The sequence below is a fragment of the Aristolochia californica genome, unplaced genomic scaffold (genome assembly GCF_029961685.1).
Source record: "Aristolochia californica isolate CCGP_79_NKW_82.1479 unplaced genomic scaffold, dmAriCali1.0.hap1 SCAF_3, whole genome shotgun sequence".
Taxonomy (NCBI): Eukaryota; Viridiplantae; Streptophyta; class Magnoliopsida; order Piperales; family Aristolochiaceae; genus Aristolochia; species Aristolochia californica.
The window spans coordinates 41,084,760-41,156,848 of NW_027181992.1; the positions used below are offsets into that span (position 1 = coordinate 41,084,760).

Sequence of the window (72,089 nt, forward strand, 5' to 3'; positions counted from 1 at the left end):
TTACTCATTCCGTCCACCGAAGAAGAGGCCCAGAAGCTGAGACAAGAAAGAGATCAAATGCCAAGAGATCTGAGCGAGAGTCAGAAACGGAAGAGAGAAGAGAAGGGACTGAATGACAGGAGAGGAAAAAAATATCCGAGAGAGATCTTTCTTCTTGGTGGGTTTCCTCCAACCAAAGAGAAAGACAAGGTGTGGGATGAAAAGGAGGAAAATATAAACACGAGGGTCTACAGGTGTAGTTTATTGGGTCCAGAAATAGAGAGGGAGCAGTGGTGGGTAGACATTAAAACGCCAGTCTACCGTTTCTGGAATGCGTTTCGTTCTGGGAAAGAGAGAGTGAGAAGGAGGAGGAGAGAAGAGACAGAGAGGCAGCTCTGGCTTGGACCTTTTGCCCTTTATTTATGTACTTGGGTTATTTTCTCTTTTTCCCCTTTCTTTTTAATTAGGCCAAGGAAAGGCCTCTCTGCAGTCGGCTTGGCTTAAGAGAGAAAGCCGGCTTGAAGCATCATCTTAAGTGGGGACTCGGGAGAGTATTAGTTATCAATTAATGATGATAAACAATAAAATAAGAGCAAAGAGAGAGAAGCCATTAAATGAGTCAGAACCAAATTCACGCTTACAGTAAATGCCACTAAATGACCTCCGTTAAATGCTGAAACCCCTGACCATTTTTTATTTTCTTCCAACATTTTACTTCGATTAATCCTAACCGGTCAAAACTGATTTTCATCTTCCCTATTTGTGGTAAAACTCGAATTTGAAGTTCTCAAGCCCATGTGTAGCATTATTTTATGTGTTTGGTATCCACCAACTCTTGGTTGTATAACCTAATATGAACTTGTAGAACAACTTTCAATTTTGAAAATTTGATTTTTTTAACTCAAAATATGGCCATAATAATAAAAAAAGATGTATAATGATTATTAATTAATATTCTTAAAAAAATTAAAAAGGGAAAAAGAATTTATTTGAGAAGATAAATAAATAATCTTCCTTTACTAATCAATTGGGCAGGTGAGCTAGCAGTTCGGGGTATTGCTCTTAACCCAAACCGTCTAACTCATAAACCTGAGGAAATTATTCAACATTAAGTTGGCCATGAATCAAATTATGATTTACAAACTTTGTCATGTTTTCAGTAATCATGAAAATTTAAAATAAGACAAACATGCTAGTATTGCTAATTGAATGCTTTGTTCCATCATTTTAAGAGACACAAGAAGGACATAATCATAAAAATACATGTACAAAAAATTAATGTTGCTTGTCTTAGAGATTCATATGGATTTTGAGTTGGGCGACACGATACCTATAATATATACATATCAAAGTTTAATTTTTTACTACCAGTTAGATATGATGCATACTAAAGATAACAACAATACATAATAAATATTTATTGACCTAAATAGGAGTAGGCGGATTAGTTTACTTATAAACCTAAGATAGTGCGTTAATTCTATCAAACAACCACAAATTTAGAGGCAAATTCAAAAGCTATAACCTCACAAGGATTTATAGATCAAACTCAGGTTGCTACATATCCACTCCCTAAGGTGCTTGCACTTCAAAATTTAATGCACTATGTATCAACCGAACTTTTTTTTTATAAACAAATGACTGCAATGATTAAAATTACTACAATTACCCCGCTAAAATCTCACTCAAAAAGGTTAATTGAGTGAGATACAATGTAAAGTTGACGTGCTTTACAAGGGAAACACTAAAATGCATCTTAAATAGGATGCTTTTTGACAATAAATAGAGCACAAAAGGAATATGCCTATAGATGATCCTGAGAAAGAGATTGCAACTTAAATTCAATCTCAATTGATGATTTTAAAGTCGAGGCTCAAGAGATTTAACACAAATATAAGTGTTTTGAAAAACTACTAATTAAATACCCAAACATTTTTTCAAAACTCAAAGGCCAAATCAAATTTAAACAATTTTGAATGATTTCAACATACACAAAATCTAAGTACGAACAATGGATTTTATACTACGAAAATTAGTGTACTTCACTTCCTTGAAAACCTTGAGGTTTTCTCCTCTTCGAATCAAGTGTCATCTCAAAGTTGGTACGAGTATTTGAGAGAGCTCAAAATCATAATAAGAAGTCCTTGGTGAATAGTTTTCATGTAAAAGTCTCTTAAATATAAAGAACTTCAATGTTTACAAAAATAGTTGTTTAATATTAACCTTTTGTCATTTTGTAAAAATTGATTGAAATGAAGCTCAAAAGCTATGAAAAATACTTGAAGATTTTTTATTTTAAGTTGTTGATCACAGTAGTAGATCACTTACAAGTTTTGAAGACCTATAATGGCTCAATCAAAGTTCAAAATCTTCTTCTGCAGTGTCTTGGGCAACAATGTTTAAACAATCACCTTTGTTCGAATAGTTTGTGTTTCCATAAAAATTTTTGTTGGTTTCATTTGTTCGACCAATCTCATTTCTACTGGAGCTTTTTTGGTGCACTTTGTTCAAATATTTACCATTATTAGAACATTTTTTTATTTTTTTTACCGGGGTTTTGTTGGTGTGCTTTGTTAGAGTGCTCACTATTATTAGAACATTATCTTTTTTATAGAGCTTTTTGTTGGAGTACTTTATTCAAACAAAAGACAATACTTGAATATTAATGTCTTTTCACAATAATTTATGTAGAAAGGGTTTGTTCCAACACACCATTTGTTCAACATTGAGTTATTGATCTCTTTTAAGTTGGAATTCGTTGTTCAAAAAATTCTTAAAGGCACACTACTAATATTTAAGTTATTTGTTTTCACCAAAACTATAAGAATGTAAATCTTGACACCAACATTCTCATGCCCTTTTAGTGATGACGAACACCTTCTAAGAATAAAAAGTTTAAGTGCAAACCGGGTAAGTTAGGTATCCCTCTTTGCTTTTATCCCCTTTATTTTAGTAACTCTTTTCATTCGTCATTTTTATGTATTTTCTTATTTTCTCCCTCTTCTGACATTATCAATGTATCTAACACAAAGATATATAGCATAGACAAAAATGAAAAACTTTAAAGAGTAAATGCTTGTCTACTATGAGTATTGTTAGAAAGCAAATAGATCTTGAGACAATATATCCTAAGGAACAAAATGAATAAAAAAATCCTTATGGGCTAAAGCTTGGGAAGAGACAGGCATAGAGGGTAAAGATTGTTGACTAGGACTACAGGACAACTCTAAGAGCAACAAGTTGAGTGAGGTATGGTCTTAGAGGGTATAGTGGCCCCAACATGAGATCTTTTCCTCATCGTCCTTGTAGAGAACATACCAAATGAGTCAAATGGCAAGAGGGGCCACAAATTGATCCCGAGAATCTAGAATTGCTATCTCATCCTCATCCTTGGTGCTCCCGATTGTATCATCCTTGGTGCTCTCGATTGTCTCGATACAATATGTGGCACTATCATAGGCATCCCTAGAATCATCAAGGCAACCTAGATTTGGACTTGGGTAATGTAGTTGCAACATTATTTGATTAGACTTCATATCATATGCAAACTTGAGTTGGATCAAGTCTCACTGCAAAGATTTTAAATTAAATATAACTCGATCAAACTATGTTTTCTTTTAAGTCAAGCTACCAATAGAAACACCTATGCATAAGAGGTAATTATCAGACCTATATTTATTATATTATAAAAGTAGAATTTTTAAAATAATGAAAAAAAATATATTAGATGTTAATTTATAAAAATATAAATATCTCAAATGTTAATACTAATTAGTTTAAAATTTATGATTTATATTAAAAAAATTGGTATACGTTAGTTAGATAAATTTTAAAAATAAATAAAATTAAAACGAAACAGATGGGGGCCTCTCCATTACCAAACTAGGAAGACTAGGGAGAAGTGGTAAACTCATCCTCACCTGAGGGGGATAACGGTGGGCGTATTGATTTTTTTTTTTTTTAATGTAGTAGACAACTCAAATATGATATACTTCCATGTATCAATTGTATCCCTCAAGGTAAAATTTGATAGTACCATTTGATTGATATGTGATATGTATCAAATAGTATGCCCACCCTTGAAGGTAAAAATCCGTGTAGGCTTGGATTGGGGTGGTTTTCCATGATCTAATTCGTTGTAAATTATTACAAAACTACCCTTTATCATTTAACTTTAAAAAAGATATTATTTATTTCAACAAAAGCATATGGAGAAGCCAAAAATTAATTTTGTAAGCTTATGCTAAAGATAAAATAAGTCATAGATGGGGAAAGTTGATGTTGGGGATGTAGGGGAGTGATGCAAGGACAAGATTGGATTTTCAACTATGTTATGGATATTTGTAGGAACATATTGGGGAAGGGCTAGTGGGTGGGTTCAGATTTTCAAAAATCTATCCTCAACCCTACTTGTGCCCACCACTGCTACCTGCCCCCTCTTCTTGCTCGAGCAAGGAGATGCCTTTGCCCAAATAGAATAAAGAGGGAGGAGGGGTGGTTAACCCATGCTCTGTCTGTCATCTTTCTATACAGGTAAGAGAAAGGGCTTCACTCTTCCTATTGTTGTGGCAGTTTTAAATAGTGGGAGGACAATCACTTCCCCTTTTTGTTTGCTCCAACAAGGGAAGGGCAGTTGTGGATGGAATACTCACTAATGGGAGTATTTGTCATGCCAACCTCCAAGTGAGTGGTAGGTGAGGTGAGAAGGGAAGTATGACCATCTCTTGATGAATTCATAGTAAGAGGGCTTTGGTACATTTATTAGCAGATTTACTTTTAAATGGGTCCTTGGTAGGTATGTTATACCATAATTAATCACCATTTCTAATCTAGCTTTCATGAGATAAGCTTCCACATGTTCATATAAAAATGTATTAGGCTGCAGTCCTTAATGTATCATCTTTGTACTTTGTTGCCAAATCAATGCCACCAAACAGTCAATCAAACCCTAACTAGTCTTCACCCATTTGAAAAGGCATCAAATCCAAACAGGCATGATATTCGTACCCTCAACTTGTACCACCAAAAATTGTACATAGTAAAATGGCAAAAAATTTATTAATCAATTTGTCAAGAGTTAGATGAGCCAATACCATGGTTTCATGACTAGCTTATGTTGACTTGGCCAACTGAGCGGGTTAGGCTTCAAGAGATTTTATTATTTTATATCAAGTTGAAATTAATTCGTATTAAATATAATAAATAAATAATAAAAACACATATATTTGGATATTCATATTATCATACTATATATAACATGGATATTCATACCTTCACTATATATTATATTTTAATATACAATTAATTATTCTATATAATTATTTTATATAGTATATTATATTATATAATGAATATACATTTTTTAAAAAAAAAAAATTGTGAAGGGGATGGGTGGTAGATGAAGTTGGATTTTCCAAAACCCAAAACCTAACATAGTCTCACATCACTCTGAGACCCTCAACGTGCAACCTAGGTTACTCTTGAAGAAATTAGGCTCGTAAGCGTATGAATCAAGAAGAAATAACTTAATGTGAAAGAAAAATGAGCTTTAATAGTAAAGAAGATTTTTTTACATGAAATGGAGATGTTTTATAAGACTTTATCATCTATAAATAAAACTTAATGGGGATGGTTTGGACAAGTCCACAACCCTATTCTTCCTCCTCTTTTCTTCCCCTCATTTGTTCTCATATTTCTCTCTCTCTTGGACGTATCTTTCTACCTTCTCTCCTCTCTCTTATCTCTTCTTCTTTCTTCCTCTTCCTTTTCTTCTTTACCCAAGTTTGTTATATATGGAATCCTAAAAATTAACCTGGTATCAGATTAGCCATTTCAGGATTCCAAGTATTTTTTTTTATGCTAGGAAGGTGTTGTTCGAGTTTGAAGATTGCATGTACTATTCGGCATAAAGGAGTTGTATGAGTGTTTCAAAAAAGATAAGTTCTTTGGTATTATAACTGATTATTGTTTGCTACTGCTAATCTGCAGTTTTTGGCCTTGCATTATTCCTCTTTGGCATGTTTTTGGCTGCTGGTATTGAAACAACAAAAGTCTTGATTTGATCTCAATGCAAACACTACTGTAAACTACAACAGCATTGGTTTTATCATCTTTCTTCTACTGATGTTTACTACTGATAACTCCATCCTAGCATAAACAACAACATGAATCTGTTGTTTTGATGTTAAAGCATCTCAAGCTCTTGACGTGAACTACAAGTAATTGGAAAGTCTGCTATCTTGATGATTTTTATGATTCCTTTTTCAGAAATAGACAAGTTCTCAAGATAGAAACTCGCCAAGTTAGATATTCCCTAATCAAAGTTTAGAATTCCTGATTAGGAAACTGCCTCTCACGTTAATACAAGAAGATCTCCTCTTCAAATCATATGCTGGTTTTCTGTTTATTTTCAGCAACCTTACGTTTTAAAATTCTGCAGATTACAGTGTGGTTTCTTCTTGATTTTCTTGAACATGGATTACGAAAGTCAAGTATCTACCTCTCAGCTTCATGATTGATGAATAATAGCAGAGCTTCCGGGCCCAATCGCTACCCTACTTTTTTATTCTTCTATCAGTTATCCAACCAGAAAATGACTTATATTATCCAACACGTTGCTGTTATTCAGCAACGCAAGTTATGATGATATTCTTCAGAATTCCTTCTATGTTCTAAGAAGTATTTACAGAAGTCGATTACAGCAACAGAAGGAAGAAGATGAGTCTGTTTGAATACTATGGTTTCTTGAAATACTCCTCTCTATTTTTAGAGAATACTTACAGCAATAGTGGTGTGTTAGCCGTGGTTTTTATCTGAATCTTCTTGACTGGTCTTCCTCGTGAATCTACTACTACTTGCATACTTCTGATTATTATCATTGTTCTGCTACTGCAATGAATATCGCCGTTCTGTTGCTGCCGTGATTTATCGTTCAACCGAGAAGCCATTGTTTGGAAAGAAGCTTGGAACCTTATCTTCTTTTTCGTATCCAAGCTGTACGTGATCTAAAGCAGGTTTCTAGACCGTCTATAAGCCTTCTGGTTCCGCGTCTCTTTCGTTTCTCTTGAACCAGTTTTGCAGGCTAACCATGAAGTAATCGAAAAGACGGGAGACAAGGGAGATTTGAAACAGACTGATAACCGCAAAACAAGTGGAGTTCTGATCGCCTCCGACAATAGGAGATCATTAACGTCTCTCGTGATGAAGAAGAAAACCAGAGCAAGAATTTCCGAAACATCCAGTTTACAATTAAAGACTGATCACTGGTAATTGGACCATCAATACCATATAAATACTTTTGTCAGATAGCTACAGTTGTTGGATGTGAAGCTACCAAGATTGCTGCTGTTTTTCTTTACATCTGTTACCTCAACATGCTCTCCTTGCCGAAACAGATTCTGCGTCTATCACCTGGTAAGAAGCTGTTATCTACACCTAGTGAGCCTGCTGCTTTGATACGAGAAGCAGCTGCTGCCAATTTCTCTTTTGCTATCTTTTCTAGTTTACTGTTTTTGATAATTTGATTAATCAAGCTTCTTTACATCTGCTTTTTCGTCATTGTTGCTATGGGTGGCTTCGAACCGAGCCGGCTTGTGAGCGGCTCGAGTTTGGCTCAGTGCTGGTTCGCGAGCGACTCGAGTTCGATGTATCTCTCGAGCTCGAGCTTCGAAATCGGCTCGTTTGAGTTAACGAACCAAGCTCAGCTGAAGCAAGGTTTGGCTCAAAAGCTCACGAGCCGGCTCGTTAAAGGGTGAGTCGCGGGATCGGGATTAGGAGCGGGAGCGGGGGATTGGGAGCGGGGAGGGGGACGTCGAGCCCCTGCCTCCCGCCGCCTCTATCGGCATCGACTGCTACATCCCCTCCGATTTCTTCGTCTCCTTTGTTTCCGTCGCCGTTGCTTCCATCGCCGCCGATGACAGGTCCTCGCCGGTGCCGCACCTTCGCTCCCTGTCATCTCGGAGGAAAACCAACACCCCCCGCCCCCCCTGAGATCATACACAAGTAAAAAAAAAAAAAAAACTTTTTGTCCCTTCCTCGCTCTTTAAGAAATTGAAAAAATATTTTAATAGAAATACGTTTCTAGAGACTATTAGTGGTTTTTTCAATAAATATTGAAAAGACATTTTTAGTTGAAATGTAGGGACCATTAGTGCCTCATGTTTTTTGAAAATATTTTTCTAATTAGAAATTTTTGTTAAAAAATCATATAATTTTCTAAGTAAGATTTTCTTGCCAAGATGGGCAAGAAAACCATATAGAAAATTTTTGAATAAGTATTTGACAGTTGATAATATAATACTTTTAGCATGAGGCAATTTTCATAGCAATTTTGTGTTTGACATTTTATTTGATTAAAAATTTATCGATCAATATAGTAATATATTAGATTAATTATTAATTTTTATTTATTTCCTTAGAAGAGGCAATAAGAGGTCCATTTAACTTTCCTAAGAAAATTTTAAAATATTTGTTGTAATTTTCTAGTAAGTCTCTAATAAGTAATAGGATTTTATTTAAAGGTTTTTTTTGGAAATGTGTATCCTAGGAAAAAAATTTCTAGTTCTTTCTAAAATATAAATTTTCAATGAGGGGTACTAAGGAGGTCATAGTAAATTTATGGCCAAATTAAAAAATTACAAAATAATCTAGGCAATATTTGGGGTAAAAAAGATTAATATTGGTGGGTTCTAATCCATTATCGAGATTCAATCCCAAACTTCCTCTATCATTCTTTTTTTTTTTTAAATGTATGCATAATTTTATAGATAATTTATTTGACATATATTTTATATAGAGTATTAAATGTAGGTTAACTTTGAACTCGGCTAGAGCTCGAGCTCGAACTCAGTTAAAATTATTAGGCTCGAGCTCGATTACAATTTTAGGCTTGAAGCTAGGTCGGCTCGAGCTCGAGCTCGATTACAATTTTAGGCTTGAAGCTAGGTCGGCTCGAGCTTGAGCTCGAAATCATTAAATCAAACTCAACTTGAACATAGGAAGGTTTAAACTCAGCTGGATTCGATGCCACCCTTATGCTCAAAGGTCATGTCCAATTTTATGTAAAATGTATGTATAATTTTATATACTATTTATTTGACATGTATTTTTTGAAAAGTTTTAAATGTATATTGGAGCTCGAACTTGAGACATGTAATTTTTAAAAAAATTTAAATGAATGTTAAAGCTTGAGCTCGACTCAAACTCAGTTAAAATTATTGGGCTCGAGCTCGATAACAATTTTAAGCTTGAGGCTAGGCTCGGCTCGAACATAGGCATGTTCAGGCTCGGCTCGGTTCTATGCCACCCCTACTTGTTGCCATTGAATAAGTTAAATTCCACCTGGTGGGCCTAATTTGATATGAGAAGCAACTGCTGTTGTTTGAGTTACCAACAACAACACGTGCAATCCAGTTGTTTGAGTTGATATTGGAACGTGCTACATTATTGAGAAAAAGGGAAGCTATTTAAAGAAGTAGGATATCATACCTCAAAGCAGCTGCATTTATTTGTCTAAGACATGTAACTTGTTGTTATCTTTTGTTATCTAATGTTAGAATTGGTATACATCCAGCCAAATTGCAAAGGAACTAGCTGCTGTTTTATTTACTACTATTTACTGCCATAAAAAAGAAACGTTATGTGCTGTTATAACAAAGATCCGCACTCAAGAAGGCTGGCAGTGGAAGGTTTCTTATTTTAATTCGCTGCATAGAAAGTTCTTGGAAAGTTGCTGCTGTTCTTGCCTTATCTTTCCTTTCAAAACTTGTTTCAGTTTTGTAATTACATATGGGAGACGTTTATACATGCAACAAGGACCGTGCAGTGTTTTTCGTCCTTTGATTACATCTCAGAGACGCCCATATATATAGCAGTATTACTGTTTCACTCATCCTTATTACTCTTAAGGACTTTCATTATTTACATGTCATCTGCTGCTATATAACAACATATATAGTGTGTTATTTGGGCAATGACTCATTACCACAATTGCTATTGTGTCGCTTTGGTTGAGACATTATCATTGAAGAAGGAATCCTTGGTTGATTACCATGGGTTCATTATTTGTTGATTATTGTCGGCTTGATTAAACTAAAGTATTTGGTTGGTTCAAAAAGTTCAATTTTACAATGGCTCTCAAGAAGACCGTCCTTGCAGAGGAGTTTGAATTACTCTAGAAGATAAATCATATGATGAAGAATTTGAATTGCTTCGGAAAATAAAGCATATGATTGCCCCGACTTTTTCTCCTTATCTTCCTTTTATTCCCCATTACCCTTTTATTTCGTAGCCTTTCTCCTACCATCCTTTATTTGACTCTCATTTACCTCTTTTTGGCTAACCTTTTGGTGCGGTGGTTAGTCCTTTTTATATATATGGGTGATTTTATATCATTGAGACTTTCTATTGGTACCCTTGGGTATTTATTTTCATCTTGCAAGTGACAAACATTACCCACTGTAGAGATTATTATCTCTATTTTTGTTCGAAATCCTTCGAGGTTGGTTTTGACTTATGTTTTATCACCCATTTTTTTTTACCTTTTGAGAGTATGTGTTCGGTTCCCTACCTATCATTGTTAAGTTGTGGAGCCTAATCAACATCCTATGCTGAGTCAGTATGCGGATCGACCTTCGCGGTAAGGTCGTCATGGGGGTTGGAAGGGGGCGGGCCGCTAGATCCACGATATATTGATTACTATTTTTATTAAGGGTAGTTTGGAGATTTCACACTCATAATCTAGTTGCCCTAATTTTTTCTTTATATTTGGGGCGCTGCTATTAGGTTTTGGATCATTCGAGGAGCATCAGTTGCAGCCGAGAGAGGTTAGAGAAAAATAACACATGTAAGTATGTGCGATCTCTCTTGTAAACTATTTCATTTTCATAGTGGTTTACTATAGCGACGACAAGACATAGTTTCACCTTGAGGCATACCTGTATAAATATTGTTATCTTTTTCGTGCTTGCTTTTTCCTTCTTCTGTGTTTATTATTATTGCTTTTTCCTTCTTCTCGATAGTTTGGAATTAGGGCGTCTAATTCCTAACAAGTGGTATCAAAGCTTTGGTTCGTGATTGAGAGCAATGGTTTGCCAAGAAGGATTGACGCTTGGAATCAACAAGTTCGATGGTATGGATTTTGCATTCTGGAGGATGCAGATTGAAGATTATTTGTGTAGTAAAAAGCTGCGAGCACCACTTATGGATATGAAACCAGAAGGTATAAAAGATGATGAGTGGAATCTCGTCGATAGATAGGTGTTGGGAGTAGTCCGGTTAACACTGTCAAAGAACGTTGCTCACAACGTGGCATTGGAGAAAACCACAAAGAGGATGATGAAGATTCTGTTCGACATGTATAAGAAGCCTTCCGCAAATACTAAGGTACATTTCATGAAAAGCTTTTCAATTTAAACATGATAGAAAATACATTAATGGCATCACATTTGAATGAGTTTAACATGATTGTCAATCAATTGACTTCCATTCAAATTAAATTTGATGATGAGGTTTGTGCTTTAATTTTTTTGGCATCTCTGCCAAATTGTTGGGAGCCTATGAGGGCTGCGGTCAGCAACTCTGTAGGCAATGAAAAGTTGATCTTAAATGATGTTCAAGATACCATTCTCGCCGAGGAAGTTTATAGAAAAAAATCCAAAGAATCGTCGACATCTAATTATGCCTATATGTCGATACTAGGGGTAGGAACTTCGAGAGGAATTCCAACAAGGGTAGTGGTAGAGGGAGGTCAAGGAATGGTAGAAACAAGTCCAAATTCGGAAGGAATGTGGAATGCTGGAACTGTGTTTGGTCACATAAAGAAGAATTACATAACACCAAAGAAGGATGAAAAGAAAAACGATGCTGCAAATGCGGTGACTCTTGGGTTGATAGCCCTATTGACTCTTGGGTGTTAGATTCAGAAGATTCTTTTCACACCACTGCACATCGTGAGATCATGGAGAATTATGTTGTTGGAGATCACGGGGAGGTGTATCTTGCTAATGAAGAACCTTTGGATATTGTCGATGTTGGTAATTATTGAATTTATAGAAAAGAGAAATACTTCATTGACTTAATCAGAGTACATGAACCTTTATTTATAATAGAGGAAACTAGTAGAGTCCAATTACAATTAAACTACCTTTGTCCTAATTACACCCAAACTCTAACACTTAAAGATAAGTCCTAGCATAATTAAATAACCCAATATAAATAGAAGACTAACAAGACTAAAACACCTTTAAACTGAAACTCTTCTGTGATACCTGCTTCCGTAATAATTTTAGCTCTATAAGACTTCTTATTGTGTAAAAATTCATCATGCCATAATTGTATGGGCCTAGGGCTTCTCCTTGGTCTATGGGCCTTGAGCCCATCTTCCACATTTTTTGGATGTGTGGGCCTTCCTTGGTCTTATGGGCTTGGGCCGATCTTCTAACGCACTTGGATATGTGGGCCTTCCTTGGTCGTGTGGCTTGGGTCCATCCTCCAACAACAATGTCAGTTTGAGGATATCAAATGGGTCAGTGTGGAAATTTCAAAAGGTGAGACATGTACCAAAACTGATGTGTAATCTGATCTCAATAGGGTAGTTTGATGATGAAGGTCATAATGTGACTTTTTATGGTGCTGCCTGGAAAGTCACAAAGGGAGTCATAGTTATTACATCACTTCTAGTTGTAGAGACACGGTTGCAGTTGTTGATGCTGTTACTGATTCTGATTTGTGGGATTATGGGCTTGGTCACATGAGTAAGAAGGGAATGAAAGTGCTTCAACCCAAAGGAAAGCTACTAGGTTTGAAAACTATAAATAACAGTTTGTGTGAAGGCTGTATTTTTGGTAAGCAGAAAAGGGTTGGCTTTTATAAGGCTGGAAATGAGCAAAAGACAACAAAATTGGAATTGGTTTACATAGATTTGTGGGGGTCTTCAACTGTTACTTCCCTTGGTGGTTCTAACTATTATGTGATATTTATTGATGATGCAAGTAGAAAGGTATGGGTTTATTTCCTAAAAAAGAAATCTGATATCTTTGATACATTCAAGAGATAGAAACAATGGTCGAGAATGAGACAAATTTAAAGGTAAAGTGCTTGCAGTCAGATAATAGGGGAAAATACACAGATGATGATTTCAAGTGGTACTGTGATGATAATGGAATCAAGATGAAGAAGACTATTCCTGAAAAACCTCAAAAAAATGGTGTCACTGAGAGGATGAACAGGACCTTGAACAAGCGTGATAGGAGCATGAGAGTACATATGGGATTGCCAAAGATGTTTTGGTCTGAGGCTATTAACACCGTTGCCTATTTGATCAACATAGGTCCTCCAACACCATTGGATTGAAAAATATCAGAAGTGGTCTGGAGCGGCTAAGAGGTAACCTTTCTTTCTTGAAAGTTTTTTGTTGTGTTTCTTATATTGATATTGATTCTACGGTTAGAAGTAAACTTGATGCTAAATCTAAGATATGTTTCTTTATTGGCTATATTGGTATTGAGTTTGGTTATTACTTCTGGTATGACCAAAGTTGGAAGGTTATCAGAAGCAAGGATGTGATCTTCAATGAAGGTGCTCAGTATAAAGACAGGTTGAGAACAGAGTCTGAGAGCACAAGTGATAAAGCCAAGAAGTCTGAAGTGATTCAGTTGAGAGATCTTCAAGCTATTGAGATGGAGGATATTGCTCAGGAAGACCAAGAAAACATACCTCCAGAAGTAAATCAGAACATTCCTATGACTGAACTTAGGAGATCTACCAGAACTACCAGACCACCTTAGAGGTACTCCCCTACACTGAGTTAAGTTTTGATGACTAATAAAGGTGAACCAGAGAGTTATGAGGAACCTGTGCAAGTTGACGAATCAACCAAGTGGGAGTGGGCCATGAGGGATGAGATGGACTCTCTGTTATCCAATCAGACACGGTGGTTGTCCGAGTTACCAAAAGGGAAGAAGGCATTGCAGAACAAATTGGTGTACCGAATAAAAGACGAACATGATGGCAGCAAGAGGTACAAGGCAAGAGTGGTGGTAAAGGACTTTCAACAAAAAGAAGGCATTGACAACACCGAGATTTTCTCTCCAGTAGTGAAATTGACTACTATTAGAATAGTGCTTGGACTAGTGGCAAATAAAAACTTGCACTTAGAGTTGTTAGATGTAAAGATATCCAATCTTCATGGTGATTTGAAGGAATACATGATGTAGCCACAGGATTTCAAAGCACAAGGAAAGGAGAACATGGTGTGCAAACTTCAAAAGAGCTTGTATGGTCTTAAACATGCTCCAAGACAATAGTATAAAAAGTTTAAAACCTTTATGAGTAGTAATGGTTTCTTAAGGTGCCAGGCAGATCATTACTGTTATGTAAAGAAGTTTGATGACTGTTTTTTCATTAAGGGCAGTTTGGGAATTTTGCTCTTGTATCGCGGTTGCCCTAGTTTTCTCTTTATATTTGGGGCATCATTATTAGGGTTTTATCATTCGAGGAGCATTAGTTACAGTCGAGAGAGGTTAGAGAAAAAAACACTTGTAATTGTGTGCGATTTCTCTTGTATACTATTTCATCTTCATAGTGGATTACTGCAGCGGCGGAAGGCAGGACGTAGTCTTACCTTGAGGCGAACCTATATAAATCTTGTTATCTTTTTTTGCTTGCTTTTTCCTTCTTCTACGTTTATTATTATTGCTCTCATTAGTTTGGAATTAGGGCATCTAATTCCTTGCAATCTTTGGGATACCGTGATGGAGGAGATCATTACTACACCTATTTTATTTGTTTCAATCTGGGATTATTGCCATTACCTCCCAGCTTGAGGGATAGTGTTGGGACGATATGAATGAGTTGGGGTGTCATTTATGTAATTATCTTATATTTTTTTGTCTCTTCTTCACTCCAAATAGAGTGAAGGGTATAACTGTAATATTGGTACTTGTAGCATTTATAAATAAAGCTTAAAGGAGAGGGTTTGGACAAGTCCACGACCCTATTCTCCCTCCTCTTTTCTTCCCCTCGCGTGTTCTCATATTTACTTTCTCTCCTCTCTCTTCTCTCCTCACATGTTTGGACGTATCCTTCTACCTTCTCTCCTCTCTCTTCTTCTCTGTTTTCTCTTCTTTACCCTAAATTGTAATATATGGAATCTTGAAAATCAACATTTTTCTAAATCCAAAATGAAGTCCATAGAGACAGACTCCCATGATCTTGTGGGAATAGGAAGGTGCTTGAGCAAATCCCTGGGCATTCTCCACTCCTCTTTGTCTTGTTGATAGATAAGGCACGTAAAAACATATTCCTCCATGTCATGCTCCATACAAGACCAATAATAGTTGCCTTTCAATAGAGCAATAGAGCACTTATGCCTTAGATGATGTTGGAAGATGGGCCCAAGTCCACCAAGGAAGGCCCACATGTCCAAGTGTGTGGAAAATGGGCTCAAACCCACATACCAAGGAGAAAGCCGACAGGACCACACAATGGTGGCATGATGGTAAGTAAAGAGTCATCTCATAAAGATGACACTCGTGTAATTAGTTTATGATTTATGTCTCTTATTCCCTTTTACTAAGGTGAGGGGTATTCTTATAATATTAGTACCTTTGATATCTATAAATACAACTTAAGGGGGAGGGTTTGGACAAGTCCATTACCCAAATCTTCCTCCTTTTTTCTCGAAATTCGTCACTATTCCTCTTCTCCTGCTAAAACTTTCTCTCAACAACTCTTCTTCTTCTTCTCACCCCTTAATCCTCTTCTACTGTGATTATACATCATGATATCCTAAATTCAACATGTTATCACAGCAGACAATGATTTGAGATGTAAGAGGAGAAGAAAATGGAGAAGAAAGGGAGGAAGAAGAAGAAGAAGAAGAAGAAGAAGAAGAAGAAGAAGAAGAATAAATGAAAAATAAAAAAGGGGAGTTTCTCATTTTTCCTCGTCTTATTTCAAATTTTCTATATTTCATTGGATGTTTCACTCTCTTTCCTTATTTTTAATATAGAAAAATATATACCGTTGGAAAGATATTTGAGTCTAGTTTCCAACGCAAAAATAATCATTGAAATCAGATTTTTTCTAGAAAGAAGAATTGACATCTGAAGCAGCAAAGGTAAAGCATCAAAAAAGTTTTATGCAACAGTAGGAAGGTTCAATTTATTAGCCGTTTTGTGCTTAAACAATGAGACTTTATATGGAAAATTATATATCAAAATAAATATCTGTAAGTATATTTTTCTTACCTATTGAAAAAATTATCATTATGAGTTTTTTAGATGGAGATATCAATCTCGGAAGAGTCAATGGTCATGTTGGCCAAAGAAGAAAGAGTACTTAGTTCTGGTGGATTATAGAGTCCAAAATCTATCAGATTATTTATCTCAAAAGAAGTACATTTTATAAGAGAAGTTATACTTTTCTGAAAGGTATTTAAATCTAATTTTATAATGAAAAAATTTCATGTCAATCTGATCTATATTTAAGGAGATATTCTTATTTTAAGAATCAAAGGTCATGTTGGTATACTATTGCATGAGAAGATCTAGATTTAAGCCAATTTTTTTGCTTAACTTTTTGAATTGATGTTATTGATAAAAAAAAAATAAAGAAAGTATCTCATGATCTACCCTTGGAAAGTTTTTGTTTATTAACTAACAATATCTGAAAATAATCTTTAGAAGATCATCTTATTTTCAAAAACTTTCCTTGATTTATTTGTCAAAGATTGCCTTGCCTAAAGATTTCAAGAAACAAATGCAAGGAAATGTGTTTTCTTTGATTAAGTTGGCACCAAATGAAGGAGGAAACTATATTATTAAGAAGATTTTTCCAGCCACGAATTTTGTGAGATTTTTTTGGTATTTTGAAAGATTAAGAAGAATTTGATTTGGTATCCTTGCCTAAAAAATTAAAGCAAGAAAAGATTGAAATATTTGGCTTGGCTTGAGTTACTTGGTTTACAATATTTGAGCATGTGAAGTTGTTGATACTAGCCTTCTTTTACTTAATCATACAAGAGGTGGATTATCAGTTGAGCTAGCAAAATAATTGTTGACAGCAAGCTGGGATCATTGATATTATCTCCTAGTTTGAGGGGAGAATAAAAGAAGAAGTATGAAGGGTGATCACATTGGAGATTGTTTGATTTATTGATTATTAAACAACACTTGGTTCAACTTATTATTGCCAATCTATTACTCGGCTTGACTCACTCACTCATTGTCAATGCTACTGTATGCTATCTGTTATTTTCTACCTGCTTGACTATGACTTGATTATTACCCTGGATTATTACCTTGGATTATCCTCAACATATTACTTGGTGCATAGCTTCCTTATTCAAAGATGAACTCAATGTAGATTATTTCATGTGTCCTTATTACGGATTTTCATTATTTGGTACGAGTTATTTGGGCATTGCCCCATATCCGTTGATGTTATTGTGTCTCTTTGACTGAGACATTATTATTGAAGGACTTCTCAGTTGTTGATTGTTCTCAAAATTGGTTATTCTAATGAAGAAGAAAACACATGGTGGCCCCAGAATATTATCTTCCGGTGATTACCTTTTACCCCTTATTTGGTAGTTTTACTCCTACCATTTTGGAGTTGGTACCCTATGGAGAGACACCGTGATGGAAGAGTTTATTACTACACTTCAGAGCAATGCCTATAGACCATCTACTTACAAGTGTGCCCAACATCCAGCGTGAGTCAAGTCTATTATTAACCCAAGAGGTATTTTTTTGAGCTACCCTGAGAAAGTGGGTAGACTTTGTGCTCCATAGTAGGGCTACTTTTTCGCCTGTGAAATTGATCGAAAAGTTTTTTTGACTATAACCATTATTTTACTCTCTCTTATATTATGCCAGTTGGGTCTCTAAGAAACTACCTACTTGAAGGGGAGTGTTGTAAGATATGATGGATTCCCATTTTATATGGGAAGATCTAATAAACCATTTACAGCAAGGTGGGCATTTATGATGTTCTCTCATCCCCAACTTGAGGGGGAGTGTTGGAATATGACCCCAAACTCACATGACCAAGGAAGGCCCACATGTCCAAGTGTTTGGCAGATGGGCTTAAGTCCATAGACCACACAATGGTGGTATAATGGTAAATAAAGATTTATCTCATAACGATGGCACCGATGTAATTAGTTTACGATTTTATGTCTTTTATTCACTCACTAGGGTGAGGGTATTCTTGAAATATTAGTATTTTTGATATCTATAAATATAACTTAAGAGGGAGGGTTTGGACAAGTCCATTACCCTAAGCTTCCTCCTCTTTTCTCCAAATTTGTCACTCTCTTTTCCTCCTAAAACCTTCTCTCCACAACTATTTTTCTTCTTCTCATCCCTTAATCATCTTCTACTATGTGATTATACATCATGGGATTCTAAATTCAACACTTTCTTTGTCCTCACCATATTCTCCCCGCTTTCAACATCACCCTCTTTGTATCCACCATAGAATATCATCATCAATAAGGAACGATACTAACCTTTACTTTTTCATTAGTAAGTTTGGTAGCTTTGAAGTACTACTCTACTTGCCACAAGAAATTGTCACTGATCTTCAGATCTTGTACATCAATGTAGGTTTTAGACTCTGACACTTTGATCCTCATATGTGAAGAAGATCATCCCCATTAATAATGGCTTTCTCCAGAATCGCCATCCTTGTCCACATCTCATTCAACGTAGCTCTCATCTCGTCTATGGTGCTACTCATGTCTAACTTCAGCATTACAACCACACTATGAATGTCCTCGTCTAGTCCTTGAATCGCATCAAGGTTATGTTGCTAAATGTCTACCATTTCTTGAATTATCTCATCTTAACTCGAGCATTGGTCGTCTACCTTCTCGAGCTTTGATTCCAAAGAAGCAAAACGAGTATGAAATTTGATGCTTTCTTTGTACCTTTGTAAGGTTGCATTTTCAAAGTTAGTTATGAGAATGCCATGGTTGATTTTCTCTTACTCTAGTTTCTCCCAACACAAACTTGCTTTGATAGCAGTTGTCATACAACTAGATTGTGAGAAATTACTCTGAAACCCTCAACATGCAGCCTAACTTATTTTGAACGAAAGTAGACTAGTCAGTCTCTCAAATCAAGAAGAAAGAACTTAAAAATGTAACAACAAAGCTTTGACAATAAGGAGAACTTCATTGAACAAAATGAAGACGATTTACAAGAGTTCAGATAACCTATTCACATGCAAACTAGGGATAAACATCCATTGTCTCTTATCTTACATTGACCAATATGATCTTGTCACATAGGCAAATTTAAACTATACATTATCACATATGTCTTAAAATAGCGTAGAAAATCTAATTCAAAGGAATTTGAATTGAGACAACTAGCTAGCCATAAGTAGTAGCTGCACTTGCTCCTTTGTTGTCTTGCCCCATATATAGCTATCTACTATTGTTGGTACCTTCGATTGATCATTTTTATGACTTGGGGGGGGCAACCATAACACTCTAGGACCCCCTTTTTTTCTGTGTTGGTTGCACGTCTCATTTTGCGTGTGTTGAGTTCCTCTTCGACTCTGCCACATCTACCCGCATGTCACATAACTTGCTACCTTTACAATATTGAGACCTCAATATCAGTATCTACTTGGTCAAAGACATTTTATCCAAATGAGTAAGAAAATGTTTATAACTTAAGATAGGACATTATCTAACTAGTTTAGGTTGGGTCCTTGCATCACATAAGGTATAATGATTTATAACATTAACCTATATTATCTAAGTTTAAATCCTTGTGGATTTGATGATACACAAACATGATTTTTCTATCATTTTATTGGAAATTATACTAATAGTTACAAGGATTTTTTTTTTTTTTTTTGAAATTTTGGGTTGCTTCTGGGCAAGTACTAATAAGATTTTAAATTATTGATTTCTTGAAAAATTTAACTTGAAAAAGGTTTTGTAAGGGCTTAAGAATTATACATGGATTTATGATTGAGCACTTGATATCTATTTTGTTACTTGCTTCATCCAAAATACATAATGGTATGCTAATAGTCATTAATTTACATGATTTCCCATGTAGAGTCAAATAAATTAATAATTATATGGGTACACTCACATTAAGAATAATTTATAAAAATGAATTAAAACTATAGAGAACATATAAAATGTTATAAAAACACAACAAAAAAAAAACAATTTTAAAGTGTCATTTAAACATAAAATTACATATTTTAACTTAAATTTATTTAAAATTAATTGTCATAATGATTCTTAAGGAGAGGTTATTTTCTTACACTTAAGAAGTAAGAAATGAAACTGACAAAACTAATCCTCTTTTTATTTGGTAATTGGATAATTTCAATGAAAATTCTTACATAGTTTTTTCTCAATAGTAATTAAACAAAATAAATGACTTCAACATAGTGAAGGGGTAAAATGGGACAACTGAGCTACTTTACTGAAGTAAAAATGCAATGATAAATTAAGTAAGTTTAGATCTGCTAACACACGTAATACCAATTAGGCTGGTCCTTGCCATCATAAGAAAAATTTTAAGTAAAATTATTGGGCCAATGTTTATGATCACACACAGCAGGGGTACCAATTCGAGGCTATCAAGTCTTAGTTAAGAATGTCTTGTCTTCCTCGCATTGCCGTCCTCCCCTCCGGCGACGCCACCCGTGCACCCACCTTTTATCGTGTTTTTCTTTTTGCGATTGATTCATCGCACAGTGGCACCATCCAACCGAAAGGATGGTGCCCTGGCCCAGCAGCTCAAATCTTTCAATCTCTTTTACGACTTCATCCTTTCATTTGTCACATAATACAAACGAAAGTGCCTATTTCTTTTTGCTGTGGCACTCTTTTCAGCTGGTTTGGTTTCTGGAGGAAATGCTCTTTTGCTCTCTCTGGAAACAGGTTAAACTTGAAGAAATATTTTGTGATCAACACCGACGGAAAAGAAGAACACAAAGAACAGAGTCCGGTAGAAGAAATCATGATTATTGATATAAGTAAAAGCGCAAAAGCAGGTCGTATTCTGTCGTTTTAGAAAATAAAAAACTTTTGACTGGAGGACCACCTTTGGGGTCCCCTCTGAAAATTTCTTCTCGTATGAGAAAACAGACTAGAGACGGGACAATTCATCGCTTCTCATTGTTCCCGCCACGATCAATCACATCTGAAATTTTCATCGGAGTAAAAGGCGAAGTAGATGGTTCCGTCAACACCAGAGTGTCCAGTTGGTCGACTTCTAAAGCAACAAGCTCGACAGCTTCAGCACACCTGGTAAGCACGGAGTGGTGGTGTTCCACATTAGGTGGTGATAATAGGCCATCTCCTTGAGACTTTCTCGAGACGTCCCCTCCCAAAGTTGTTCATTTTGGAGTTTTCGAAAATGACGGTCGACGATGTCTATCCCTGCCTTCGTCACGGTGGATTTGTAGCGTAAGATGGCCACGACGCTTTTATCGAACGATACAAAAATATCATGAGAGACTGATACTGCTCTTTTACTTTGTCGACTAACTTGTGTCTTCTTCTTTTCAAACAAGGGTCTTAATCCCCTGAAACATCTTTCCCCTCCCTCAAAAGAATAAAAAGCTTCAAAATAGAAAAAGTTAAAATGTCTATGGAAGATTGAGATTTCATTGTTGCTACACTAGTATTCAAAGAAGGATAAGGACAAATACATTGTAATAGAAGTAGCCCAATGAATCTTTCTTTCGGATCAATATCTGTAAAAAGATTTCAACAAATGATTATCAAGTTCCACTTTTCTGATCATTCAACCAAACAGATCATGTGCTTCAAGGGTGATACTGTATTGGTTCTCACAAAGAAAAAAAAGATTCCAGCTTTAGAAACAGTGGCAAGATATACATTAACACTACTAGCAAGTAGCAATACCAGTGCTGCAGCTTCCCGTTTTGAGTCTGACATCCTCACTTGCCATATGAGAAATGGAAAAAAAAATAGCAGGGAATTCCAAGTTGAAACTAAGTTAACTCTCCCAAGAGGTCTCTATTTGGTAGTGGATCCTCTCTCATGCCCATAGAACCTTCCTACCATTCTGTGAAAGAGGCCAGACACCGAACACAAGCAAAAAACCTCAATCACAGTTCCTCTAGGAAGTTTGGGAGATTCCAAACAGTTGCCCTCTCGCATAGTATCACTTTTACAGACCTCCTGGCTTCCTACAAAGGACCAATATAAGAAAGCGAAGAAAAAACAGAAAGAAAGAAGTACTCGCAGCATTTCCACTTTCAACCATACCTATCAACCATCAATACTCCAAATATTCAGATGAGTTAACTGAACCAAAGAAAAAACCCTAAACCCTAGACCCACCATGACAGCCTCTTTACACTGCATCTCCATCCTCAGAAAAAAAAAAAAACAAACTTTCTGCCCAATTTGGTTTTTAATCTCAAAAGGAAACGGTAAAACGTCATCATAAGATAACATGAGAAAAGTTCTGAAAACATAAATCATTAACATACACATCGCATGTTCTGGCCTACAGCTCAGTCACACAGACACAAAATGAAGCCACTCATCATTCTTGACACAATAAATACACTTTATAACCATATTGAGTTAAAGCAGGTGAGTGGGTGACAGGCCAAGCTGAACTGGGGACTACAATCACGGTACATCGATCATTGCAAGAACATCAGTTAATATACAATTTCAAATAAAACTATACAGCAAAAACTCAACATCCCAAGGTGCAAGTATACAAAAGATTAAACATTTAAAAAATCATATTGTCATGGGTGATGGATTGAACCTTTACTACTATTCTGAAATCTGAACATTCTAATTCTCACTGCTTCTCCATCTTCACCTTGATTTCAATGAGTTGCTCAACAGGCTGCCGACATATGGGACTCGTATTTGACTGAAACCTCAATTCCTTTGCACGCTCACTGCAGATACACTGAAAAGTTGGAATTTAAGCATTAGTGATACAAGGAACTTTTAAGGATCAGTGACATAAAGGAAGCAAAACTATCACTTTCAAGATCAGATAACTAATGGAATTGGCTTGACCATCCTGAAATAAACTCACCAAGATAATTATGTACTGCACCTCAAAAGCAACATAAACTACCACTAAATGTCTCATTGTACCTCAGTGGCCCCATCTAGATCGATGTCCTCATTCCCTGAACCAGTCAAAAGGCCTTATTTTTACAACTTTCTTTTTTGACTGCTCAATTATTGACATTATCGATCTATGACATTAATGAAAGCTCTTTGATTAGCTAACAACTCCTTATGGTGATAAGCCTGGTGAGGTCCTCTACCCTTTACTGTTCTCTATAAATTTATACATAAGATCTCAGATCTTTATATTTTGTATCACAATTACGAACTAGCTTGCTTATCAGAATAAAAAGAGTTAAGAGTATCCCTGGCCCAGCAGGGGCAGGGGGAGTTATTAGGGATCATCTTGGAACAATACTGATGACATATTCTGGTCCACTTGGGCATAGAGACTCAGCTGAGGCTGAGATCAGCGCTCCACAGCAGGGTATAAAGATCTACTCTCAAAATTTCTCAGCAGTAGTTGTGGTCTCAGCAATGGTGATTGGTTGGATGAAGGGTAATGCAAGCCCCCTCGGTGTCTAGGTTATGATTTCCAGGAAATTCAAGACCTGCGTAACCTGTTACAGATTTCATGGCTTCATACTCCTGGAGAAGCAAATAGCTTCGCTAATAGGTTGGAAAAAGAGGTTTCCTCTCGCCCTTCTATTGTAATTGGGAATTCCTTCCCCATTGATTAAAGGGGAGGTTTCCCCTGTTGTATCCTTTTCAATGTCTCAATAAAGCTTCATTTCACACACACACACACACACACACACAAAATGAAAAAAAGACAACACAAGTAAAATAGAACAAAAGAAGAACTGTTTTACAGGTTTTTACCATATGTCGACATGGTAAAACAGCTGTCTTTGGTTCAAACATGCAAATAACACATTCTTTTCCGGAACTGTTGTCGTCAAATTTCTCTTATGTTGAGTTGCCAATGGCCAAAATCTCACGTAAATCATAACAGACCACATCAATCCACAGTTTCTGCTTGATTACCTTCTCTTGCTAATGTTCTTTTTTTGAAATGAACAAAACCCATTTCAATGTATAGGCCTCAGACCGAATTCTCTTGGTAATGTTCAGCATTCCTCTTTTCAAGGATTGCTTGATGTAGGTGGATGTACACTGAACTGTCCATCTTCTGGACTCTGTCCATCCTCTTCTAATTGTTTTGACAGCTGGTCCAACACAAAGTAGCCAAGCTCTATTCCAGTTACAGAAGGTTGAAGGAATTTCTGCCCTGATCCTTTCTGAAAAGGTACATTCACTGGAGCAATATCAATGTAAAGTGGAGAGAAGCTACAATTTTCACCTTCCTTTGCAAAGTAGTAGATTGTAATAGTGGAAGAAAGAAAAGAACAAAAGAGTAAAAAAAAGTACAGGGTAAAAGTCAATGAAAAGACTAATTTGTTAAGACCAATGATTACTACAGTCTCTTCTGTTGTTGTTAGTTCACTTAGTTTTGTATTGTTGTGTCAACAGGCATATAATTACAACAATCAGGATATCAAAAGACAAGAGACAAGAAATAAAGAAGGAACAACAGTATGAAGACAAATACTTGTTACAGCAGTTTCTTACATTGTACACTGCAGGCATCTAGTTATTGTTTTATCATCAGTTTTCGTAATTGGCGTTAGCGTGTTGATTTAAGAAAAGGTTTAAAATTTAAAAACAGTACATTGAAAGTTCCCTGCCTAGCAGAAGACAGTTAACTACTGCCAACTAAAAGATAGAAACTTTTCTAATCTCACCACAATTGCGGTGAAAGATGTACATTTAAGTAATGGAATTTGATGAATACATTCAAGCTCCTTCAATGGTCAAAAATATGTTATTTGGGGAGAAAATAAAAGAGGAAAAAGAGTTCTAGAAGAGGAGCAGTTTTGCTGCCTTGGAATCCGAGCCAAAAAGGTCCTCCAGATTTTTATAATCAAGGTTTAAGTCAAAATTTACACAAGGACAAAAATGCCCCTCAATACTCAAAATTACATTTCCTCTAAATTGAATGAAAATTTAACTAGAGATAAAATAAGACATTCTCTATCTAATAGCCATACTATAAGAGATAAATGTAATATAGAAAATATAGGAAATAACCAAAATACCCCTGGACTTGTATTTTAACACTCCCCCTCAAGCTAGAGAGATGTTATCAAACAATCCCAACTTGTATCTAATGGATACACATTCATGTCTTCCCAAAGGTTTGGTAAATATATCTGCCAACTGGTCTTAAATACTTTTCATAAAGAGTTACCACCTTCCCCTGCATAACTGCATCTCTAATAAATTGGCAGTCAACCTCTATATGTTTCGTTCAGGGTTGTTGGCAATAAAAATGGCTGTTTGGTTATCACAATTCATAACCATAGGATTAGGTAACGTAAAACCAAACTCAAGAAGCACAAACCTAATCCACATAAGCTCATTAACTGTATGAGCAATTGCTCGATACTTGGCCTCTGCACTGAACCTAGCCACAACTATCTGTTTCTTACTTTTCCAGCTTACCAAGTTGCTTGATGTAGAACGTCTATCCATCTTACACCCAGCATAATTGACATCAAAATACCCAAGTACATCAACTTTCCCATTCTGAGTATACAGAAGACCTTTTCTAGGTGCACCCTTTAAGTAATTCAAAATCTTCTGAGCAACTTCTAAATGGACTTTCTGAGGATTTTCCATGAATTGCTTCACAACTCCCACAACAAATGAGATATCCAGCCTGGTAACTGTAGCATAGATCAATTTACCTACTAACCGTTGGTATTGAGTTATATCCTTGAGTGTAGGACCCTAGGTGTCATGTAGATTATGACTAACTTCCATGGGGGTGTCTATGGGTTTAACACCTAATAAACCATACTCCTGTAAAAAATCTAATTTATATTTTCTCTGAGAAAGAACAATACCTCGCTTACTACGAGCGACTTCAATACCAAGGAAGTAATTGAGAGAGCCCAAATCCTTCGCCTGAAAATGTGTGGCCTGATATTGTTTAACTTCTGTAATACCATCAAGATCATCACCAGAAATCAGTCATCCACATAGACAACCAAAACCACCATACCAATCTTCCTTTTTAGTAGAAACATAGAATGACCACAATGGCTCCTATAAAACCCAAACTGTAGTACAACATCACTAAACTTTTCAAACTAGGCCCGTGAACTCTGTTTTTAAGTCCATAAATAGCCTTCTACAACTTACATACCTTTTTTGTCTCCCCCTGAGCAACATACCCTGGAGGTTGCTCCATATACACTTCCTCATGTAGATCACCATACAGAAAAACATTTTTCACATCAAGCTGAAAGAGAAGCCAACCTTTATTAACAACTACAAATATTAAGATATGTACCGAAGTAAATCGGGCCACAGGAAAGAATGTCTCAAAGACATCAACTCCAAAAGCCTCCGTATACCCCTTCGCCACCAACCGAACTTTGTACCGTTCAATAGAGCCATCATCATTATATTTGATATTATAAACCTAACAACACCCCATAATAGATGTTTCTGCATGTGGATTACATAGACGCCATGTTCCCCGAGACACCAAAGCACTCATCTCATCATCCATAGATTGTTTCCATTCTGGAGTGTTGAAGAGAAGATATGGAAGGATCTTACAAGACTCTCGCAGTAAGAAGTCTCACTGAGCCAGAACTAATATGGTGGAGTTCTACAGGAGTCCCACAGAAAAGTTTCAGTTTAAAGGTGTTTTTATGTTAGTCTTCTATTTATGTTGAGTTATTTAATTATGCTAGGACTTATCTTTAAGTGTTAGAGTTTGGGTGTAATTGGAACAAGGATAGTTTAATTGTAACTGGACTTTACTACTTTCCTCTATTACAAATAGGGGTTCATGTACTCTAATTATATCAAGTCAATGAAGTTTTTTCTCTTTTCCATAAATTCAACATGGTATCAGAGCGGGTTCTGTGAGTTGACTCGGTCAACCCACAAAGATAATGTAATCCTTTTCTGATCTATTATCTCTGGCAGTTTAGGTTCGTATCTATTTTTTCCCTCTTTTCAGTCCCTATACCCTTTGTTTGCTTTGCATTTTCACCTTTATACTAAGACTTTCATATTGCATATTATATATTGAAGGGAAAATATTTGAGCCTACTTCCCAACGCAAAACGAATTTTTGAAATCAGAGTTTTCTACAAAGATAAATTAATATTTTAAGTAGCAGAGGTTAGACTACAAGAGATGTTCGATCAGCAGCAGAAAGCTTCAACTTCCGAGCTATTGTATGCCATCAAGAATGAGACTTTATATGGAGAATTATATATCAAAAGAAACATATGCAAGTCAACTTTCTTCCATATTCAACCAATTCTCGATTAGAGTTTTTTATACGGAGATATTGATATTGGAAAAATCAATGGTCATGCTGGCAAAAAGAGTAAGTGTACTTAGTTCAGCCAAATTACAGAGACCGAAATTTATAAGATTATTTATCTCAAAATAAGTATATTTTATGAAGAGAAGTTATACTTTGATGAAATTTATTTAAGTCTTGTGACTGACAGGCATTACCCACTTTAGTGATTATTATTACTATATTTATTCGAAATTCTTTGAGTTTGGTTTCGACTTATGTTTTATCACCCATTTCTGCATTTGAGAGTCGGTACCCGGTGTTGGGACATCGTGATGGAGGAGCTTATTACAACATCTATGTTATTTGGTTTATGCTGGGATCACTGCCATTACCTCCCAGCTTGAGGGGGAGTGTTCAAGAGAAGATATGGAAGGCCCTTATAGGTAAGGGTGGCTTCGAACCGAGCTGGCTCGCGAGCCGCTCGAGTTCGGCTCGGTTTCGGCTCAGTTCGAAACGTTATATTTCGAGCTTGAGCCGAGCTCGAACTCAGGGATGGGCTCGTTTACATTAACGAGTCGAGCTTGAGCAGAGCCCGGTTTGGCTCGTCGGCTCGCGAGCCGACTCGTTAATATAACGAGCGATTCGGGATCGGGGATCAGGGATCGGGGATCGGGAGACGGAGACCTCTTCGATTCGGGAAATTTCTCTACGAAACCCATACCTCTGTCTGCCATTTCCATGCCGTTTCAGCATGATTTCTTGCGGAAATCGCTGTCCGTCGGCAGGTATTCAGGGGAAATGGGGGATTTGGTCTTCAAATCCCTCGTTCTCCCTCTCCCTCTTCGATTCCTCGATTTATTCCTCTACGATTTCTATCTTCCTTCCTCAAAGATTTCTTTCTCGTCTTCCTCTTCGATTTCTTCATCCAAGCTTTTCCTCGCCGACGAGACGAAATCGACGGTCCGACGGAAGGAGGTAAGATTTTTATTTAATCTTTCTGTTTTTTTTGGTCGCCGAGCTAACCTAAAAAATCTCTAACTCTCTCTTTGTTTCTCAGCTTCGTTTCTCAGCAGTGCTCCTTCATTATTGGAAAGTTTTTTTGGATATCCGAACGACACACTCTGTTTCTGTAAGCAAACTCAGCTCTGTTTTTTTTTTTTTTTTCCGATATTTCCAGCTGACAGTTCAAATACACTCGGGAAGAAATCATTGTAAGAAAACTGGTATGAATTTTATTTCATGATTTTGAGTGTTGATACTGTTTGATTTTTTGAAATGGTGAGTTCTTGATTTAAGGGTAGAATGTAAGAAGATCATTTTATACAGATTGTATAAGGTTGACCTATTTTATTCTCTTAATTTATTTTTTTGCTTGAGTGTGCCATCAATTGCATTCTAGCTGGCTGAGAGCCAGGAAACTTCATACTGAGCTAACATTCAAGAAGGAAAGGAAGGGTGGGGGAGAAAAATCCCCCACCTTGTCATTTGTTATGTTTTTGTATATCTCAGAATGACTTACTAAGCTCAATTGCTATAATGTTTGGAAAATAGTTGGTTGGTTGTCAATGATTTTTTTGCTCAAATTCTATTGTTCTTCATAAATGAAGTTATTATTCTAGACTTTCAAATATTTTTATGTTGTGGGATCTTGTTTCTTTTTTGCCTTCTTATTTTTAGGTGTCTGGCCCCTTATAAAATTTTGTACGTTTATCATATATTTCAGCAATAAACAACAATGATATTCAAATTGTTACTTGATATATTTTAGCAATGGAATTTTATTTCATGATTTTGAGTGTTAATAACATATTCTGTTCAATAATACTCTATTATAGTTAATGGAATCAGGAGCTTTCTTAATTGCATCCAACTTCTCTTTATTATAAAAAAGAATAAAAAAAGTTAGTTTTTGTCCTTCTTTCTTAATTCTCATTGAACTTATATCTACTGCTGTTATTGGTATAGTGGGGTATTGAGGTTGAATTTCATTTTTTTTTCATTTTTATCATTAATTTCTTGGTATTGAGGTTGAATTTCATCAAAATATTAGAAGAGAATGTTGGTGTGCTTATTTCCTTATCTTAGAAGTTTTTAAATTTATATATAAAAAAAGGATCGGTATATTGGACTGGAAACTATTGGGTGCAGGGCTACTGGCTCAAAGAGACCCCGCTGCATTGAAAGACAAGGGTCGTTCCCGATTGTCACAATGTCACGTACCTTCCTCTAAGAATAAACAAGTATCTTAAATTATGTGTAGGATCTTTGTTGTTCGGATAACTTTCTTTTCTTTATGTTTTTAATTTGTAATTTTGTTTTTTTGTAGAAGTAAGAATGTCAACACCTCCTCAATTGACATCAATAATTAACACTAGTTCTAGTATAATTATAAATAGTGACTCAACTCCACCAGAGTCACTACCCTCTGTCATAGAAGTCGGCCCAGATGAAATTACCATAAATGAGGATGAAGGTGATTCTACTCATACCTCCAAAAGACAAAAAAAGTCTCATGTGTGGTTGGAATTCAAAGAAGTATCACTTAATGGTACAAAAAAGGCTCAGTGTGTTCATTGTAAAATCAATTTGAGTGTTATTAGTAGTGGAGTGACCACACATATAAGTCGACATTTGAAACGTTGCACTAGTAGAAAAGTGGCAATGAGAAAACAAAAAACCTTAAACTTTCAACCAGTGGGAGCGGGGTCTAATGTTGATCAGAGTCCATCTGGACTTCCTTTTATGGATTTTGGAGGAAATTATGATCAAGCTAAAATGAGAGTACTCATTGCTCATTGGATTCTTATGCATGAGCATCCATTCATGATAGTAGAAGAGGAGGGATTTAATTTTGTAATGAAGATGGCAAATATGAATTATGAGAAAATATCCCCGAAGACTATTAAGAAGGAATTTTGTAATGAAGATGGCAAATATGAATTATGAGAAAATATCCCCAAAGACTATTAAGGAGTGTATGGAGGTGTATGAGGCAGAGAAAAAGAAATTGAAAATTTTGTTAAAAGAGATTAACAAGATTAGTCTTACCACGGATCTTTGGAAGTCTCAAAATAAAAAAATTGAATACATGGTTATTACTGGGCATTTTATTTTGGAAGCTACAAAAATGAGTCTTGAGTTTTGTGCATGTTCCTCCTCCTCGTCGTGGTGTTGATATAGCAGATGCTATTTACAAGTGTTTGAAAGAGTGGGAGATTGAAAATAAAGTTTTTAGTATTTCAGTTGATAATGCTGCATATAATGATGTTTGTATCATAGTTTTGAAACAAGATTTTTCAAGGAAAAAAAATTTGGTGTGTGGTGGAAAGTTGTTTCATGTGCGTTGTTGTGCTCATATTTTGAACTTATTAGTCCAAGATGGTCTTGTTCAGATTAAAGATATCATTGATAATATGCGTGAAAGTGTCAAATTCATAAATCTGTCTGAGGCTAGACTTCGCACTTTTTTCTGAAATTGTACAACAATTAGAACTTGGTGAAAAGAGGTTGGTTATTGATTGTCCAACTCGTTGGAACTCTACTTATGACATGTTGTCTTCTGCATTAAAATTCAAAGATGCATTCTCTAGATTTAAAGTTAGAGAACCAACATATGATTGTTTGCCAAGTTTTGATGAATGGGAAAAAGTTGACATGGTGTGTGAGATTTTAGAAGTTTTTAATGCAGTTACTAATATAATTTCTGGGAGTGACTACCCTACTTCTAATTTGTACCTTAGTGAGGTATATAGGGTAAAAGAAGTTCTGGATTTTCATTCTACAAATGAAAATGTTTTCATTAGGACAATGGTTAGTAGAATGAAAGAGAAATTTGAGAAGTATTGGGGTGAATGCAATTTATTGATGGCTGTTGCTTCAGTTTTGGATCCAAGGGTCAAATTAAAGTTGATCGAAATGTGTTTTCCAGTGATATATTCTATGGAGGAAGCTACAATGAATATAAATTTAGTTCGACGCACCTTATATGAGATCTACGATGAATATGTATCCTTATATAATGTGGATATTAGAAATGAAGAGATTGTTTCAAGTACTAGTAGCTCTATGGGTGTTTCCACAAGTCGTAGGCCTTCATCAAGTTCAGGTTGGTCAAACTTGATGAGTTATATGAAACAAAAGGATGCAGTTAATTTACCAAGGTCAGAATTGGAAATTTATCTTGAAGAAGGTGTATATAGTTGTGAGGAAACTTCACAATATGATTTTGATGTTTTAGAATGGTGGATAGTGAATCATATGAAATTTCGAGTATTATCTAAGATGGCAGCAGACATCCTTGTAATTCCCATATCCACAGTAGCTTCAGAGTCTACATTTAGTGCTGGTGGTAGAGTAATAGACTCATATCGTTCTTCCTTGGCACCAAATACAGTTCAAGCTTTGATTTGTGGCAGTGATTGGATTCGGGTTCTTCACGGTGTAAAGAAAAATCAAAAGGTGAATTTCTTTGATCAATTCTTTATTATGATATTTTTTAGTATATTTTTTAGTTTTATTTATTAAAATTTTGTTTTATGATTACAGCCTGAGAAGAAGAGTGTAGAGATAATGCTACCAGCTACATGATTTTTCATGTTTCTCTCATCATGGTAATTTTAATATTTTTAACGACATTAAGTAACTAGTAATGGAAGAGTATTTTTTTATCTGACAATAACTAATTTTATTTTTTTGTTTTTGTCGTAGGTGGAGATTTTGCTCATGCAGGGATGTATATTATTTTCTAGCATTAAGAGAAACAATTATAGTTTGTAATTTTATAATGGATTTATAGTTTTTATTTGGGTGATTGTAAATTGATAGTGATATTTCATTTAATTTTGTTGTGTTTGATTATTGTATGAAGTTTATTTATAATATTATGCAGTGTATGAAGTGTTTAGACTATTTTATGAAGTGTTTATGGAATGTATAGATAATTTTATGGAGTATTTATGGAGTGTTTATGCAGGTATTATGTATATTGATTATGTCCAATTTTAAGTAGAGGTCATGCCGAATTTTATACAGGTATTATATACATCAAATTATATTCAATTTTAAGAAGAGGTTATGCCTCAATCTTATACATGTATTATATATATAGGTTATGCTTAATTTTTTGTAGAGGTCATGTCCCATTTTATGTAAAATGTATGTATAATTTTATATATAATTAATTTGATATACATTTTTTGAAAATTTTTAAATGTATGTTGAGGCTCGAGTTCGGCTCGAAGCTCGGCTCGAGCTCGGTTAAGATTTTTGGGCTCGAGCTCGATAACAATTTTAGGCTCAAGACGAGGCTCGGCTCGAACATAGGCAGGTTCGGGCTCGGCTCGGCTCGATGTCACCCCTACTTACAGGACTCTCATAGTAAGAAGTCTCACAGAACCAGAACTAATATGGTGGAGTTTTACAGGAGTCTCATAGAAGAGTTTCAGTTTAAAGGTGTTTTAGTTATGTTATTTTTCTATTTATGTTGAGTTATTTAATTATACTATGACTTATCTTTAAATGTTAGAGTTTGGGTGTAATTGGGACAAGGGTAGTTTAATTGTAATTGGACTCTACTATTTTCCTCTATTATAAATAGGGGTTCATGTACTCTGATTATAACAAGTCAATGAAGTTTTTTCTCTTTTCCATAAATTCAACATGGAGCAAGGCTTCCTGCATTGAACGACGTATATGGTAAGTAGAGAATGACATAGCAAAGGACTTGAAGGATAAGGACAAAAAATCAAAAGACACGTATTTGAATATTGAATGACAAATACAAGATCGTTTACCTTTTCGTAGACTAATAGGTAAGTCCAAATTAGAGACAACAGGATCTGCAGGCAATGAGGAAGCTGGTGGATCATGAGAAGAGAGCTCTGTACAGGTAACTACTGGAGGCACAGCAGGAGCATGAGAGCGACGACTATAAACGTGAAGAGACAATGAAGAACTCGATGAAGCTAGTACATCCAAAACTGCAATAAGAACAATAGATGATGAAAAATATGGAGTATATTAAAAAAATGTCACATCGGCTGACACATGTCTTCCATCGAATAGGATCATAACACTTGTACCCTTTTTGTCGATGAGAATATCCCAGAAAAACACATTTGACAGACTGAAGAGACAACTTATCAACCAAAGTTCCAAACATATGAACAAAACAAGTACATCCAAAAATATGAGCCACATCAAACAATTTACAATTGGGCTTTAAAACCAGAAGAGGAACTTGACCACTCAAAACAGATGAGGGCATACGATTAACCAAGTAGAACGAAGCTAAAACTGCATCTCCCAAAAAGATTTAGGAACATTCATATGCAGTAATAGTGTCCTTAAAACCTCAAGGAGATGTCTATTTTTACGTTTAGCAGCGCCATTTTGTTGTGGTATATAAGGGCAGGACTTTTGATGGGTAATACCATGAGAAGCACAAAATACTGAAAATTTATGGTTAAGATATTCCAACGCATTGTCAGTACGAAGCACATGAACACAAGCACCAAACAAATTTTTTATTTCATTGAAAAAATTAAGAAATACTTCAAATACTTTGGACTTCTCCCGTAGGAGATATACCCAATTGCTCTACTAAAACCATCAATGAACAACACAAAATACTTAAAACCAAATGGACTAGGAACCCTACATGGACCCCATACATCAGAGTGGACTAATTCAAACAATTTAGTGCTTTGACTAGAAATAACTGGGAAACTCGAGCGACGATGCTTTCCCAGCAGACAAGATTTGCAATCAAATGAAATATCGGCTGACAAAGAAAGAAAAGACTAATGCAACTTAGCTGGTGAGGGATGTCCCAAGCACAGATACCACAAGTAAGAAGAATCTGTAGTAGTGAGAGCTACAACTCAAGAAACAGATACATCATCCAGCATGTAGAGCCCTCCCTTCTCATGTTCCTAAACCAATCGTCCTCTTTGTTTACAAGTCTTAGAAAACACAAGAAGTAGGATAAAAGGTTACTGAACAATTTAAGGATTTAGTAATATGACTCACAGACAAGAGATTAACTGGAAACTTTGGTACAAATAAAATAAAATTTAAGGATATTTGTGGAGTAGTGTGAACTGTACCCTCCCTCTGAATGGGAGAGGTGGATCCATCAGCTAGTAACTCAACGATATGAATGAGATGGACTAATGGATTGAAATAGGGAGGGCATACCTGACATGTGTGTAGAGGCTCTTGAATCAATGATCCAAGAGGGGGAATGGGACACATTTAGTGCATTCATACATGTACTAGCCATCGTGGCACTTGTTGAAGAAGGAGGAATCTCGGTAGTCTAAGAAGCAGGAGATGAAGCAGTTAGTTGATCCAAACACTGTAATAACTTCTGAATTTCCTCATAGGATCCAGTGTGTAAGGTGTCCTTATTTGTGACTATAGAGTTGGCCCAGGTAGGCTTACCAAAATTTGCCTAGCATTTTTCAGAAATATTATTAGTCATACCACAATGAACACATTTCCGATCCCCCTGATCATTTCGACCATGGGTGGACTAAAAAGTGACCTCTACCTCTATTATTATCACCATAAAACTGACCATCAGGTTTACCAGTAGAAGACTGAAGGCTATGAGTAATTGCTTCTGAGCGAGCTCCACCTGACTCATTCTTATTTACAACTGCATCTTCAGCTCGAAGAACTCTGTTAAAGGCTTGCTCAAGGGTGATCACATCCTCATTGACCAACAACTGGGCTCTAATAGCATCATACTCAAGCCCCAAACCATCCAAAAACCAGGCTACTTGAATCATCTGATTTTCTTTCTTATGTCTTCAACATTTGTAGTAAAATGATGGAATGTACTAATCTCCTGTAGTACTCCCTTCATCTCAGTGAAATAATTTGTCACTGATCTACTTCCATACTTCATATTAAAGAACTTCACATATAATTTATAGATTCTTAAAAAATTACTTTATTGAGACAAAATGGAAGCCAAGGTAGTCCACATTACCTTAACAGTAGTGCAACTCAAAATCTGGTCGCTAAATTTGGATTCCATACTATTGGCCAACCAGATAATTAAATTATCTACTACCACCTAGTCTTCAGTAACAGGCACTGGGGGATCATCGGTTATATATTTTGCCATTCTTTTGGCCCTCAAATACATCAAAACTGATTTGGATCAGTTTACATAATTCGATACATTCAACCGGAACGTAGTTATCTAAATAGACTGAGAGAATTTCACATCTGAGCTTTCAGCAATCCTCTGGACAACAACCCATGTACTGGAATCAGTCATTAAATATCACCAAACACCACAATTCAGTACACTAGAGCATCAATTAACCAAAAGGACACACTTTCCTCAAATTTTTATGCTTGCGCAATCGAGTGGGCCCCACAACGAATTCAATTAGGGTAATTCAGCACCCAATTAACTCAATTTCGAACCAATAGAATCAATTTCAGCAATTGAGACCAAAAATTGATGAAAGAATGACCTAATTGCAAGAAAGCAGGATGACGTAGGCTATATGGATGATGACGCAAGCATTGGGTAGATTACACAAGCAAATTTGAGAAATTTCGTCAAATTGGGACCATCAAATACTTCTAAATCCCAACAATCAATCAAATAGAAATAGTAATCATTAGCCAATAGGCTAAGATAGGTAGAAAAAGGAAATTTTCGGAATTTTACCCTACCAATCCAGAAATCTAGGAAAAACCTTTAAGGAGATTGTTGAAAATGGGGAGAAGATCCACAAAATCGAAAGAAACTTGCCCAAGACTTGCGTTACTGCTCTGATACCATGAAAAATATGTGATTTAGGGAGAAAATAGAAGTAGAAAAAGAGTTTTGGAAGAGGAACAACTTTGTTGCCTTGGAATCCGAGCTAGAAAAGCCCTCCAGCTTTTTTATAATCAGGGTTTAATTGAAAATTTACAAAAGGACAAAAATGCCCCTCAATACTCAAAATTACATCTCCTAAAATACATGTCTAAATTGAATGAAAATTTAACTAAAGATAAAATAAGACATTCTCTATCTAATAGCCATACTCTAAGAGAAAAATATAATGTGGAAAATATGAGAAATAACCAAAATACCCCTGGACTTGTATTTTAACAGGTATGTAGGCTGGAAAAATTTACATATCTCAGAATAAACAAAGATAATCCTTTTCTTCTTGGGATGAGAAAAGCCTACTAAGTTGACCTAAATTGTAGGTTTCCAGGGTAAAAGTTTGACAATTGATACATTATAACGATGGTCTGTACTCTACACTTCCTCAAGGTGTTCTATAATTTACAAAAACCTTCTCTGGGCCATAATTGCTGCAGAGATTCAGTTAAAACAAACAGGTGTGGCAAGCTAAGGAGCTGGCCAATTTGTCTAGTGAAGTTATGAGTGACCCCGGATCATCCTATTAATTATAAACTGTGAGCCCACTGTAATGAACAGATTCACTTGAAACAATCAAATGTAATGACCCTCAGAAGATGGCTTAAGCGTTTGACTAAATCAATACATACTCACCTCATCCATTGATCAAATATCCGGCTCTAACATCTGGAGTTAAATACAGAAGATGTATATTAATGATTTTACTCCACTAAGCATTTTATGATATCTATGTTTCTACCTTGTTCCCAAACTTTCCACTCTTTGATGAAATTACCCAGTTTTGAAAAAGTTAAAAGAAAGAAACTCCCAGTAAGGTAAAAAAAAATTTTTTTTTTAAATGAGAAAGTTGTTATTTCAGTGGTTTAGAACTAGACAGGAACATTTCTACAAAAGTATGTGAAACACAAGGATGCCTTTATGTGTAAATACATGTTCAAAAGTGGATATTGCACCTCTTGCCAAAATTACAGGGTTTAGGCAGAGATCACAAATGAACTCAGTAAAATCCACTAATGAGAGAAAAATTGTGCCTTTATCCTCTACTTCTGTACATGTTCATAGATAAGTGCATAAGACTAAAAGAACCAAGCCTTTGTAACTGTCAGCAAGAACTCGCCACAAAAAAAGTTCATTAGCATTTTGTGTTGTTGTTTTATGCAAGTGAAAGGAGATCTTATAAAGCTAATATGGAGAGTTAATTAACATGTCTCCTACATGCTCAGTTTATATTCTTTTGAACACGTGGAGATTTTATTCAATTTAATAATGAACAACACAGCAAAAGAGGGAGGCCAAGCTTCAGCTCACTGAAGAGAGTTCCCCACCTTACATTGTCAGTATTGAGACACTTCCACCATGTTGCAGAAATTTTAACATGTTAATATAGATGCAAGAAATCTTGTATGTGATACAAGTGTTTTTCATGACCTGGCTATTCTCTTGCTGCTAGTTATAGCCATTTATGACCAAAAACATTTCATATAGTTTTTGTCAAACAAAGAAAAAAACAAAACTCTCTAATCTTGGCATTTTTATTTGCAGCTAAAGATATCTAGTACTCCAACAATATTCCCTACATAATACTAGAAGCACCAAGTTCCAGGAATTGCCCCCAATAGTGAGAATGGTAGTTCTGACTTAGGAATCTCAAACCGCTTTTCACCGCATTAGACCAGGTTATAACAGCATCAGTTTAAAATCACTGCAGACAGAAGCAGAGTTAACAAAAAGGAGCAGATGTACAGCATTCTACACATGCAATTAGCTTAACCTTTAATAGACTTCTCCAAAATTGACCATGTTTAGGTCACCTTCACACATAAAGATTTAATAATACTGGATTAGGACATAACTAACCAAACTTTGAGAAAATGCCCTACTAACAACCAAATCAAAGTTTCTCTTCTGTCCTTAATTTACTACATTCTTGAATTATCCTTCTTCAAGTTTCCCCACAACTTCCAAGCAAGTGCTTTTGGCCTCTATTTGTTCTCAGTCCCTGGACTGATAACGACGAGATCCCCTTTCTGGTGCATTATAGGCCTCGACAAGGATAAACCATCTCACGTAACTCTCTCATTTTCTATTCTGTTTGCTGTACTGCTAATAATTGTGTTAAAAATATATACAAGGGCCATTTTGGTCATTTCCAGTTTACTAGTATAGACTTCTGAAGTTAAAAAGTAGATTATATGTTATGTAGGAACTTATGATTCAAGTTTGGTTAAATTCTGATGTTATACATGAAGTTATATGTGTAGGAAATGTAAGGGGCATTGCTAGGGTTGGCATTGAACCAAGCCGGTTTGCAAGCGGCTCGAGCTCGGCTTGGTTCCGACTCGGTTTGATTTATCTGGATCTCGAATGGCTTGTTTGAGTTAACAAGCTGAGCTCGACCGAACCATGGTTCAGTTCGAAAGATCGTGAGGCGGCTCATTAACGGGCTCGGGAGTGGGAGCAAGAATGAGGAGGGGGGGGGGGGGAAGTCTTCCTCCCCTCGTCACCATCGAGCCCCTCTCATCCGCTGTTGTGGCCACCTCTGTCGCCGTCGACAGCTGCTCGGTTTGATTTCTTCCTCCCCACGTCTACCTTTGCCACTGCTTCAATCACCGCCGCCTTTGTCGCAGCCGTCAGCCCCGACGACAAGTCCTCGCCGGCGGCGCTAGTTAAGGGAGAAATAATTTTTTCGCCCACACGAGAAGACATCATGCGAGATCATAAGCAAGTGAAAAAAAAAAACTCTTTCTTGAACTTAGGTTGTCCCTTCCTCATGGCTCTTGAAGAAATTGAAAAGACATTTTAGTAGAAATACGTTTATAGGGACCATTAGTGGTTTTTTCAAGAAATTTGGTCCAAGGCCCTATCCCAAAATGACTAGTTAACTTAAGAAACCTCTGTACCAACTAATAAACTCAAGATCTTTGTATTCACTAATCTATGTGGAACTATTCCTTAACACTCTCCCTCACGTGTAGACCCTCTTTTTTGTGGCTCTAGTAGTGGATAATTTAGGAGTAGGCAGTTTAGGTGTAGGCCCTCTTTTGTGGCTCTACAAGTGGATAGTTTTAGGTGTAGGTCATCTTTTGTGGCTCTACAAGTAGATAGTTTAGGTGCAGGCCCACATATGAGTACCCACTCGTATGCCATGTTAAATTGGGTCCAAGGCCCTATCCCAAAATGAAATTTAACACATTTTAGTAGAAATATGATTCTAGGGACTATTAGTGGTTTTTTCAAGAAATGTTGAAAAGACATTTTTAGTAGAAATACGTTTCTAGGGACTATTAGTGCCTCATGTTTTTTGGAAACATTTTTCTATTGGAAATTCTTATAAAAAAATCATATAATTTTTTTAAGTAAGATTTTCCTGCCAAGATGGGCTAGAAAACCGTATAGAAAATTTTTTAATAAGTATTTAACAGTTGATGTTGTAATACTTTTAGCATGAAGCAATTTTCATAGCATTTTGTGTTTGACATTTTATTTGAATAAAAATTTATCAATAAGTATAGCAATATATTAGATTGATTATTAATTTTTATTTATTTCCCTGGAAGAGGCAATAAAAGGTCCATTTAATTTTCCTAAGAAAATTTTTAAATATTTCTTGTAATTTTCTAGTAAGTCACTAATAGTAATAGGATTTTAGTTAAAGTTTTTTTGGATATATGTATCCTAGGAAAAACATTTCTAGTTTTTCCTAGAATATAAATTTTCAACCAAGGGCACTAAGGAGGCCATAATAAATTTATGGCCAGATTCAGAAATTACAAAATAAGCTAGACAACATTTGGAGTAAAAATGATTAATATTGGTGCGTTCTAATCCATTATTGAGATTCAATCCCGAACCTCCCCTATGATTCTTTTTTTAAAATGTATGCATAATTTTATATATAATTTATTTGACATATATTTTATGCAGAGTATTAAATGTTTGAAGCTCGAACTCAGTTAAAATTATTAGGCTCGAGCTCGATTACAATTTTAAGCTCGAGGCTAGGGTCAGTTCAAGCTCGAGTTCGAAATATTTAAATCAAGCTCGGCTCGAACATAGGAAGGTTCGGGTTTAGCTCGATTCGATGCCACCCTTATGCCCAATTTTCAATACAGATCTTGCCCAATTTTATGTAGGGGTCTTGCCCAATTTTATGTAAAATGTATGCATAATTTTATATACAATTTATTTGACATGTATTTTTTGAAAAGTTTTAAATGTATGTTGGAGCTCGAACTCAAGACATGTATTTTTTTAAAAGTTTTAAATGAATGCGAAGCTCGAGCTCAACTTGAACTCGGTTAAAATTATTGGGCTCGAGCTCGATAACAATTTTAGGCTCGAGCTCAAGTTCGAAATATTTAAATCAAACTCGGCTCGAACATAGGCAGGTTCGGGCTTAGCTCGGCTCGATGCCACCCCTGGGCATTGCTGTAATTTTACTATTGTAATCACTTAAGTAAAAAATAAAAGAAGAGGGAGGTCAACCAAATGCCTCCAATGGGTGCTGTCTTGAGCACTCTCCCGTGTCATCTCTGTATTCTCTCTTCTCTTCACTCTTCCCTACTCAATTTATTCCATTTTTCATGGTATCAGAGCAATAAGATCCTATTTCAGGTTTTTGTAGGGGTTCTTCTTCCCTCTTCTTGAAGTTCACATACTCTAGAAAAGGGAGATTTCCAGATTTTCTTCTGATTGAAGTTAAAGGTCAGATCTTTTTTGTTTCGTTCTACCAGAACCCAAGGGTTAATGGTTCCTACTACTGATTAAATTAGTTCTGTGCAAAAATTGTGCTCTTAAAGGGTTCTACTGTTGGAAATCTTTCAACCCTAACCTGCATAGGCTTGTAGTGTATGCGTCATCCCTCAAGAAGATGACATCATTATGAGTTTCCCTAATCGAAGTGTTATTCCTTGATTTTTTGGTTATTAATGGTGGAACTGGTCTATTATACTTGTTATTGATATTGCTCTTGCCCTATTGCTTGTGTGGCGCCAACATAGCTTGCGCCTATATCAATTATTATCTATTTATGTTGTTTGAGATGGCTGATGTTGGTGAATTTCTTACACCTACTAAGGAGATAAGTTATTTAGACAGAAAAAATAACACCATAGAGAGATCGAATAGGCTGGTCAAAATCAGTTAGGATTTATTTAAAGGCTAAGAGGAAGATGAAATACCAGAGAAATGATCCTCCTATACCATTGAATGATGATTGGGAAGCCGAAGATAGCCAAGTCATAACTAAGTTATTGAATAGTATGGATGATAAGCTTAGAAACCAAGTTCTGAATTCTTAGACTGCCAAAGAGATCTGAATGTCTCTAGAGTCCATGTATGCATAGGAGAGCAATTTGTCAAGGATCTACGAACTATATTCCATGTTATTTGGCTTGAAAAGGGGTGACAGGAAGGTTCTTCACTAATACTGTGAGTTATATGGTATTTGTTAAAATACAGTTATAAGGGTATTTTGGTCATTTCCTATTTGAGAACATGTTCTTCTAGGAGTTGCAGTTAGTTAGTCATCAGGATAGTAGTTTCTTTATTCGTGCAAATTTTCATGGTATCAGAGCAATGAAGAGAGAGCCTTGGGATCCCAATTGAGCCTTATTCTTCTTAAATACAGACCGACCTCTACTATGGGGCTTTCACAAATTTTCTCATCTGACTATAGGTCCAATCTTTTCCTTTTCTTTTCTGCCAAAACCACTTGGTTGATGGCTTGTACTACCTTTTGAGTAGTTCTTATGCTTCATTGTGCCCCTAGAGGGTTTGTGCCTGCCTTGACCTAAATTTGGTCAGGCTTAAACCAGTGCAAACTAGCCCAGTCTGTGTTTTTTGTGTGTGCAATTGCATAAATTGAAGATTTGACTTGTCATTTATGTTGATTGGTGTTAAACGAAGGTTGGAATTATTGAATATCAGCTGGCCCTAATTTGATTTGTTGTGGGGCCCACTTACATCTGCGCATAGTGCTCAAGACCTGTCTCTACAGCTCTTCATGTGCTTTTGTGGTTTGTAGTTGTGGTGGTTGTTCTTGGATAATAGTATTGCTTATTTGTGATAAGATGGCAAACTTTGGATAAGTTATTACCCCCATTAAATCATGTAGAAGTTCAAAGAGCAAGGATTCTCATTCAATTCAGATTACTTCAGTCAAATTGAATGGGAAGAATTAATTGAATTAGTCTCATTCAATTCTTATGTTATTGAAAGCAAAAAGGAAAACAGTATGGAGACCAGATTCAGTGATCGGGAGATGAGTTGTGATACCTCTAGAGAGATTTGGTTAACCTTGGAATCTATCTTGTCTTAGGAGAGTAATTTGTCCAAGGTATATGACCTATATACCAGATATTTCAGTATGCGACAAGGTACTAGATCCGTCACAGATTATTTTACTGAGATGAGGGGTCCAATGCAAATAAATCAATGCCTTCCAACCATTGACTACTAACGCATAGCAGCTTCGGAAAGAAAAGAACCAAATTCAAGTAGCACGCTCTTACTAGAAGAACTCCGACCGGAATATGATGCAATCCGAACACAAATGTTAGCAGTTGATGAAGTAATTACCTTTGAGAAAGCTTTTAATCTTGTGATTTGGTCTAAAAGTGCAGTGATAAATAGAGAGAAAGAAATGGCACCAACTGAAGCATCAACACTTAATGTCAATTCTACCCCTACCAGGTCAAACACCTCCAGAGGTCGTGGAGGAGATGGACAAGGTTGAGGTCAAGGTTGAGGTCAAGGTTGTGACAACTCAAGTAGGGGTCAGGCCCTGGTGATAGGGGTGACAGAAAATGTATTCGTTGTGGGCAGAATAATCATTTTTCTAACAAATGCTGAGGAAATTTTGGAAAACCAGCAGGGGCATACTCCATTTCAGCCAAGGATGTGCTCAACAGTGAAACTCAAGGGGAACTCCGGCTGTTGGTTGACATCCACATCATCATCCTCTACGACTCAAGACATCGGATCTTCATCCATCGCATGTGCCATGATGGCGATTTCAGGTATGATTGCATTACATGTGTCCTCTAGTCTATCTTGGATCATTGATTTTGATGCATACAAACATATGTCAGTCATGTCCACTTTGTTCTCATCAGTTTTTCCCTCACAAAAGTACCGGACTATCACTCTTGCTGATGGGTTCACCTCTGAGGTCCATGGTGAGAATGTAGTCCAAACCACTCCTCATATGTCTCTGTCAAATGTCTTATTTGCACCTAAATTTCCGGTTAATCTTTTGTCTTTTAGCAACATTACGAAATCCTTGAACTGATCAATAACTTTTAATCCTACTTCATATGTATTTCAGGGTTTGCAGATGGAGAAGATAATTGGTTCTAGACATGAGAAGGGTGGACTTCGTTTGTTAGATGCCATGAATGTTCCAAAGGCTATGGCATTATCCACCCATACTTCACCATATCTGTGGCACTTACGTTTGGGACACCCATCAATAGCTAAGCTTGGTCATTTTCTTTCTTCTATGTTGTCTAATCTGTCTTTCGAGTGTGGATCATGTCACCTTGGAAAGCATCTTCGATCACATTTTCTAGTTACTTTGAGTCAAAGTAATAGTCCTTTTGAATTAGCTCATTTAGATGTATAGGGCCCGTGTCGAGTCCCAAGTGTCTTTGGTTTTAAATAATTTGTGTCCTTCAGAGATGACTTTGGTAGAGTGACTTGGGTGTATCTCCTTCATGAGAAATTGAAGTCTTTGATAAATAAAAACTAAGTTTGAGACAACTATTCACAATTTTCATATTTGGAATTCTTAATAAAAAAATCAGATCATTTTGTGACTTGCATGGTATTATACATCAAACTTTATGTGCCCCTTCAACAAAATGGGGTTTGAACACAAAAATAAGCATTTACTCGAGGTCACACATACCTTGTTATTTCAAATGAATGTTCCTTTATCATATCGGGGTGATTCATTTCTCACATCGTGTTATTTAATTAATCATATGTCATCCTTTGTTCTTCAAGGACGTGTTCCTATTGTGTTCCTAAAACCTCAAAGTAAGATGTTTGATGTTTGTCCACGATTTTTTGGTTCCACTTGTTTTGTTCACCCTCTTGGTATTATTAATCATAAATTGCCTCCTCGGTCTCGTCATAAAAAAGGATGTAAGTTTTATAATCCTCATACAACGAAAACTTATATTTCTGCTGAGATTACCTTTTTTGAGTATACACCCTATTTTCCATCGTCAAAAGTGTTTGCCTCACTTCCCTTGGGGTCTGCTAATGAAAATCCAGGTGTTCAACATCCAATTCCTATAGTTGTTATGGATGACTTCAGTGCAAGTACGTGAACTACGTTTCCACCACCACCTTCACCTATCAAGCCACTCTAGGTATATCAAAGCTGCAGTGTTTAGCAACGAGAGCCTCCTTCTCAAGTTCAACAATCAGATTCTTCATCTACAGATTCTAGACCCTCCAATTCGGCTCTTCCCCTTGCACTCCGGAAAGCAAAAAGTGTTAAGTTGTGGAGCCTAATCAACACCCTACGCTGAGTCGGTACGCGGATCGACCTTCACGGTAAGGTCACCATTGGGGTTGGAAGGGGGGTAGGAAGCCCCCGCCAGATCCACGATATATTGATTGCTGTTTCATTAAGGGCAATATGGGAATTTCACTCTTGTACAACGGTTGCCCTAATTTTCTCTTTATAATTTGGGGGGGGGGGAGCTGCGCGATTAGGGTTTTAATTAATCATCTGAGGAGCATCTTGAGTTACGGCTGAGAGACGTTAGAAAAAAACACATGTAAGTGTGTGCAATCTCTCTTATAAACTATTTCATCTTCATAGTGGATTACTGTAGCAGCGGAAGATAGGATGTAGTCTCACCTTGAGGCGAACCAGTATAAATCTTGTAGTGTTTTTCTGTGCTTGCTTTTTCCTTCTTCTGCATTTATTATTATTACTCTCGTTAGTTTGGAATTAGGGCGTCTAATTCCTAACAAGTGGTATAAGAGCTTGGTTTGTGATTGAGAACAATGACTGGCGAAGAAGGATCGGCACTAGGAATCAACAAGTTCGATTGTATGGATTTTGCGTTCTGGAGGATGCAGATCGAAGATTATCTATACAGTAAAAAGCTACACTCACCACTTCTGGATATGAAACCAGAAGGTATAAAAGATGTCAAGTAAAATCTCCTTGATATACAGGTGTTGGGAGTAGTCTGGTTAACATTGTCGAAAAACATCGCTCACAACGTGGCGTCGAAGAAAATCACAGTGGGGATGATGAAGATTTTGTCGGATATGTATGAGAAGCCTTCCACAAATAATAAGGTACATCTCATGGAAAAAATCTTCAATTTAAAGATGATAGAAAATACATCAATGGCATCGCATTTGAATGAGTTTAGCACGATTGTCAATCAATTGACCTCTGTTCAAATTAAATTTGATAATGATGTTCGTGCTTTAATTCTTTTGGCTTCTCTGCCAAATTGTTGGGAGCCTATGAGGGCGGCGATCAGTAACTCTGTAGGCAATGGGAAGTTGATTTTTAATGATGTTCGGGATACCATTCTTGCGGAGGAAGCTCGTAGAAAGGACTCCGAAGAATCGTCGACATCTAATTTTGTCCTAAGTGTCGGTACTAGGGGTAGGAACTTCAAGAGGAATTCCAACAAGGGCAATGGTAGAGGGAAGTCAAGGAATGGTAGAAGCAAGTCCAAATTCCGAAGGAATGTGAAGTGCTGGAATTGTGGCAAGTCTGATCACATAAAGAAAAACTGCAAAGCACCAAAGAAGGATGAAAAAAAAATGCGGTGACTGAAGAAGTACAAAATGTTTTACTCTTGTCGGTTGATAGCCCTATTGACTCTTGGGTGTTAGATTCGGGAGCTTCTTTTTACACCACTGGACACCGTCAGATCATGAAGAATTATGTTGCTGGAGATCATGGAAAGGTCTTTTTTGCTGATGGAGAAGCTTTGAATATGGTCGGTATTGGTAACGTCAGTTTAAGGATGTCAAACGGGTCAGTGTGGAAAATTCACAAGGTGAGACATGTACCAAAACTTATGCGTAATCTGATCTCAGTAGGGCAAGTTAATGATGAACGTCATAATGTGACTTTTAATGTACTTGGAAAGTCACTAAGGGAGCCATGGTTGTTGCACAAGGAGTTAAAACTAGAACTCTTTACATCACTTCCAATAGTAGAGACACAATTGCTGTTGTTGATGTTGTTACTGATTCTGATTTGTAGCATTATAGGCTCGGTCACATGAGTGAGAAGGGAAAGAAGGTGCTTCAGTCCAAAGGGAAGCTAACGGGATTGAAAATTGTAAACAACAGTTTGTGTGAAGGTTGTATTTTCGGCAAGCAGAAAAGGGTTAGCTTTTCTAAGGCAGGAAATGAGCAAAAGACAGTAAAATTGGAGTTGGTTCACACTGATGTGGGGGGGCCTTCAATTGTTACTTCCCTTGGTGGTTCTAACTAGTATGTGACATTTAATGATGATGCAAGCAGAAAGGTATGGGTTTATTTCTTGAAAAAGAAATTTGATATCTTTGATACCTTCAAGAGATGGAGAGCAATGGTTGAGAATGAGACAGATTTGAAGGTGAAGTGCTTGCAGTCAGATAATGGGGGAGAATACGTAGATGATGATTTCAAGCGGTACTGTGTTGATAATGAAATCAAGATAAAAAATATCATTCCTGGAAAAACTCAACAGAATGGTGTGGATGAAAGGATGAATAGAACTTTGAACGAGCATGCTAGGAGCGTGAGATTACATGTAGGATTCTCAAAGATGTTCTAGTTTGAGGCTATTAGCACCACTGCCTATTTGATTAACAAAGGTCCCTCAACACCATTGGATTGCAAAATACAAGAAGAGATCTGGAGCGGCAAAGTGGAAACCTTTCTTTCTTGAAAGTGTTTGGTTATGTTTCTTATATTCACATTGATTATACTATTAGAAGTAAACTTGATGCTAAATCTAACATATATTTCCTTATTGGCTATGGTGGTACCGAATTTGTTTATCGCTTCTAGGATGACCAAAGTCGCAAGGTTATCAGGAGCAAGGATATGATATTCAATGAAGGTGCCCTGTATAAAGACAGGTTGAGAACAAATTCAAAGAGCACAAGTAATGAAGCCAAGAAGTCTGAAATGATTCAGTTGAGAGATCTTCCAGCTATTGAGATGGAGAATAATGCTCAGGAAGACCAGGAAAACATACCCCAAGAAGTAAATCAGAACATTCCTGTGACTGAAGTCAGGAGATCTGCCAGAACTAGCAGACCACCATAAAGGTACTCTCCTGCACTAAATTATATTTTGTTGACTGATAAAGGTGAACCAGAGAGTTATGAGGAAGCCATGCAAGTTGATGAATCAACCAAGTGGGAGTTGGCCATGCGGGATGAGATGGACTCACTGTTATCCAATCAGATATGGCAGTTGACCGAGTTACCAAAAGGGAAGAAGGTCTTGCATAATAAATGGGTGTACCGAATAAAAGAGGAACATGATGGCAGTAAGCGGAACAAGGCAAGACTGGTGGTAAAAGGCTTTCAACAAAAAAAAGGCATTGACTACACTAAGATTTTCTCTCCAGTAGTGAAATTGATTACTATTAGAACAGTGTTTGGACTAGTAGCAAATGAAGACTTGCACTCAGAGCAGTTGGATGTAAAGACAGTCTTTCTTCATGGTGATTTGGAGGAAGAAATTTACATGATGCAGCCACAAGGTTGCTGTTGGAAGATAAGACCCAAACCCACACGACCAAGGAAGGCCCACATATCCAAGTGTATTAGAAGATGGGCCCAAACCCATATGACCAAGGAAGACCCATGCATCCAAGAGATATAGAAAATGGGCTCAAGGTCCACATATCAAAGAGAAGGCCCATAGGCTCACATACAATGATGGCAAGATGGTAACTCAAGGGTCAACTCATAGATGGCATTGATGTAATTAGATTAAAGTTCCAGGGTTAAAACCCTAAATTCAAGGGTATTATTGTAATACAGTAGTTTCATGAATCTATAAAAAGAGCTTAGGGGGAAGGTTAGGAAATCAAGTCAATAACCTCTTCTTCCTTTGGTTTTCTCCCAATGGGTCTCTCTCCCTTTTTCTCCATGAGCTAAATTCATGGAATCCTGAAAATCAACATGGTATCAGAGATTTGATTTTCAGGACTCGTAGCTATGGTATTTTAAAATTCCAAACCTCTTTTATTTTTTAGTTTTTCTCTTTATCATGGCCTTATTTTTTTTCTATTAGTAAGTGCCACCATGCCAGTATGCCGGAGGCAACCACCGGTGAGTGCCTTCCTTCTCCACAAATATTTTTGTCTGCATCTTCAGTGGGGACTGTTCGTTGGTTCAGTCTGATTAGTCCCCTTAGCCCAGTTTTTCCCAACACCTCATTGGCCAAACACAAAGTTATCATGTCAGAAGATCTGTCCAAACGGGCCCGACGGAATCTTCCATCGTTCTCGGTCCGGGTCAACCCAACAACCCAGCAACCCGAGGCTGCCCTTCTAGCTGCTGTTGAGCAGCACTAGCAAACCGAGTCAACCCAAACCAACTCGAACCGAGTCAACTCGGGTTTGGGTCAATCTGACTCGGGCCACTTATTTTCTACCTTGGTATAAATGTCTGGACCAAAGCTTATACATATTTTTGCAGCAAATCGAATATATTGGTCTACTATTTGACTCGGCGCGACTTGATAAATTTTTCACTGCTGGATTATTATTTTGAAGAATTGACAGATTATTCCTCGGTCAGCATATTATTTGGTACAGATATTTGCATTGGATTATTTCATAGGTCATTTTACAAGGATTATTTTGGTTCGTGTTATATGGGCCCAAGCCCATTCGGTTGGGATTCCATGATGGAAGAACTTAATACCCCGTCAAAAATATTTGCGATTGGGATTCCATGACAGAGGAACTTAATACCCCGTCAAAAATATCAAAAATATTTGCGGTTGGGATTCCATGACGGAGGAACTTAATACCCCGTTAAAAATATAAAAAATATTTGCAGTTAGGATTCCATGACGGAGGAAATTAATACCCCCATAAAAAATATCAAATGTCGGGACACCATGATGGGGAACTTATTATTACATCTATGTTACTTCCCCCCATTAATGTCATATATTACTCTACCACTTGAGAGTCGTTATCCTGTGGAGGGACACGGTGATGAAGGTGGACACTTCAAAGCAATGCCGATAGACACACTACCTACAGAAGACGGAGTGTGCCCTACATCCAACATGAGTTAAGACTGGAGTATGGAGGTCTTAGCGGCTAGGAGTGATTTACTCTCACTGATATTATGCCAACTGGGCCTAATGAACGAGAGCACCAGCGTAAGGGGGAGTGTTGGAAGAAGAAGGCATATTGGAAGATGTGCCATTTTATACAAAAAAAGATTTTATACATCATTTGCAGCAAGCTGGGAGTTCATGTTGTTCTCTCACCCCCAGCTTGAGGGGGAGTGTTGGAAGATAGGGCCCAAGCCCATACGACCAAAGAAGGCCCACATATCCAAGTGTATTAGAAGATGGACCCAAGCCCATAAGACCAAGGAATACAAATGCATCCAAGAGATATAGAAGATGGGCTCAAGGGCCACAAATCAAAGAGAAGGCCCATAGGCCCACATACAATGATGGCAAGATGGTAAATAAAAAGTCATCTCATAGAGATGGCATTGATATAATTAGATTAAAGTTCTAGTGTTAAAACCCTAAACCCTAAATTCAGGGGTATTATTATAATACAATACTTTCATTAATCTCTAAATAGAGCTTCAAGGGGAGGGTTAAGAAATCAAGTCCATAACCTCTTCTTCCTCTGGTTTTCTCCCAATGGGTCTCTCTCCCTTTTTCTCCATGAGCTAAATTCATGGAGTCCTGAAAATCAATAGATTCAAAGCACATAAAAAGGAGAAATGGTGTGTAAACTTTAAAAGAGCTTGTATGGTCTTAAACAGGCTCCAAGACAATGGTATAAGAAGTTTGACACTTTTATGAATAGTAATGGTTTCTAGAGGTGTCCGGTAGATCATTGTTGTGATGTGAAGAAGTTTGACGACTCCTATATCATTCTACTACTATATGGTGATGACATGTTAATAGCAGGTGCTTCCAAACAAGAAATAGATAAGTTGAAAAGGGAGTTGTCCAAGAAGTTTGCAATGAAGGATTTGGGTGCTAGAAAACAAATCCTTGGGATGAGGATTACTAGGGATACTAATGTCTCACAAGAAGAATATGTGAAGAAGGTGCTGAGCAGATTCAACATAAATGTTGCAAAACCAGTGAATACTCCTTTGGCTAGTCACTTTAGGCTATCTAAGGAGCAGTCAACTTCTACAGAGCAGGAGCGAGCCCACATGGCCAATGTGCCTTATGCTTCTGCTATTGGTAGTCTCATGCATACTATGGTGTGCACTAGACCAGACATAGCTCATGCAATGGGAGTAGTGAGCAGATATACGAGTAATCTGGGTAAACAACATTAGGAAGCAGTGAAGTGGATTCTCAGGTATTTGAGAGGCATTGCAGACTCAACCTTGTATTTTAGAAAATCGGACTGGAGATTACAAGGTTATGTAGATGCTGACATGGCTGGAGACATTGATGGCAGGAAGAGTACCACTGGATATGTATACACATTGGGTGGTACAGGAGTTTGTTGGGTCTCTATGCTGCAAAAGATAGTTGCTCTTTCCACTACTGAGGCAGAATATGTCGTCGTGATTGAAGCCAACACAGAGATGGTACGGCTACAGTCCTTCTGGGAAGAATTAGGTCTCAAGCATGGGAAGAATGTGTTGTATTGTGATAGTCAGAGTGTTATTCATTTAGCAAAGAATCTTGTTTATCATACTAGAACAAAGCACATACAGGTGCGTTATCACTTCATCAGATCGGCTCTGGAGGATGGAGTCTTAGCCCTTGAGAAGATTCAAGGAAGTCAGAATCCGATTGATATATTGACAAAGACTGTTACGATTGAGAAACTAAAGTTGTGTGCAACTTCAGTTGGACTTCTCTCTGAGGATTGAGAAGTTGTTGCCGCTGCATAGGAGATATTGATGATGGATTAGTTTCCAAGTGGGAGATTGTTAAGTTGTGGAGCCTAATCAATGCCCTACGCTGACTCGGTACACGGCCACTATTAGAGTTTAATTAATTTGAGGAGCATCTTGAGTTGCAGCCGAGAGAGGTTAGAGAAAAACACTTGTAAGTGTGTGCGATCTCTCTGGTAAACTATTTTTTCTTCATAATGGATTACTGCAGCAGCGGAAGACAGGACGTAGTCTCACCTTGAGGCGAACCTGTATAAGTCTTGTTGTGTTTTTCCGTGCTTGTTTTTTCCTTCTTCTTATTGTTCTCGTTAGTTTGAAATTAGGGCGTCTAATTCCTAACAAAAAGGTCATGTACTTCTCAGCCAATTTCTAAATATATGTCTTTTGACTTCTTATCTCCTTCCTATGAAACATTTGCCTTGTCATTGTTTATTTCTTCTATTCCTCATACAATGTAGAAGGCCTGAATGTTGTCTAAGTGCAAACAAGCTATGGATGCAGAAATTGAGGCCTTGATCTCTAGAAATACAAGGACACTTTGTCAACCATTGAATAGTGCAGCCATTGTAGGATGTCAAAGAGTATACAGAGTTGGTGGCCATATTGAGAAGTACGAAGCTCAACTAGTGGCAAAAGATTACACACAGACCTAAGGCATTGGTGTATTCGACACATTTTCTGTTGTTGCTTGTCTTACCTCCGTCCTCATTCTAGTACCTATCGTAGTGAATAAAGAATAGTTCTTACATCAATCAGATATAAAAAATGTTTTTCTCTATGGTGATTTACAAGAAGAAGTTTATATGGAATAACCTCTAAGATATGTTGTTCAAATGGAGACTTGGAAAGGCATGCAAACTGTAGAAGGCAATTTATGGTCTAAAGTAGAGCCCTAGAGCTTGGATGGAAAATATTAGCACAGTCGTCAAAAAATGTGGGTTTGTATGGAGCCATTGTGACCATTCCATGTTTGTATTGAAAGACAATAAAGAATCATGGTTCTTGTTGTATATGTGGATGATATTGTGTTCAATGAGAGTGATTCGAAAAGAATTGTAGAAGTTAAAGAGCATCTTGCAAAGCAGTTTCAGATGAAGGGCATGGGACAGTTAAAATATTTTCTTGGTATCGAGGTGGCAAGAGCAAGAAGGGTGTTGTTTTATCTCAAAGAAAGTCTGTTTTTGACATGTTACACGAGTATGACCTCTTGGGTGCTCATCCAATGGATACTCCTATGGAAGCCAATGTAATCTCCATGATGATCAAAGTCTTGAGCTTAAAGATAAAACTTAGTATAAATGCTTAGTGGGGAAATTAATTTATGCCATTGTTATGAGGTCAGATATATCCTTTATAGTGAGAGTAATAAGCCAATTTATGGAAGATCCCCACAAGATAGATTTAGAAGCTGCACATAGAGTTTTGAAATATCTCAAAAAGGTGCACCAGGGAAAGGTTGGTCATATACCTCTCCTGGTAAAATTGATATGCAAGGCTACTCGAATGCAGATTATGAAGGTGCAAGATGGATAGGGTCAACTACTTGTTACTATTTTGTAGGTAATCTTATTAGTTAGATAAGTAAGAAGCAAAGTATAGTGGCCAAATCCAGTGTTGAAGCTGAGTATAGAGCTATGTTCATACAGTAAATGAGCTCATGTGGGTAAAATCAGTATTGGTTGAATCAGCTTTTTACATCACAAAGCCTATGGCTATGAAGTGTGACAACTAAGCTGCAATTTTTATAGCAAGCAATCTGGTCTTTCATGAGAACCAAATGTATCAAAGTTGATTGTCATTTCATCTGAGATATTGTAGTGTGAGGAAATATTGTTACCCCATATGTGAAGTCATCTGATCAACTTGGTGATATATTTACCAAACCTCTAGGAAGACACAAATATCATCCATTATGTGACAAGGGCATTTTGATATTCATGCTCCATCTCAAGGGGGAGTGTTAAAATATATGTATATGAGCATTATGGTCAATTCCTATTTGTGTACATGTCCTTTTAGGAGTTGCAGTAAGTTAATCATCAAGGTAGTAGTCTATGTTTCAAATTTTATTTCATTTCATTTTGATAAAATATTTAGGAAGTTATAGGGTTTTATGCAATGAGGGACATTTTTTGTAATCTATCTCAATTTTCACTTAAATGAACTATTTAAAGGAGAAAACTCGAGTTTCAGCCCTAATGTGAGACTATTCAATGCACACTTTCTTCTCCCTCTTGTTTCTATTCTTTTCTCCTTCCCTCTTTAGTCTCTTCTAATCTTGCAACTTTTCAGTATTCTCAGGAGATCAACATCTATCATCCATTTACTATGAATGAAAAACAATTGAGGAAGTAGCAAGGACAGATTTATGTTGCAAAGTTTTTGGAGAGCCTTGGCCCAGAGTATGGAGTACAAGCTCAATTGGTTGCGTTAGATAAGGTTCCCTGACTTCCTAATGCTTTTACTGGGTGCTTCGTGGAAAGACAGTTAGACATCACATCGTGGTAAGGAAGTATTCACGATTGATGCTGCTGCCCTTAGCATTCAGCATGGTTTTAGTTGATTAAAAGTTACTCAGGGTTGTCGTAGTAGGAACACAAGTTGAGGCCGAGGCCGAGGCCGTGATGGCTTAGGTCATGGCTGAGGCAAAGGTGACTATAGGTGTGCCCATTGTGAACGTATCAACCATGTTTCTAAAAGATTGTTGGGAGAAGTTTGATAAACCAGCATGAGCAAATAATAGTGTTTTTGGGAGCAGTGAGACATTTACAACTCATGTGGATGATATTGCTGCCGGGGTTCCAGATGAAATGCAACAATTAATTGAAAGGATGACCTACTTGATTTCTGTTTCTACTTCTATGCCTCAATCCACTTCTATTGCTACAACTACTCTGGCTAAACCAGGTGTGTCTGCTTTTCATGTGCACCGAGTGACTACATAGGTTATTGACTCCGGTGCATCTCACATGTGTTAGGCATGTCTTCGTTGATTTTGAATCTTAGTTAGTCATTGCCATGTAAACAAGTAACACTTGCAGACGGCTCTGTCTTCTTGGTTCATGGACTAGTATCTATTAAACCTACTTCTTTGTGCCTTGATTTGGTTTTATTAGTTTCTGAATTTCCTGTCAATCTTCTCTGTATTATCCAAATCGCAAAGTCTTGAATTATTCAGTAACCTCCTATCCTTCTTGTTGTGTGTTTCAAGACCTCCAAACGAAGGAGATGATTGATTTGGGACTTGAGAGAGATGGATTGTATCACCTGAAGGGATCACCATCAGATGGGGACCATGTCTTGTAGTTCGTGCTTTTAGTTGTAACTATTTTTCTGTCATTTATTAATGATTTTAGTTGATCTACTTTGATGAATCTCCTAGGGAAAAGTTTGAATTTTTTTATGTATTTCAAAACTTTTATAATGAAATAAAGACTTGGTTCAGTGCTCCACTTCGTGTTTTACATACAGACAATGGGCTTGACTTTATAAATCATAAATTTCATTCTTTTTGTCAATCCACAGGCATTATTCATCAGTCTATGTATCCGTATACCCTACAAAAAAATTGTGAGGCCTAAAGAAAAAATCGCCATTTGCTTGAAGTTACATGCACTTTATTATTTCATATGCATCTTCCTATGTCTTTTTAGCGAGATGCAATCCTTATTGTTTGTTTCCCTATAAATAAGATATCTCGTCTACACTTGGTGGAAAATTCCATTTCACATTCTTAAACCTGATGTCAAGTTATTTCCCTTGTGTCCTTGTGTCTTTGGTTGTATATGTTTTGTGCATGTACTTGGACTAACAACAAATAAATTGTCACCTAAAGCTATGAAATGTGTCTTTCTAGGATACTCCCAAACCCAAAAAGGGTATAAATGTTTTTGTCCATCTACAAGAAAAAAAACATTTGTCTCCTCAGATGTTACATTTTTTGAAGATGCACTATATTTCAATTTAACTAGTTTTTCTCCTAGTGTTTCTATTTATCCTACCATTCTTGTTGCTAGTCTTGTGGAGGATATGCCTAGTCCACTGCCACCGATTTCAGTATCAAAACCTTTCCAGGCCTATCAACGTAAAAAGCCTAGAACAACAACATAGAAGACTCTCTCTCTCTTTACTACCTAAATTAGAGCCTTCTTTCTCTGAGGTACCTGAGGTTAGCGATCTTCATCTTCTGTTGTTGTTCATAAAGGTGTCTAAACTTGCACATGGTATCCTATTTCTTACTTTGTTTCTTTTCATTCTTTGTTCGTGTCCTTTAAATCTTTTGCCTTACCGTTGTCTTCTTGATATCCCTTCTTCGGTACAAGAAACTCTGTCTTCTCTAGTGGGGAAACTAGCTATGGAAGTAGAGATGGAAGCTCTATTGGACCGTGGGACTTGGACTTTATGTGAGTTGCCTACGAGTACATCTATTGTGGGCTTTTATTGGGTTTATACCGTCAAGTACAATGCTAATGGATCCATTGAATGGTATAAAGCATATCTTGTGGTTGAAGGATATACCCGAACTTAAGGGATTGATGTATTTGAGACTTTTTCCCCAATAGCCTGATTGTCTTTTGTTGGATATTTGTCTCAGTGGCAGTCACATAGGATTGACTTTTACTCCAATTGGACATTAAAAATGCATTTTTAAATGATGACCTGGATGAGGAAGTGTATATGGAGCAACCTCCTGGGTAAATTCCTCAAGGAGAGATTGAACATGTTTGCTAATTGAATAGGTTATTCATAGTCTTAAACAAAGTCACAGGGCATGGTTTGACAAGTTCAGCAAGGTAGTCATGGCATTTTGTTTTTCCTGAAGTCACTGTGATCATTCCATATTTATTCTGAGGAAACATACTGAAATTTTGGTGATTCTTGTTTATGTGGATGATATAATACTATCTGGAAGTGATAAGCAAGGAATTGAGGAAGTGAAACCTCATCTTACAAAACACTTTCAAAGACTTGCGGTCTCTAAAATACTTTTTTGGTATTGAGGTCACTAGGAGTAAATAAGGATGTGCTAACTCAAAGAAAAAATGAGAGTGATATGCTCCATGATTATGAATTACTAGGGGCAAAGCCTGCAAAAACTCCAATGGAAGTTGGTCATAAACTACATGAAGGGGATAGTCTAGAGCTCAGGGTCAAGGCTATGTGTCGGTGACTTTTACATAAGCTCATTTATGCTACTGTCACTTGCTCAGATATATCATTTGCAATCAGCACAGTTAGCCAGTTCATGGAATGTTCTTGTAAGATTCATTTGGAGGAGGACCAAAGGATTTTTATGACACTTAAAGAAAACACTGGGAGAAGTGTTGTTTTATGCACCCTATAGTCATTTATAGATTGAGGCATACTCAAATGTAGATTATGCATGATCTAGATTGAACAGAAATCTGCTTTTGGCCACTGTCTTTTTGTTGGTGGAAACTTAGTTAGCTGGAAGAGTAAGAAATAGAATGTATTGACTCATTCAAGTGCAAAAGCTAAGTATAGAGCAATGACCCATATAGTAAGTAAACTCATATGGGTCAAATCGGTGTTACATGAGATGAACTTTACTACTATAGAGGCCACGACTATGACTATGATAATCAGGTTGCAATCTTTATTGCTAGCAACTCAGTATTCTATGAACATTGGAAACATAAAGAGTTTATTGGCACCCCATCCGTGATGCAGTTATGAGTGGAGTGGTAGTCACACCATAAGTTAGATCGGCTAATAAGATTGGAAACATTTATACTAAAGCTTTGGACAAAGTTCCTTTAACAAGCTGAGACTACTTGATATAAATGCTTCAACATGAGGGGGAGAGTTAAAATATATAAAAGGGGCATTTTGGTCATTTTCGGTTACTAGTATACACTTCTGAAGTTAGAAGTAGAATATGAAGATAGAAACTTATGGTTCAAGTTTGGTTGAATTCTGATGTGTGTACTTGAAGTTATATGTGTAGGAGCTATCAAGGCATTTCTGTAATAAAAGAAGGAGGTCAAACAGATCCTCCAGCAGGTGCTGTTTCGAGCACTCTCTCCTCTCATCTCTATTCTCTCTTCTCTTCACTCTTCCTTTCTCAATTTCTTCCATTTTTCAAATTGTCTATGACACCCATTTCTAGTCTTGCTCTTTGCTAGTCATATACCCATTCTTTTTTCTTTATTGTGACAGCCAGTGATGTTTATGTTCTCAGCTAGGCCACCTTCATCTTTTCCAATTCGTTCCCACAATATGGTAGCATAGACCATGCCTGATCTAACAAAGGTCTTGAAAAACTAGCTTTCATTCTTCTCAGCATGTGACAAACAAAAAGCTTGAGATGCCAATCTCCACCTATGTCATCCCACATTTGCATTAACATCCTATTCAATGACCACCACTTGTACAAAGAATATCCTCAGAGTATAACATGACCTTCAATCTACATTCTCTTGTTTTGTCAACATGTACATAGGTCAATCTACAGAGAAACAAATGTCTCTCTATTAAGTTCAACTCCTTGGCCACATATCTTCTCTTTATTTTTTTCCTTTTTCTCCAAAATTAGCAGATTTCTCAACTGTAGCTCAAAACCTATTGAAGCTAAAAGAAGAAAAGAACAACTCACCAAACAATACCCATCAAACCAAATAGAAACAGGGATAGCAGACTTTGTTCTCATTACAATCAACTTAAATAAACATCCAACAAATGGTGAACAATACCTACCACCAAAATTCATACCCATGCTGAAGTACACAAAGTACCAAGTAAATCAGAGGGAAAAAACATAAGGAAGCAATTCGAACCAGAGTGATAACAATGGGAAGCAATTAGAACAGGATATAAGGTTTGGATAATACATTCCAGTCGTCCAGATCATCCGAGATTTCACAGAGACAAAACCCAGAATAAAATCTCCACTAAAGCAAACAAAATCGCCAGCGCCCATCATCATGTTTGAAACGACACAATTCAGGGATGTGAAAGTAACAAAATAAGCGAAGAGGCAGCTCGTACCTCCCATCCACTACCGGATCGAAGGTGAACGATACAAGATGGTAATCCGTGTTCTCCTCATCCGCCTCCATCCAAATCGTCTCTTTACGAACATTAATAACGTTTTTCACCTGTGTGGCCCTATTTTGCTCCACATATGGGGCAGGAGGCTGCGGCTGAATGATAGCCCAAGGGGAGGAGGAAGATAGCCGAAACTGAACCCAACCGTTACCACTCTAATTAGCGTAATAAGGGTAATTGAACTGGCCCGTAGCCAGATCGCCATACCTATAAGCACTTCAGTGCAAGGGTACTGTGAGCAGAGTGGTGCAGGCGGTACAGGAAATGGGTAGCGAGGTGAAGGATAAGGAGCATTCGCTACAAAGACGTAATTGGGAGGAGAGGGAGGGGGCAATGGCTGAGAAGTACGCCTTGGAGCTAGCGGAGGTGGTGGCGCGGCGGAAGAAGAGGGGGGCTTGATAACAAGGAAATGAGTTGAGGAGGGTAGCTTCGGGGTTGTTGATCTTGTCTCCTTCTGTAGCTCATGGATTGTTCCATGTTTTACAGAGAGAAGAAGCAGAAAGTCATAAGCGCACAAAATATTGTGACTCAGGAGAGCTCACGCAGAGAAGCAATGTTGTAATGACTTTGGGGGATGACAGCAGGGAAGCCATTTTCGGCTTTTGCTTGGAGCGACGGTTTCTTCATTTGACAAGAGGAATTACTAATAATATGATCGTAGTCGTAGTGTCATTTGTGGTTTGTCGGACAGGAAACAGACCCTGCCAGATGTTGAAATTTTAGCAGTTCCGATCCACTGCGTACGCCATGCGTGTCAATTGATAATTCCAGTTCAAATGTACTCATCGATGTGGACATTGTCTACTTTATGTAGGAGACTATCTTTAAAGAATATAGAAGGCTCTACATGATTCTTGAGAAGTCTTATAAAACCAAAATTATTATGGAATAAGGTATTATCATAGAAGTTTCAGTTTAAAGGTATTTTAGTTATGTTAGTCTTCTATTTATGTTGAATTATTTAATTATGTTAAGACTTGGTAGAGTTTGGGTGTAATTGAGATAAAGATAGTTTAATTGTAATTGGACTCTATTATAAATAAGGTTTTAAGTACTCTGATTACAACAAGTTAATGAAGTTTTTCTCTTTTTCATAAATTCAACATGGTATCAGAGCAGGTTCAGTGAGTTGACTCGGTCAACCCACATAGATTATGTGATCCTTTTCTGATTTATTATTTCTTTAGGTTCATATCTATTTTTAATCCCTATATCCGTTATTTTATTTGTGTTTTCACATCTATAATGAGTTTTTCATATTGCATATTATATATTGGCGGAAAGATATTTGAGTCTACTTTCTAAAGAAAAATGAATTTTGATAATTAGATTTTTTTGCAAAGAGAAATCAATATTTGAAGCAATAAAGGTCAGATTACAAAAGAGGTTCGAGTAGGGCAGAAAGCTTCAACTTTTGTGCTATTTTATGCTATCAAGAATGAGACTTTATATAGAGAATTATATATCAAAAGAAATATTTGTAAGTCTATTTTCTTATCTATTCAACCAATTCTCAATTTGAGTTTTTTATATGGAGATATTAATCTTAGAAGAGTCAATGGTCATACTGACAAAAAGGAGAAAGAGTACTTAGTTTAGCAGATTACAGAGACCGAAATCTATCAAATTATTTATCTCAAAAGAAATATATTTTATGAAGATAAATTATACTTGGATGAAAGGTATTTAAGTCTATTTTCATAAGGAGAAAATTTTATGTTATTCTAATCTATATTTAAGGATATATTCGAGTTTGGAAGAATCAAAGGTCATGCTGGTATCCTGTTGCATTGAAAATCCGAATTTAAGCCGAATTTTTCGTCACTGTTTGGGTTACTGTTATTGATCAACTATATTAAAAAAAAATCTTACTTACCCCTTGTTTGGCAATCTTTCTCCTACCATCCTTTATTTGACTCTCATGTATCCCTTTGAGCCAATCTCTTGTGTATTGCTTCGGTTGGTTTACCTTTATATATATATTTCTAACATATGGGTGTTTTAAGTCCATTGAGAATTTTTATATATACCTATGGGTCTTTTATCGCCATCTTGTGAATGATAGGCATTACCCACTTATCACCCATTTCTACCCTTTGAGAGTTGGTGCTCGGGTTGGAACATCATGATGGAAGAACTTATTACTACATCTATGCTATTTGGTTCAAGTTGGGATCATTATTGTTACCTCCCAACTTGAGGGGGAGAAGTAGAAACAGAAGCACAAGAAAGAGGTATTTTATTCCATATGTTGTGGTAATTTTTATGTGACCAAAATATTCAAGAAAGGGGGAGCACAAAGATGAAGTTTTTGCATTTATGAAGAAATTTTTGCAGCAAAAGAAAATTGAAGATCAATAATCATTTTCATTGCAAGTTGAAGTTATAAACTCCAGCTTGAGGGGGAGTATTAAAGAGAAGATATGGAAGTCCCTTACATGACTCTCACAATAAGAAATCTTACAAAGTCATACTTATTATGGAAGGAAGTCTCATAGAAGAGTTTCAGTTTAAAGGTGTTTTAGTTATGTTAGTCTTTTATTTATGTTGAGTTATTTAATTATGCTAGGAATTATCTTTGTAAGTGTTAAAGTTTGGGTGTAATTGGGACAATGGTAGTTTAATTATAATTGGACTCTACTACTGTCCTCTATTATAAATAGAGGTTCATGTACTCTGATTATAACAAGTCAATGAAGTTTTTCTCTTTTCCATAAATTCAACAACTATCTTTTTATCTCGAGAGAAATTTTCGTGTAGCTTAGGAAAGTGGCTTCACTCCCTAATCTTTATTCTTCATTATGATTCAACATTTGGCTCACTTGGATTCTCACACATACAAGGCGATTGATCTTCCTAGCACATAGAGGGTGGTGGGTAAAGAGAGTGAGAAAAGGAAGAGTGGAAGCAGAAGAAGAAGAAGAAGAAGAAGAAGAGAGGGAGAAGATGAGATTGAGGGTTGATAGGGGAGAAGAGGTGACAGTTGGGGAAAACTTCCAAACTCAATTCATTGATTGTCAAGTCTTCAATATTAAAAGTGGAACTAATGCTTGAATTTGATGACAAATCAATAATATAAGTATTAGGACTTACTCCTTTCAAGAGCTTAAAAGATCATACACTACGTGCTAACAACTTTCGAGCAGATTATATAGGAAATTGCTCAGGGTTTATCCACATCAGCTTGAGTTGAAGAAGTTTGAGTGGTATTCTATGTAATTATGATTAGTTGAAAGTTTGTGTTCTTTTCATTTCTTTTGTATTAGGGCATTCAAGCCCCACTTATATAAATAAGAAAGAGAGGAGGAGAAACTTATTAAAAAGCTCTCTTCTGAACCCTAAACTTCGCTTCTCCAACTTGTGCCCTTGCTCTCATCTTCTCACCTTATCTTCTTCCTTTTTCTTCTTCTTAAATCGAGTTACTTATAGATTAAACCCTAGACTTTAACATGGCATCAGAGTTGGAATTCTAAGTTTTAGAGTAAAATTGATCAAGTTATGAAAGCTTAGTAGAAAGGAGACTCAATTCAGCTTTCAAGCAACAAAGGGTTCAACCATTACTTGAAGAGAAGCAAAGGCTGATGCCAATTCAACAAGTTCTCTCCTTAATCAGTTAAGTTACATTTTATGTTTTAAATTATGAGGGATTCAATTCATGTTTTTGGAAGTCATAAATTTTTTTACTCAAACCAGATTTTCCCTTCAAAAGTTCGTTTTTTTTCTTCAAGTTGAATGGCTGAAATCAAATTTTTGTCATGTGCATGAGCTCCTTTCATCTCTTATGTTTTTTTACTTGAATCCAAAAATTCCTTCTTAGGAATTCGAAAACTCCTCTTGAAGGCCTCCTTAAGTTCTATTTTGTTGAAGGAGTGGCTGCTCAGTTAAGTCATTGAAACCCTAAGTTAGGGTTTGAAGAATTATTTTGGAAAGTAATCAATAGTTCTAGTTTATTTTGGATTGCTTTTATACTAGCCCTTGATTCGTTTTTTCTCTTTTTTAATTACCATTTGGTTATTGGTTGACTAGACTTCTGTTTTGGACTCTCAAAGAAAAAAAAATCACAAAAGAGGGTCATGCTTGTATGCTCTATAGGCTGGGTTCTTTCCTTGTTGGTTGTTGAATTTGATCTCTTGATAATACATAGTTTTGTATTCCATAGCTTAAAATACTTGTTAGTTTATTAAAGTCTTGTCCTCTTCCCTATTAAGTTAAGTTAAAGGTACTGTTTTTTTGGAAATAAAAAAGTTTATTTTTGTAAGTCATCATGTTTGAATTACCAAATACATCCTCTTCCTCTACATATGCTGATTTCAGCAAAGGTGATCCTTTAAGGATTACTACAACTCCACTTAAAGGCTTAAGTAGTTACTTGTCTTGGTCCCAATGTGCGAAACATTTTTTGATTACTAGAGACCTTGTTGAGCACATAATTCAGCCATCTTTGCATGTGGATCAGCCCTCTTACCATAAATGGTTGTGGGAAGACACCCTGCTTATCAACTAGTTGATAAGTAGTATGGAAGAATATGTGGCAAACAATGTGGCGCACCTAGAGATAGCCAAAGTAATCTGGGACATGTTTTAAATTATATTCTGCTTATGACAGTCTATAAAAGATTTATGAAATTTTTAAGGAGATGTATAATACAAAGTGTAAAGATAATCTTCATGAATACTTTGCTAGATTCAAAGAGCTGCTACAAGAATGGAAAAGTTGCATAACCATATGCACTTGATATTGCCACAGAGAAAAATTAGAGGGAAGATCTTGTTTTAGTTATATGTCTTACAAATCTACCATCCTACTTAGATGTTGCCTAGTCACAGACACTTAGCTCTACTACAAAACCTTCCTTTAATGATGTATGTGCAACCATGATATGGATTCCAGTTAGGGAGTCAAACAATTAGCCAGAATAAGTGAAAAGCTCAGCTATGTTCTCCAAAAGGAAAGGGAATAATGGTTATGGTAGAGGTAAAGGAAGAGGTGGAAAGACACCTGGCGGAGGAAGAGGTGGGAATGCTCCTACCTCTGTCACTGGTGTTCAGGAAAAGAAGTGTACCTTTTTGTGGGCTCAACAATCATCTAGTTGAGAATTGTTGGAACCTACATGGCAAACCACCATACTTCAAAGTTAATAAAGCATCAACCTTTAAAACTATTACAAAGTGGGACCCACCATGGTTACACGAGCTGGTGGGACTCACCATGATAACATGAGATGGCATGATGGGTCATCACACAAGCTGACATGACTTGGAAGATTTGAAGATTGTTGGAAGATGAACTCAAGCCCACACTCTCAAGGCAAGAAACTCACACGTCAAAGGAGTTGCACATGTGTGAAATATGATACTTCACTAAAAGATGGCATAGAGGTGTAAATATGTATTTTTTATGTCTTTTATTTCATTAAGTTGTAGCGCTAAGGGCATTGTAAAGACTATAAATAAAAGCATTGGTGAAGAGGTAGATCATTGAAGCACTCTTCTCTCTTTCAACAATTCATCCAGCCCTCACTTTCACTTTGACGCAAACTTCTTCTCCCTTAATCCAAAATCTCTCCTTCCACGTCCTTCTTCTTCTCCTCTCCTCTCTCTTCTTCTTATTCTTCCTCATTGATCTAAAGTTCCTTTCATGAGATCCTAAATTCTACATGGTATTAGAACAAGGAGGATTAGGATCCCTCTTGATGAAGTTATTATGGAATTTGTTCAAGAAGTTGTAAAAGAAAGAGTACAGTCATGAAGAAATAAGTTCATTCTCTTCTTATTTACATTTTGTTTCTTTTCCTTATTTATATACTCATCTTTACTATTTTTCTACTTCTTGAACTTTGAATCACATCAAGTCAAGATAAATCTTTATATGTTGTGAAGATTTATTTTTATGACTAAATTAATGTTATAATCTTGATCTTCTTGTAAGTCAATTACAAGTGTGATCAAGATCATTTGTTATTTGCGTCTTATTAAGATTGATAAGTGAGATTCAATTACCTTTATGTACTTGGATCAATCTCATTTGAGGTAGAATTCCAGCACACTTTATTGTAACTTCTCCTACTTAATGTTACTCATGGGTTTATGTTATGTTGTTGGATGGCCATTATATGTTTGGTGAAATTCCAACAGTCATTCACCCTTAGTAGTGTCTTTTGAACTTCAAAAATTGAATTTTTTTTTACGTTGAAGTATCCCATGAGTTGAAGATAAATTTCTTCCAAGTATCTTGATTTGCCTTTAAATCTTCTCTAAATATTTTTTTCTATCTCTCAGTTTGTGTTGGAGTTTGGATTAAGGCCTAATCGGTTGCATCTACTTTCTTCTCTTTGTTTTTAAGAATATAGGAGGAGTTGACTGATGGCTGGATTTTATTCTCACTTGCTAAAGGCACAAATTTGTTGATAATTTGGTGCTTGCTCTCGTGAAAGAAATTTGTTTTTGTTATCCTTTTAGGTGACTGATTTGGTCCACGGGTTCTTCATATTTCATTGAGTAATTGTTATTTGAAGAAGGACCCTTTCCTTGACCTCCACATTTGACTTGCCTCATCATGGGGAGTGGACACAACAGTAATAAGAGTGATATACTTTGTATTACTATGATTCCACTAAGAGGTTTCTCCAACTACTTGAGATGGTCACAATCAGTTTGGAGGGTTCTTATTACTCGTGACCTCTTAAGCCACAAGTGGGTTAAAAATGATAACATGGTGACAAGTTGGCTCATCATTAGCATGGAAGAGCATGTGGTCAACAATGTGGTCCACTTGGAAACCACCAAGGACATATGGGACACTTGTGCTAAGCTTTACTCAAGTACTGCCTCATTACAAAAAGTATATGATGTCTTACAAAATATGCTGCATATGAAATATGGAGATAATATTCACGAATTTTTGGCCCGATTTTGAGGCCTTCTCCAAGAATGGAAAATAGCTCAGCCATACTCCACTGAAATTGCCGTTCAAGAACGACAACGAGAAGCTTTGGCAGCAGCCATTTGCTTATCGAATATTAAACCTTACCTTGAGGTTGCAAAAACTTAGCTTCTAAGTTCTTCCTCTCTTCCATCCTTCGATGACATTAGTGCTACATTACTTCGGATACCTGATCCATCTCCTCCTTCTCCTATTGATGCCCCATCAACGATGTTCACCGGCAATCGAGGTACATCTTCATCATACCGAGGACGAGGCAAAAATATGAGAGGGGGTCGAACTATGAGAGGGTCTGAAAATAGAGGTGGTCGAATGGGTTCGAATAATTCCCGTACTGAGCCTCGACTTTGTACTTACTATGGTGGTTAGAACCATCTTGTGGCAACATGCTGGAAACTTCATGGCAAGCCTGATTGGGCCACGACTAACCCAGTCTCTGTTAGCGTTGAGAAACATGAAGATAAGGCTGAATCATCCTCTGGAAATGTGACTCTTTCTGCTGAAGACTATGTTGCATTTCAAAAAATGAAGTCCTTCATGGAATTCTCTATTCCCTCATCATCTACTGCTGCTACTACTATTGCCTCAGGTATGCTTTCTTCCTCTTCCTCTTGGATCATCAACTACGGGGCCTCCGAACATCTATCATGTCACAAACACTTGTTGCAGTCCTTATCTCATTGTTATCCTCAGAAATTTTTTACTATTGTTAATGGTATCCAAACTAAGGTCCTTGTGTTATGGGACATCCTGGTTATGGGCCTGGGTTAAGTACTTATGTCTTTCGCTCCTAACAGGCCGGTCTTTTGGGTAGTATTGGCTAGGTGCTTAACATTTGGTATCAGAGCCGACCCTCGGTCTCGAGTTCGATTCCTGGCAACGGTGCAGAGGCTGGATTTAAATACAAGTAGGTCGTACGATAAAAACTCGGGTCGGGCCAGTGTCCTTGCATCGCGCACAAAGGTTGGATTAAAATACAGGTAGTCCATAGGATAAAAACCCGGGTCGGGCTTGTGTCGTTGCGCTGTCGTGGTCGTTGGCTCGCGAAGGGGGGTGTGATGTTATGGGACATCCTGGTTATGGGTCTGGGTTAAGTACCTATGTCTTTCGCTCCTAATAGGCCGGTCTTTTGGGTAGTATTGGCTAGGTGCTTAACACCTTGGCAAATGTTCCTCCTCTCTTACCTTATCTATTCGCCTTCAAGATGTTTTGTTTGTCCCTCGATTTCCTTTAAATTTGCTCTCGGTTAGTCAATTAACCAAATAATTAAATTGCTCTATCACCTTCTCACCATCTTCTTGTGTATTTCAGGATCTCACTATGAAGCAGGTGATTGGTGGCAACCATGAAAAGGGGGCTTTGTACTACTTCACTCTTCCACCATTAGCTTTATTATCATTCACTACATCCAAGGCCCAACTTTGTCACAACAAACTTGGTCATCCGTCTACCCCTTTACTTTTTTCTTTGCTTCCGTCCTTAAAAGAACTTTCTAATTTCAGTTGTGAGGTTTGTCAAATAAGTAAACATATTAGGAGTACATATTCTCCTCGTCTTACAACTACAAGTATTGCTCCTTTTGAGCTAATACATTCTGATGTATGAGGACCTTTATGTGTCTCAAATATTCCCCAAGTTAAATATTTTATCATTTTTGTTGATGATTTTACCCGAGTGACTTGGTTATATTTATTTAAAGAGTGTTCAGAAATTCTTCCTTTGTTTAAAATTTTTCATATTATGGTCTTGACACATTTTGGGAAGAAAATTCAAATCCTTAGATCTGATAATGCTAAGGAATACATGTCTAATGAATTCAAATCATTTTGTGAGAGTAATGGGCTTATTCATTAAACATCATGTGCCTATACTCCTCAACAAAATGGTGTTTCTAAAAGGAAGAATCGTCATCTTCTTGAAGTTACTCGGGGCCTCCTCTACTCCATGAAGGTACCCTATGTCTATTGGCCACATGCTATACTTACAACATGCTTTCTTATTAATAGGTAACCTTCATCAGTTATTCATCTTAAAATTCCTTACTCTATGTTATTTAATGGTGAAGATCCTTTTTCTCTTCCTTTGAAAGTGTTAGGATGTACATGTTTTGTTCATGTTACATCCTCACATAAAAATAAACTCGATCCTTGGTCTATGAGGTGCATTTTTTTGGTGTACTCTCGCATCCAGAAAGGTTATGTCTATTACAATCTTACCCTTTAGAGGATGCTTATCTCTAGAGATGTGACTTTCTTTGAGGACACCTCCTTCTACTCCCATGATGCTCCTCCAGGATGGACTTGTCCTTCTACCACTCCTTGTCCGCTTGTGCCTTTAAATCTTGAAGTTAACCCAACCCTTGATGCACCGGTCGTACCTTCACCTGTGGAGTTGTCGGATCCACCAGAGGTAAGTCCTTCTCCTCCTATGTATGGGCCTGAATTGATACTCAGCCTATTGCTTTAAGAAAAGAACATCGTTCTTGTACTACTGCGCATCCTATCTCAAAATTTATGTCTCGTCGTTGCTTGTCTTCTGAGTGTTTTCAGTTCTTTGCGTCTCTTTCTTCTACTTCCATTCCATAGTCGTATCAGGAGGTTCTGAGGCATCCAGGATGGAAGGCGGCTATGGATGAAGAAATGAACACCTTATACGAAAATCAAACCTGGTCCTTAACATCACTCCCAAAAGTTAAAGACCGGTTGGTTGTAGATGGGTTTTTTCGGTAAAATATAATCCGGATGGATTGGTTGCTCATCTTAAAGCTTGACTCATTGCTAAGGGCTATGCATAGTGCTATGGGATAGATTATGAGGAGACCTTCTCTCCTATTACAAAATTGAATTCGGTACGCATCATCTTATCTATTGCTGCTAACTCATCATGGCCCGACTATCAATTGGATGTTAAAAATGTTTTTTTAAATGGTGATATAAGTGAGGAAATTTATATGGTTCAACCACCTGATTATGTGGTTGAGAGGGAGTCAGTATGCTGGTTAAAAAAATCTTTATATGGGCTTAATGTTAAGCACCTAGCCAATACTACCCAAAAGATCGGCATGTTAGGAGCGGAAGACATAGGTACTTAACCCAGAACCATAACACCACACCCCACCTTTGTGAGCCGACGACCACGGTGACGCAACGACATTGGCCCGACCGCGATAATACCTGGACGTGACCTACCAGTATTTTAATCCAGCCTTTGCGCCAGCACAATGACACTGGCCCGACCCAAGGCTTATCACAAGGACCTACTAGTATTTTAATCTGGCCTTTGTGCTTCCTAGGACTCGAACTCACGACGTGGGAGCCCGATCTGATACCAAATGTTAAGCACCTAGCCAATACTACCCAAAAGACTGGCTAGTTAGGAACGGAAGACATAGGTACTTAACCCAGGACCATAACACTTAAGTAGTCCCCTTGGGCTTGGTTTGATAAATTTAGTCAAAAACTTCAACGGTTTGGTTTTCATTGGTGCTCAGTTGATCATTCCGTATATTATAAAGATACTGTCAAAAGGAAAATATTATTGGTCATATATGTGGATGATATTATCTTAACCGGTGATAATGCTCTTAGCATATAAGAGGTGAAAAAGATGATATGTCAGGAATTCAAGACTAAAGATCTTGGTATACTTAAATATTTTTTGGGTATAGAAGTTCTTCAATCCAAACATGGGATAATATTGTCTCAAAGGAAATATGTCTTGGATCTCCTTGAAGAAACAGGAATGAAGGGTTGTAGACCAGTCGACACACCTATGGATACAAATGTAAAATTATGTGCCACAAATGAAGAAAATATTGCTATTGGAAAATATCAAAGACTCATGGAAAAACTGATTTATCTCATGGTAACTAGGTTAGACATATCATATGTTGTAAGTATGGTGGGTCAATTCATGCACAAACACAAATTACCCACTGACAGGCTTTAGAGAGAATATTACGTTACCTAAAAGGAGCTCTAGGACGAGGATTGATGTATAAAAAACATGGGCACTTCAACATAGAAGGCTTCTCAGATGCAGATTGGGCTGGATCACTTGATGATAGAAAATCTACATCAGGATATTGTACTATGGTTGGAGAAAACTTGGTTACATGGAAAAGTAAGAAGCAAAATGTGGTTGCAAGATCTAGCGCCAAAGCAGAATATAGAGTTATGGCCCATACCGTTAGTAAAATTTTATGGGTTAGGACCCTTCTTACCGAATTAGGTATTTATAAAAAAAGGGTTCATGGCTCTGCATTGTGATAATCAAGCAGCCATTCATATTACTTCAAATCCAGTTTTTCATGAAAGAACTAAACATATTGAGGTGGATTGTCATTTTATACGGGAGAAGTTTCAAGCAGGAATAATCTCTCTCAAACATGTGTCATCTCAAGAGCAAGTAGCTGTTATTCTCACTAAACCCGTTACATCTAAAATCCTATTATTTATATGTGGCAAGGTGGATATTTATGATGTCTTTTCTCCTCCAGCTTGAGGGGGAGTGTTGGAAGATGGGCTCAAGCCCACAAGCTCAAGGAAAGAAACTCACACTTCAAAGGTGTTGCACATGTGTGAAATATGATACTTCACTTAAAGATGGCATAGAGGAGTAAATATGTGTTTTTTTATGTCTTTTATTTCATCAATTGTAGCCCTAAGGGCAGGCATTGTAAAGACTATAAATAAAGGCATTGGCTAAGAGGTAGAACATTGAAGCACTCTCCTCTCTTTCCACAAATTTGTCCAACCTTCACTATCACTTTGATGCAAACCTCTTCTCCCTTAATCCAAACTCTCTCCTTCCACATCCTTCTTATTCTCCTCTCCTTCTCTCTTCTTCTTCTTCTTCCTCGTTGATCTAAAGTTCCTGTTATGAGATCCTAAATTCTACAAAGATCAAGTGGGACCCACCATGATAACCATGAGTTGGTATCCTTATCACATGATTTGGAAGATCAAGTGGGACCCACCATGATAACCATGAGCTAGCATCCTTATCACATGATCACATGTTTGATAGAAGAGTTTCAGTTCTAGTTATGTTGAATTATTTAATTATGCTAGAACTTATCGTTAAGTGTTAGAGTTTGGGTTTAATTGGGACAAGGGTAGTTTAATTGTATTTGAACTCTACCACTTTCCTCTACTATAAATAGAGGTTCATGTACTTTAATTATAATCAAGTTAAGTAGTTTTCCACTTCTCAACTCATGAAATATCTCTTTCTAGCCTAAACTATTTTTTTCCCTTTTTTTTCTCTTCTCTCCTCTCTACCCGAGAGCTCTCTCTCTCCTTCTCTTTTTCTCCCTCTCTCACCTTGCTCGAGATTTCAGTTATGGGGTCCTAAATTTAACATGTATCAGAGCATCAAATTTAGGATCCCCACGTCAAAAGAATGCTCTAAGAAGTTATGATCAAAGCTACTCATAGAAGGCTCTTTGTGAAGCAAGATTGAAGCTTGTGAGATAAGTTTGTTTTAACTCTTGATATTATTACTTCATGCTCTTGGTTTTTGGATTTATAAGATGGTTTAGAGATGATTTTATGGCTGCCTTCATCTTATGAGATTATTGAGATTTATGCATCTCGAATTAGAAGAAGTTTACCAAGGGAGTTTTGTCGGGTTGCAAGTTTTTGACTGAATATCAGTTTATGTTGAGATTTTTTTGCATAAAAGGTTATAATTTTGTGGGAAGAAGATTCTCTGATAAATAAAATTGTCCTTGAGCCTATTATGAGTGGTTTTTTTATTGGATTTCAGAAATGTGATTACTTAGCTTCTATGTTAAGCCTCTCCATTAACCAAGTTGGTTGAAGAACTCTTCTCGATTTTGTGATTATTATTTTTGGAGAGAATTTTTTTAGTACATTGAATTGCCTATTATGGCTGAAGAAAACATGCATCACAAGAGTGATATTCTTAACATTACTACCATACCCTTATGAAGGGTATCAAATTTCATGAGCTAGCCCACATCGGTTCGCCGATTCCTTATAACAAAGGATCTAGTTGGTCACCTCGCCAAACTTGGGCCACCTGTTGATGAAGAAGATATTTCTTATACTAAGTGGTTAAAAATTGATACTTTAGTTATTATTCGGCTCATCAACAATATGGAAGAACCTATCTCCAACAAACTTATTCATCTCGACACCGCTAAACAAATTTGGGAGACATGTGCTAAGTTGCACTCTAGCTCCAACAACTTACACAGGTCATATGATATTCTCTAAAGACTGTTCAATACTAAACAAGGAGAAAATATCCATGAATTTTTGGCTCATTTTAGAGGGCTTCTTCAAGAATGGAAGCTAGTTCAGCCTACCTCCATGGATGTCTCTATCCAAGACAAGCAGAAAGAAGTCTTAGTCACTGCCATTTGCCTTGTAAACATTAAACCATTTCTCAAAGTTGCTAAAATTCAACTCCTTAGCGCCTCTGCTATTCCCACTTTTGATGATGTATGTGTCACATTACTGTTGGAAGATGAGCTCCGACCTAAATGACGAAGGAAGTCCCACATATTTAATAATATTGTAAGATGGGTCACACGACAAAGGAAGGCCCACATACCTAAGATGGGTCCAAGCCCATAAGAAGTGGAACCCACCATGATAACCATGAGCTGGCAT

The 72,089-nt window shown here is 36.8% G+C and overlaps 1 protein-coding gene and 1 long non-coding RNA gene across 4 annotated transcripts in view; both read right to left on the reverse strand.

Annotated features, from left to right (window-relative positions):
* LOC137958986 (heavy metal-associated isoprenylated plant protein 33-like) overlaps positions 1-375 on the reverse strand; it is a 2,830-nt gene extending 2,455 nt beyond the window's left edge. The window contains exon 1 of the mRNA XM_068806228.1: positions 1-375. This exon is cut by the window's left edge and continues 31 nt beyond it. Within this exon, the coding sequence (XP_068662329.1) occupies positions 1-8 (8 nt within the window). The 5' untranslated portion in view covers positions 9-375.
* A 21,336-nt stretch (positions 376-21,711) lies between these two features.
* LOC137959934 (uncharacterized) lies at positions 21,712-59,122 on the reverse strand. Of its 3 annotated transcripts, XR_011114093.1 has the most exons (4): positions 58,446-59,122; positions 24,077-24,330; positions 22,770-22,919; positions 21,712-22,173 (listed from the first exon to the last, which is right to left on the reverse strand). It is a non-coding gene; the product is annotated as an uncharacterized lncRNA (long non-coding RNA). The 3 variants fall into 3 exon arrangements; XR_011114092.1 differs by lacking the exon at positions 24,077-24,330; XR_011114094.1 differs by lacking the exons at positions 24,077-24,330; positions 58,446-59,122 and adding an exon at positions 23,912-24,067.
* Positions 59,123-72,089: the final 12,967 nt, after the last annotated feature.